Below are 72,089 nucleotides of genomic sequence, written 5' to 3'. Positions count from 1 at the left end.
TGAGGCATCTCAATTTAGATCAGCACCCAGAAAGCTTTTGTGACACTCTGCCACTCTATTTTTCTGTATGCTCTGCTTGTCAGTATATCTCTATATTATTTTTGAGCTCTCTATTCTAGGTCCATGGTCTAGGGAGAGAGTGAGATTCTCTAAATGCTGCCTGAAGGACACTGTAGTCTAAGGATCATAGAACTGTAGAGCTGGGAGGTACCCCAAGGGTGATCTTGCAAGGCAAGAATCACAGCTAAAGAAACCCTAACAGATGGCCATCCAGCCTATTTAAAATCCTCCAGTGAAGGAGAGTCCAAACCCCTCACAGGTAGTCAATTGTCCTTTCAAACAGCTCTTACCACCATTTATTATTATTATTTATTGAATTTATATACCACCCTATACCCGGAGGTCTCAGGGTGGTTCAACATGAAAACTACTATATATATATATATATATATATATATATATATATATATATGCAGGTTTTGGTGTCCTCGGGTGTCTTCCCGTGTAAAAGTTGGGGTGTCTAGGCGACGTTTCGACGAGGTCTCACTCGTCATCTTCAGGCTGGTGCTTTCGGCTTCTTGTTACTGGAACAGAGTAACAGTAACAAGAAGCCGAAAGCACCAGCCTGAAGATGACGAGTGAGACCTCGTCGAAACGTCGCCTAGACACCCCAACTTTTACACGGGAAGACACCCGAGGACACCAAAACCTGCATTCCTGTACCCGTGAAAATCTACGAAAGCATATATATATATATATATATATATTCAAAATAAAAACAACAACACAATAACACCCTCCCTCCCCCAAAAGAGCCACATTTTAAAAGGGCATAGGATGTCAATCAGATTAACTAAAGGCCTAGTAAAGAAGGAATCTTTTTCCATGGCGCCAAAAGGTGTATAATGAAGGTGCCAGGCAAACTTCCCTGGGGAGAGCATTCCACAGATGGGGAGCCACTGCAGAGAAGGCCTTGTTCTCATGTTGCCACCCTTCAGACCTCTCGAGGAGGAGGCACACGAAGAAGGGTCTCAGAATATGATCTCAGGGTCCGGGTAGTTTCATATTGAAAGAGGCAGTCCTTGAGGTATTTCATAAAGTTCTTCCTAATGTTTAGTCAGAATCTCCTTTCTTCGGGAGATTTGAATTCATTTAATGTAGCTAGCTGTTCCCTTACCACCTCTTTTCCTATCTTGGGCTGCACCTCCCTCTCTGCATCATTTATTCCATTATCACCAGACCATCTCTTGATGTTGCAAAACAGAACACGACACTTTTCAGTCATAGCTGATCCATGGATCCATTGATGTACCTTTAGGGACTATTAATTTGCTGATGAAGATTTATCATTGAAATAGTTCATTATCCTGGAATAACTGTACTGTCTGCTGCTGTGCTCAGAGCACCCTATTGCAACGTTTGGAGTGCCCATCATCTCACATTTGTAGTGGTGTGCCTATAGCACCACCGCCGTGCAACTCACTTCTGACTATATTTTGGAGAGGATATTGACTGTGGAAAGGCATTCTGCCTCCATTTCACTGATCCTTGACAGTGACTTACCACTCTTACCATTCCTGTTCATGGAACATTTATTTGATTCTTATTAGTTTGTGTCTCCATGCACATATTATATGTCTTCTGTTCATGAATTTTCAATCAGTGTAGTGTTATAAAAATATTGCCAGTATATTATTAGCTGACGTGTTGCTTGTTGTTGTTCAGGGCATGTCTTGATGTTTTCAGGGCTGATTTGGGTCCAGTCACTGTGGGAGCTCTGCGCTGGCATGCCCTGGAGCAGATTTTGGCCCGATCCCTGCCTTCTGCCCCGGCAAGCATGATCAATGTGTCTATAGATGCGGCAAGAGGCTCTGCTGTTTGATCCCATTTCACTGCTGCCCGGCTGGGCTTCAGATTGCTCTGCCGGTGCCTGCAAAAACTTTCCACCAGATGTCAAGCAATATGATGTTTATGCTGCACAAAATGCGATGTCATCATTCATAGCATTTAGAAAAATAGCAAGATAGCAACTGATGGTCCATGGCCAAATCTGGCTGTCAAAATCATTTTATCTGGCCCATAATCTCTTTACCAGCTTTTAGACAACATGTAATAATACGTCTGTCCACAATTTCACTTCAAAGGAAAAGAGAAACACGGCATACAGATTGCAAGGAATGACAATAGTGTGCCATTTAATATCACACTTTTTTCTTGGGATTTTATATGTCATATTCAGGATCTGCCTGAGCACATCTGCCCCATAGTGCTCTAGCCCTAACTGTTAGATGGCACTGCATTTATACTGAAGCATAACAATAGGTCTGGTGGCGAACTTGTGCAGCAGAATACATTTCAGGCTCCCATATTGTGCCAGGGGAATCTTATGGCCCCCTGGAATACGGAAATTGGCAGTTCCTATCCCTGCTTTAGAAGGTTCTAAACTTTTTACATACAACTTCAGGGGTGGCTGTATGGATTCAGCAGCTGGGTTTTTCCGTGCTCAGTATTAAAATAAGAGCAGGCTGGGAGGAAAGGAAAGGAATAATTTTTGTGGTGCAACTCCACTTGTAACAAATTTGTCTGTCAAGGCCTCTGACCTTCCTGACCTTGCTATTACAAATTCTACAAGCCGAATTTTGTATGCTGCTTCTGTGCCCAGCTGAAAACACAGCTATCTCTTTTCTAAAAATGATGTTTGCCTTGAACAGACAGCTTCCTGAATTGTATCATGATGTACTTTTTTTTTTTTTTTCCTTTTTGGTGAGGTGAACCAAGATTATTCTTGACTTCAATAGGCTGATCAGCATTAGTGCCAGCCAATGCTATAGATACTGGTGTCCTCATCTGTCTACCTGCTTGCTAGTTTTACAGACCACAATCCTGCAGAATTCTCTGTAGTATGATGGTTAGACATCTGAATCTCAGTACAAATCCAGACGAGTACAGCAATGTGGTGCATCCAGAAAGCACTCGTTGATATTGCAAAAGACATAAGATATGTACACTTCATCCACATTATGTAGTACATATGAGAAACACATCAGTTGTCTTATACAGTGGGACTTTGGTTCTCAAATGCCTTGGTTCTCAAATGCCAAAAAACCCAGAAGTAAGTACACTGGCGGAGCAAGAGGATGCGCGATCCTGGCAGCGCAATCCTGGTGGGGTGCCATCACGGCTGCCCCCTCACCCCCACGCTGGGCAACATGCCTCCCCAAGCAGCGTGCCATGCCCCCGGGTTGCACGCCAAACCTGCCCTTGCCTGTGCTCCACCACTGAGTAAATGTTCCAGTTTTTGAAGTTTTTTCAGAAGCCAAAAGTCCAATGCGGCTGTCGGCTATTGTTTCCAGGGCACAGAAGCTGCGCCTTGGTTTTCTAACATTTTGGAAATCAAACAGACTTCTGGAATGGATTAAGTTAGGCGCTATTTATTTTGCATTTTTGTTTTTGAGGATTTTTCGGTTAATTTGTTTTTGTGACTGTGTGGAATCCAGTTGAGCTACTGATTGATGGACTGATTGTGTCACTGTGGAAATGGATAAACCCCCCCCCCCATCCATGACTATCATCAGTGCAGGTAAGAAAAGAAAAGAAAATTATTTTTTATCACCTACAATACTGTCTTATTTATTTTGTAGTGCAGTACATTGATTATTGCTTTCATTTTATGGATGAATGGTCTCGTTAGTAAAATTTACGTTCAATTGCTCTTTTAGGGGTTGTTTTTCAAACTCTGGAATGGATAAATCCATTTTGCGTTACTTTCTATGTGAAAGCAAGCCTTGCTTTTGGAACGCTTTGATTTTGGAACAAACCTCTGGAACAGATTAAGTTTGAGGACCAAGTTACCACTGTATCTGAATACATAAGTATCACAGTGCAGAAGTTGCATTTAGTAGAAGCCACTTCTATGTGTTTATCTTCTTTTTAGATTCACGATAATGATGATGATGATGATGATGAGTTCAAAATAAACTTCCCTATGGATGCCATACCTTTCTTTCGGACAAAAGTATCAGCAATTGCACTTTTAAAAGAATGCATTTTATGCCAATTTCTTCACTTTTTCTATAGGAATAGTATTTGCACCTGCAAAAGTTTCAGGGTAGTCATGTTCCTTCCTTTCTAATTAGTGAATATCCCATAACTGCCTGCTGAAATCCCATAGCTTTTTATACCACAAATGTTCTGGTTTATTTTTGTCCTGCTTTTGTTGTACTATGGACAGCAATAACATAGCAGCATTTGGGAAGCATCACAGAGCATCTAATGAAGCAGAAAACATCCACCACTAATGCACCATTGTTGGGTCAATATCATGTTGCAGAATGCTCCCATAATAAAGCACTTGTCTGGAGGGGCCTTAAATAATTTCTTGCAGTGGTGTATCTCATGCTTGATCAAACCCAGATAGACCAGGGAGAGAGAGCTGTTTTGGACATTCACACAGTTCCCATGAACTTTTACCAAAATTACCAATTGGTGGATTTTTGTACCTATGTCTGAGCTGTCATTCATCTTCAGAACTTGGGAAAGAACTACCGTATTTTTCGCTTTGTAAGACACACTTTTCTGCTCCTAAAAAGTAAGGGGAAATGTGTGTGTGTCTTATGGAGCTAATGCAGGCTGCACATCTATCACTGAAGCCAGGAGAGCAAGAGGGATCAGTGCACACCGATCCCTCTTGCTCTCCTGGCTTCAGGGATAGTCGTATGAAGCCTCTTCAGGGCAATGGGAGGAATGCTCCCCCTGCCTTGAAGAGGCTTGGCACGGCTATCCCAGAAGCCAGAACAGCAAGAGGGATCGCTGCTTTCACTGCGCAGTGATCCCTCTTGCTGTTCTGACTTTGCTTCTCTGGAGAGGCACTGTGCAGCTTTCCCTCTCTGCGCAGTGAGAGGGAAAGCTGCACAGCACCCCTTCAGCAAAGCGGAAGGAGAAACGGAGCCCCTTCCATTTCTCCTCCTGCTTTGCTGGAGAGGTGCTGTGCAGAGGGGGAGAAAAAGTTTTTTTTCTTGTTCTCCTCTAAAACTAGGTGCATCTTATAGAGCGAAAAATACGGTGGATAGATAGCTAAGAAGCACTTTATTGGTTATGGGGGATTCTAGGCTTCAAACGGCATAGATACAACTGGCTGATAGGAGGTAGAGTAACAGACAAACATACACCCGTTGCTGCTTCCATAGGAGCCAATTCCTAGGGGCCGAAGGGGGTTGGCTCCTCCATAAAATATTTGAAAGGGCCGCCCCCCAGTTGATGGGCATTGCCATTCAAATGGGGTGATTGCACCACGTCATGTGATCAATTATGCAGGGTGGGGCTTATCTGGGGCCCAAAATATTTTATTCAAGTTGGCACCCCTGGCGGCTTCCGATACCTCTGCTTCTTTTCCTCAACTTTCATTCCACCACACCATACATGTCTTCAGACCCCCCAACCGCTTGCCCATCTTTCTGTTCCCCATTCAATCTCTGGTCTTGGATTTGAGTCTAACTTGTCCCCAAACAGTATATTATGCTACTGCATAGACATAGAAGGATGTGGGTTCTCTGAATAAAATTAAGTATATATGGGACAGCTCATTCAGTAGAGCATGAGACTCTTAATCTCAGGGTTACTGCTTCAAGCCCCACATTGGGCAAAAGATTCCTGAGTTACAGGGAGTTAGATTACATAGCCCTCGCGGTATCTTCCAATTCTACAAGTCTACGATTCTATGGTTTGAACTATAGGGTCCAAATTCTATAACTCTTTGACTCTATGATTCTATAATTGGAATTCCCCTGCTCCTTTCTAACTAGCACCTCTGTGGAATGGAGGATGTGTCACTGTCAGAGTTTATGTCACTGCTGGTCTATTTCCCTTATTATTAGTCTGTATTGGCCAATGAAGCTCAAAATGTGCAAAATAGCCATTTAATTTCAACACACTTGTGTAAACTGCAATCTCTCTCTCTCTCTTCCTCTCTCCCCTCTCTCTTTAATTATTTGTTTTTGTTTGCTTTCCCAAAACGACTGTTTGATTGAATTCTGGGCTGTAATTGAAGAGAGAGAATGAAGAACAAACATTTTTTACTGTGAATAATGATTTTCCATTATAAAATTGCCACGAACAACAAGAACAAGCCAAGCAATTGTATTTGAGATGGGAATTATTTACGGATTAATGTATGATGAAATAAATGCATGCAGTGAAAGTCTAAATTCCAAAAAGATGCATCTTTTCCAAAAGGGCAGAGATGTAAGCATATTGAATATATATATATATATATATATATATATATATATATATATATATATTTCGTAATGAAGAAAAAATAATATGGAAGGACTCCTTGTTTTATATTAATTAAAACGCTTATAAACCATCCTTCGGGCACAATGACTCCTAAGGCCATGTAGAAACATGAAATCGTCAATATAAACACAACACGTTTAAACAAATAAAAGAGCCAACAAATCAATACAGCAGCAGCACCATGCACTGGATCTTACTAAAAATTGAAGAAAAAAGCAATATTTTCCCCTGAGGGAGGAAATTTAAAGAGTGGAGGAGCTGAGTATCCCAAACCGCTCTCTCCATTTGTGAAGAGAAAGGTCTGCTAGAGGACTGGGCAAAATCTGGTTTTCAGCATCTTGATATATCACCAGCATTGCAATATACTGATATATCACGATGTTTGAAATAACAATGGAGCAATGTAGAGGCCTTGGCTGGCTTCACGGTTTCCCCCGCATTGTGATTTTTGCCAGTGCCTGCTCTTGTGATTCGTTGCCCCCTGCACAAGGCTGGGGAGAACTGAGCTGGCAGAGTTAACAAGGGCTGTTGGAATCAAGTGATACATTGCCTGGCTTCATGGTTCCCCCCGCACTGCGATTTTTTGCATTGCACACGTATGCACATCATGGTTTGCGATATATTGCCAGGTGAAAAATTATGAAACTGGCATCACAATATGGACCTCAAACCGGTTTTAGATGGTATGTTGATATATTTCACAGCCCTAGTCTGCAAGTGCCAGAAGACCTGCTATCAAGATAGCTCAGAGCTGCAGCTGCAAACTCTGCTGCTTTCATTTTCCTGCTTCGGCTTTCCCAAGAGCGGTAGGGGTAGGAAAGGGACAAGTTGTGGGCATGTCAGGGGAGATCTTGAATCCATCAGATCCAAAGCCCGTCTGCTCTTCCAACATGCTCTTGACAAGGGCGGAAATCTACACCATCCCAGCTTGATGAAGTCTGTCCAGTGATTTATAAAGACCATTTGTGAAAAAAACGTATCTTTTTGTGATACAAATGCTTCATTGTGCTTGCCAGTCTATTTATAGGAGTTTGGCTGAAAGGTACTGGACTGTTTATCCCCTTACACTGCCGAATGAATGCTTCCCCTCATAACATTATATATCCATTCTGCAGTCTAAACATACAAGTTATTGTGGAGGTTGTAGTAAAGGTTACTTTTGAATTAGAGTATTCAAAAAACAAGCACTTGGCTTCCTTTATATTTAAGATGCATAAGAAACCTCCCCCAATGTCACTAAGGATCTGTTAAAGAAGGAGAAGGAGAAGAAATTTCTTTCCGGCTGTATTAATTCACCACTTGGTCTGGGGAAATTACAAAACACCAGCTGGAGCCTTAAGAGCACCATAGTGGGGATTATTGACTAAGAGAATTTACCTAGAGAAAAAGTCCCATCTACAACTGAGCTCTTAGGTGAAGGAGGATCATTATATGGTAATTTTACATGTCCCTGCTCAAGAGGGAAAAGGTCACTAAGTGCAGCCTGAAGGTTGGGGTTCTCTGCTACAGAGGGGGTAGAAAGCGAAGAGCCAGAAAATTCCACATTTTCTTAGCCATTTTAGAATGAACCTCTCTCCCCCACCCAGTTTCAATTTAAACTATCAAAGTTAAATTTACAACCACAGGAATGTTGTGTCTTTCCTACCTCATTTACTCCTTGGCTGTTCGGGGGCTGATTCTCTACACAAGGCCTTTGGGGGTCTCCTCACTTTCTTCTTCTTCATCTACTTCCACCTCCAGGCAGAATCTCTATCCTTGATTCTATAGTCCCTTTGGTTCTATAGTCACAGACCGAGCAGCTGATAACTCAGTTTGTGTAATATCAGGGCCCTATATATGCAATGACAATTGTCTTTGGACCCTACTTCTGCACACCACTCAGGTTTTACAACTTGGTAAGCTGTAGAAATAAATACAATGTTCTGAACTTGGTGTTTTCCCCCACAATTCAGAAGCTGCAGTTTAAAAAAAAGTGTGATTCATGACTAAACTAACAAAAACTGGTAATCTGTCAAAAAGGCAGTCCTGACTTGGATACATAGCTAGGGCCAATTATAAAAACAAGAGGAGAAAAATGCATGTCTTAAATAGGCAAAATAATAGCTAAAGCTTTCTTTCAACTTACAGAACAAAAAGGCCCAAAATTGCTAGGTAACCCTACATTCCTACAATGGAAGCAGACAGCTTCAAAGTCCTCTCTCTCTGTCTCTCTTTTAAGAAGCTGGGGTATGTCATGCATTTAAGGTACTGGGTCCAAAGAATCCCAGCAGGGGTTAAAAATGTTTATTTTCAACTGAAAAGGAAGCAGCAAAAATCACCAGAGAGGTAATAAGAGAGAAAAGGGACAGACTCAGGAGAGGTGAAAGTCAGAGAAACAATTGAGAGTCAAAGGAGTGCAGTTTCACAGAGGAAGAAATAGAGGCTATGAATACGAAGGCTCAATTTGAAATAGGTTCAAAAGATATACCCAAGAAAAAGGACAATGAGGGGAAATAGAGGGAAATATTAAGCTGAACCTGAGTTAATAGATGTAAGGGGGAAATAAACATACAGAATAACAGAGAGAAAGGGGAGCTTCCAAAATAGAATACAGTAGGTATGAAAACTATACACAAAAGGACAAAAATGTCCCTTTCTCCAATTATGGTACTTCAGTAACAAACCAGCCATTCAGGAGACCTCCCTGGGGTGATGGGGAATCACGAATCATGATGGGTGTTACGACTGAGTGATATATAGTGGTACCTTGGTTTTCGAACAGCTTTGTTCACAAACAACTTGGAACCCGAACGCTGCAAAATCGCAAGTAGGTGTTCTGGCTTTCAAAAAATTTTCAGAAGCTGAATGTGCTCTGTTTTGAGTCCCCCTGTATTTCCTGTTGCACTGCTAATTTGCATCCTCCCATTGTAATTCAAGTCTTCCATTTCCGATTGCAGTGTTCTAAGGTGATATTTGGAGCTTATACTGTATTTGGTGTTTTGGTTTTGCTATTTATTTTGCATTTTTTGTTTTGAGGCTTTTTGGGTTAATTTGTTTTTGTTACTGTGTGGATCCCAGTTCGGCCACTGATTGATTGATTGATTGATTGATTGACTGATTGTGTGACTGCAGAAATGGATAAAAGCCCCCCCCCCCCATCAAAACAATGACTATCATCAGTCCGGGTAAGGGGGGGGGGAATTAAAATTTTTATCATCTACAATACTGTCTTATTTATTTTATAGTACAGTACAATGATTATTGTTTTCATTTTAAGGTTCAATGGTCTCGTTAGATAGTAAAATTCATGTTAAATTGCTGTTTTCGGGGTTGTTTTTAAAAGTCTGGAACGGATTAATCCATTTTGCATTACTTTCTATGGGAAAGTGGGACTTGGTTCTGGAACACTTTGGTTTTGGAACAGACTTCCGGAACAGATTAAGTTTGAGAAACAAGGTACCACTGTATAGTCCAAAACTATTTTGAAGTCCATGTTGTGGTATCAGTTTCATATTTTTTGACTTGGCAATATATTGCAAATCATGATGTGTGTGTGTGTGTATATGTATGCACTATGCAAAAATCACAATGTGGAAGAAACTGTGAAGACATCCAATGTGTCACTCGCTTCCTGCAGCCCGTGTTAACTCTGCCGACTCAGCTCTTCCATGTCTCACGCAAGGAGCAGCAAATCACAAGAGCAGGTGCTAGCAAAAATCCTGATGCAGGAAAAACCATGAAGCCAGCCAATGCCTTTACATGGCTCCATCCTTATTCCAGACACAGTGGTGTATGGGTATATTGCAATGTTTCGCTGGTGATGAATCACAATGTTGAAAAGCAGATACTGCCCAGCCCTAGTGACCATCCCCGCCTCTCCCCATGCCTCTCTCTTTCTCTCTGGACTGGACACCTTCTCTGACCTGTTTTGCACCCCAAATGTTTTTGCCTGACTGCACTGTGTCCTTGAAGTCTGATAAGACTTCTTGCCAAAATCTGGATGGAGGATAGAGAGGGGTGTGCAAAAGCATGTAGAAACTAGCTCGCTTGCATCATACGGATTTGCCTGTGGCTCTACGGACCACTGTCACATCCCTTTTTCCAAGGATCACCGAATAAATTCTCTGTACCCTACAGGGCCTCCTGTGAAATTTTTTATCTTTGCTGCAATAATATTACCCTCAAATTGTTGAAAGGCAATTCATATTCACAACAGTCAAACCAAGTGGCGAAACCTTTTGCTTCATCCGTTAATTACTTAATAGCATAGCTTTGCCATCCATTAAATAATCTCAATAGACAAACATTTTGAGGCTTCTTTCATTGCTGTTTCTCCAATGATTTATCCAGCAACTTGAACTTGCAACCTCTCAATGACTTTATAGATTTGAGAAGCTATTATTATTGACTTTTCTTCATCAAGGAGGTAAATAATTACTGTATTCAAGCCATTAATGCCAGGTTAACAGGAGTTAGTAGTTGATATGGCTGAATTTGGTGGCGTAAATGAATGGCGAGGAGGGGAAACCAACAATCCTGGAAATGTCACACAGTTTGTATTTTAAAATTGCAACATCAGTTTAAAAGTAATGCACTCAGAATAATTTTGGGGGGAGGGGAATCTGTTGGATTTCCTTCTGCAAGAAGTCAGAAGGCTTAGCATTGTTATTTACTTATATAATTACATTTATATCCGATCTTTCCTACAAGGAGCTCCAAGCAAACATACATGGTGTTGTCTACTTCATCCTTACTGTGAGGTAGCTATGACTGACACCATTTCCCTGATCCACTGAGTTTGCAATTCCATCAAAAAAAGAAATCAGATAGGCCTGGCATGACTTCTTTTTGTGAAATCCCTGCTGGGTCTTAGTAATCACAGCATCCTTTTCTAAATGCTCACAGACCAACTGTTGAATTATCTGTTCTAGGACCTTCCCTGTACCAATGTCAAGCTCACCGGTCAATAGTTACCAGGGTCTTCCTCCCCACCCCCACCTTTTGAAGATGGGGACATTTGCCTGCCTCCAGTCTGTACGGACCTTATCTGCCCTCCAAGAATTTTCAAAGATAATAGACAAAGGCTCTGAAATTACATCCACAAGCTCCTTTAGTACCCTTGGATACAGCTCATCAGGCCCTGGAGATTTAAATTCATTTAAAATAGCTCAGTGTTCCCTTACTGCCCCTTTTCCTATCTTGGGCTGAAGCTCCCTCCTTACATCATTTATTCTGTTATCACCAGGTTGGGCATCACTTTCCTTTTGGGTGAAGACAGAGGCAAAGTAGGTGTTGAGTAGTTCCGCCTTTTCTCTGTCACCCAATAGCATTTCTCCATATTCCCCACACAAAGGACCTACCACTTGCTTGTTCTTCCTCTTACGTCAAACATAGCTCAAGAAACCTTTATTATTATTTTTAACCACTCTTGCAAGCCTGAGCTCATTCTGAGCTTTAGCCAGTCTGACTTTCCCCCTGCAACTGTTGGCAACTCATGTATACTCCTCCTCTGTGATTTCCCCTTTCTTCCATTTCTTATACATGCCCTTCGAAACTCTCAGCTCATCTGTAAGCTCCTTATGCAGCCACACTGGTTTCCTTAGATGCCTCCCACTTCTCTTTCTTGTTGGTATTTTGGAAGCAGAAATTTAAAGAGTCATGTACATTGATGACATAGGATAATATATACATGAACAACTCTTCGAGGAGAAAAGGTCTTGTAGCATATCTAGAAAATAATGAATTATGGATTTTGGCAATTTTTCAAAGCAGTCAAAGACCCGGTTGTTCCTCGATGCCAATGGATTTGAACTTCTGAGCATGCCTTCTTCAAAGTTCTAGACCTTTGCACACATTCCATGAGTGGAAATGCCAGTGATTGGAAAGAAATTTGATTCAGTTTGCATGTGGTGAACTTACGAATTCGGCACTTTGCAAACACTGCACAGGCCTAGGGCCAGCCCAATACATTTTGGTACCTCCCTCTCTTCCAGGGAAGAAGGGGTGAAGGAAGATCTACATCAGGAACAAGAGGGAGAACATATATTGATATCCGGATCTGCTGTCCCAGTAAATCCTGCCACGCCACCTGAGGCAGTCGCCTTACCTTGCCTGTTGGCTGGGTCAGCTCTGCACAGACCAAAATGCAATCATCCTTCAAAATTCCCCCTTACCCAGATTTTGCAATGCAGTTCTCCAGCCAAGCAATCTGTACAAAAAGTGTGCCTATAAATGCATCTATTAGGGGAAATAATATAAAAATGTGCTACAGAGGGAGAATTGCTTTGTGAAGATTCTGGGCTCAAAAATTGCATAGAATAATCAGGAGAAATTTGCATGAAAACACGGATGCGTTTTCATGAGGTTGCTTTTTCAAAAGAATGCAAACTGATGTGGAAATGTGGAAGACTGAAGTTAAGACTGTCAAAATGAGAAAAACAAAGAAAGCCAAAGTGACATATTCCTCCCTCCCTAGGAAAGGAAGTAGAATGTGTATGTTATGATGGGTCTCTCTCTCCCCCCCCCCCCCATTGAATTGCTGTCAAAGTTATCTGCCTTGGAAGACTGGCTTTGTATTAGCTAGCCATTTGGAACTTTAATTGCCCCATCTTTGATCCAGCAACACAATTAAATGGAATAAATATAACCTAGTAGAAACAAGAGAGTATAGAGAGTCATTAGAATCTAGGTTTCAGCTCCGGGTGGCCTAGAAATCTTTCACCCATCAGATCTCTCCTGAGTTGCTTGTGTTTTCACATTTATTAGGAACAAGAAGATCAATGTTTCAAATTCAGCCTGATGAAAACACAAAACATTGCTTGGGGTTTTTGTTTGAAGCTGCTGTGATATCAGCAAAGCATGCTGTCCTCCAATGTACTGTGAATTCCATAATTAGTTATCATTCATCCCAAGCCAAAGCAACTGTAGAACACACTCACAGTCCCAAAGGACCAAATTGTTAACACAGGCTAAGGTTGTTTTATGATTCCAATAACTAAAGTCTATTGACTGTGATTTTATTATAGTTCATAAGGAAAGAAATTGAGTGCCTTCCCATTTCCCCCCTTTCTAGCCTCAAGCACTTGCTATTTTTCTTATTTCTCTGGCTCCATTCAAATGGGGAAACAGAGAGGTTCAGGTTAGTGGTGTCCTTTCCACCAGGTAGCTGATGAAAATGTGCAGGCAAGCAATCAGTGGCAATAAATTACAGTAATACATTTAATCTGTTTAATTTACCAAGCAGCAGGGTGTTTTTTCAATAATGTCCTTTTAAGCATATGGTGATTTTTGTTTGGGGTGCTGGTATGGTTGGACGCACAACACTTAGGCACGGCATAAGACACTGACATTGATTCTTAAAAGGTCTTTATTCACACTTGAGCCAGAGCAGCTGGTGGGGGGTTAGAGCGCACTCAAGTCACTCAGATCTTTGGATATTGCTTTCCATTTCGCCATCTGTGTCCCGTTAAATATTCCTGATTTTTGCCAAGTTTGGCCCAATTTATATGTTAAATCAGTTACTGAAAACAGGTTCCAAGAAGCTGGTGGGGGATACCATTAAAGTGCACAGATCTTATGCATTAATCATTCATTTTGGAACAAGAAGTACAGGTTCTTCCATTCAGATAATCACATTGATATGTCAGCTTTTTGGATCCCGCAGAGACAATGGAGAGGATGATAGTTTGCCCCTGGAGAAGGCACTGTTTTGAATCAAGGAAGGTATAGCTTGAAAACTTCAAACTTGCAAAGCATTTCCTGAATCTCTTGTGATTATGAACATTTTTTACTAAATCTAATATGCAGTCTGCAGCAGAGCAAGTTGCAACATAAAGGCTAATGACATGAGCATGGTAACATTTTCCCTTCTGCTTCTACCTGGCAGCCTCTTTTATTATCTAAGGCAGGGATTGCAGAAGGGACATTTGTGGGTGCACAAGTGCCCACAGAAGCCTTCCAGAAGTGGAAGAAAGGCAAACCACATGCTCAGATTCAGGCCATCTGTGTCAATACAATGTTCGGTCCCTTCTATGCTTCCATCTCAAGAGAAAGATCTCAGTGCTTCAAGTGCGATCTTCTCCATTACAATCTGAGACATATTAGTCATATCTGAGCCAAGTATTATTGGGTCAGTTTTACATTTCAAAAGGTCTAACTGGATGAGTTCTAAAGACACACATACACAACACTTTAGCAGGCATGTATGGTACTTTGTTGTGGCTATAACCTGTCTGGAGTCCACACTCCCTTGGTTAACATTTGGATGATGGAATCAGAAGCTGACTTAGGGCAGGGCGACTGATTCTGCCACACTGGATGCCACAGGGCACCACAACTATAGCATAGTGAACTGAGCAGAAGAGATTAGTAGTATTTATACCCTACCTTTTTCTGATGGGACTCCAAGTGGCTTACAGATAAAAACCATTCACTGGTCAGTCATCTGACCTTATTATGATTTCAGGTGATTGGCACCTGCTAAAGCATAGAGTTTGTGTGCAGTCATCTGTATAAGGGACTTTGCAGACACTACCAATCAACCCCCTTCAGCCAATCAGTGTCCCTACCTGCCCCACCCTTGACATCATATATGACATCAGGTGCATGCAGGTGGGCCTGGCTTAACCAAAACAGACTCATTGACCAAATGAGAAGGCCTCAGGGGTCAAATTTGACCAGCAGACTCTTTCCGTTGCGCCCCTTGGGATAGAGGGAAGAGTAAGTGGGGGATGAAATATATGTTTAGTTCACTTACCTGTGCTTAGGTTTAATGTCAGTGAGAAAGAGATACCCTATGATATACTGAATGCTAGCCCCATATGGCATAAAGAAAGCTGAAAATGTTTGTTCACAACCAACATATTCATGAGGTAAACTACACTTATAAAAACCAGATGGCTCAACAAGCTCAACAAGTTACCTCATGTTACTCAATTGTGTCTTTGATTATTCTCCTACAGCATAACCCAACCACAAGAAAACCTTTTAAATTGTGATCCTATGCTTGCTTAATTGGGAGTAAGTTCTCACAGATATCAGTCAGTTTTATTACAACAGACCAACTGGTCATTATCCACCAAATGATTCACAAGATGAACAATGGGGAGACAAAAACAGCAGGCAACGACCAATGCTTCTGGCATCAGTAAACATGCAAACTATCATTGTGCCTAATTGATTTCAAGGGGAGAGCTAAGCATTTGCTGAACTCACTCTAGCTGGACCCAATATACTATAGCAGCACCAATGGCTGGAGCTACACATTATGCATGACAAAGGAAAACCGCCAAGAGCAGCATCTACTCTCCCATAAAGCATAGGCACACTTATCTTGTGAGACGATATTATTGTGCTGTGAGTTCCCCCTTTCTTACTCAACTTGATTGACGGCCTTTGGCATGGTGAGGGAGTTCAAAATGACAGACCTTAGGATCTCAAATTTTAGCGGCACCCCACACACCTCTCACTTTCCACTCTACATCATAGTTTGGGTGGCATCTTGTGCCATGTTCAGAGAAGAGCCAAAGGTTAGTGGCAGAGCACCCACCCTGGAGAGCCACTGCCAATCATTGTAGATGGACGTTATCTGACATAAAATAAGGCACTTTCCTATGTTGGCTCACCCTAACTTTGACAATATTGTGTCCTTATTCCACCCCCAACGTCAAATTAATAATTTACACAACATTAAACCATAAATCCTACTGAGTTCATAAATATTTAGAAAGCCCTTACCCTTACCATTCATGATTTGATTGCGCTATAGTTGCTAAAATAAAAATAAAAATCTTCTTAGACGCTGATTAGTGTTTTGAAAATCAGATGGATAAAAGAAAAGGATGTGCTGAGCTACTCAGATTGCTTTCCAACAGGCAAATAGGCTTGTCATGAGTAGCGCCAACACTATAAGTCAAGCATTTTTATAAGAATTCAGTAGGATGAAACCACTACTTCATCACTGGAACTCAAGTGCCCAAATTAAATTTAATGTGTCAAAAGCTGTGATTGGGTAGTGATGGCTAAGTGCTCTCTCTCTCTCTCTCTCTCTCTCTCTCTCTCTCTCTCTCTCTCTCACACACACACACACACACACACACACAAACACACACACCAACAAAACAAAACAAAACCCAGTTCGTAACCCATTTGGTATTTACAGAAGAATTAGGATAAAGTGTGAATGCCATCTCTGAAATAAAATTGTGCTGCATGACCTTCAATCTCACCTTTGCTGCTTGGATTTGCTCTATTTAGGTGCATTCTTCTAGATGAATATTTTCCCAGAGACAAAAAAATAAATAAATACTGGTCTCTCATACAAAAATACAAAAATGCATATGAAAATGAACATTTTAAGTTGAAATGTGTGCAAAAATGAAGATTTTATTTATTTTATTTTAAGATGGATAAACTGCCCCTTCATAGAAAACAAACAAACAAAAAAACAGAATGGTGTACAGCACAAAATAATAATATTACAATAATAATGCCGGTAAAAGACATTACTAGCACATCAATGAAAACTGGTTGGTAAAAATGTTCAAGTTGCAAAGGCATGTTTGAAAGGTATCATTTTTAGAAGACAGCTAAAAGAAAGCAGAGATGCTAGACTTCTGTAGGAAATGAGTTTCAAAGCTCAAGCCCTGGTAAAGACCAACCAAACCTCAGGGGCACTCAAAGTTCTCCAACAGAAATAATCAAGATGGAGTATAAGGAACCAGGCAATATTGATGGTACTTTGGACCAAAGATTAAGGGCATTGTGAATTAACATAATAACATTGAGGATAAAATGCATTAGGCTAGCAATTTAGGATAAAATGTTTACCCAAATGTGTATTTTTCAGGAAACAACAACAACCACAAAAGGTATAAATATTCATTTCTTTAAATTTAAAAATGCAAATTAATAATGAAATGATATGGAATGAGGTTCTGAACGAATATGACACATAAACTATGGAACTCACTTATACAGGAGGCAATGACGGCTACCAACTTGGATGGCTTTAAAAGAGTATTGGACAAATTCATGGAGGAGATGGTATCAAGGGGAACTCTCAGAGGCAGCAATGAATGAATCTTTATTTGCATCAGCCATCGGCCATGGCAATAAAACAACATGATATACAGAGAATAGAAATAATAAGTCAATTATATAAAATACATTTTAGGGTTTTGAATTAACAGTCAAATAGTGGATCTTATTCTGCCCTGGCTAAAAACCTTGCAACCTTTGCTGCCACCTGCTCGCCTTGATCTGCCAAGGGAAAGGGCACTGTGGCAGTGCTTGGGCGACCTGGAATGGACAATAAAAGAGGGCTGATAATCTCTTCCTCAAGTCTTTATAAAGAGTGCGAGGCAGAAGGGCATGCGCCCACCAATTCAGTACTGCCATCTCCACAGAGGCAGTAATGCACCCCTCCAGTGCTTTTGAATAGCAGTCGCTGGAAGCCACAGGAGGAGAGAGTTTTCTTGTGCTTGAGGTTTTCCCACAAACGTCTAGTTGGCCACTGTGAGAGCAGGACATTGGACTGGATGGGATATTGGTCTGATCCAGCAGGCTCTTCTTATGTTTTTACATACAAAAGTGACCCATTCCAGAAATAGACTGAATTCTCCATCCACCTCTTGTGAGGCTCTCAGGGAGCTCTGGCTGAACATCTACATATCTCATGGGCTTAAGGAAATAGGTGCCACTGATTCTTCTATTCACTGGTCCCCAAGGTACTTTTAAATGGGGGGTTATAATGTCTAATTTTGGGGTATTCATTTCCATTGCAAAGACATTGGATTTTTACAGGCCTAAGCTAGGCTTTCTTTCTTTTTCTTTTTTTTTAACCTGAACTGCTAAGCTCGTGTTTTCTCTGAAAATCAAGCCCCATTCTTTCTGTTTTGTACCTTAGCCTTAACATTAAAGAGCCGAGAATTTGGATTTTGCCGGATGCTTTTCATAATGCATGAAAGAGAATAAAATACCAGCAAGCTATTTCTTGGCTCTAGTTTCTTTTTTCTGCCGATGGTAATAAAACCTGTTCTTTGTTAGTAGACTAAACAGACATGACCCAGAATGCATTAGGAAGTAGTTAGAGAGAATACATACAATCTGAAATATTCTTATACTTTTCTCCCTGACTCTATAAACTTGCTCTAAAGAAAGAGAGAGAAAAACCAGTAGCACAACTTCTGCCTCTGAAGTTGTTGATAGAAAATATTGGACCCAGATTTGAGGATTTCATGTTCTTCTATAGCATTGCTATAAGTAAATAAATCATAATTAGGATTTCACAACCTTTTGTGCAATTTAGCAGGCTTGTTCAAGGTCAACTGCTGCTGTTCCATTGTGTTTTATTTCTGTTTGTGAGGGTTTTATGATTCCAATTGTATCTTGTGGATTGTTTCATTCATGTCATCACCCTGGGATCTATTTCGACAAAGGATGCTTTAAAAGTTCCACAACTCCTCCCTGGTGTAGAAAGTACAGTGTGTGTGTGTGTGTGTGTTTGCCAAAAACAGGCACATAGTAACCCAGGAACAATTTTGAAAATGATGGATACAATTTTATTCACATTGGGTTGAACACCTACTTTTTCATCCAAATCAAAGTATGTGTGCTTAGCGTGCAGTACAAATTCTCAGTACATGTCTACTATGATTATAGACTTTGTGGTGCCCATTATTTGGAATTTACTCCCTATAAAGGTCTGCCATGACCCAATCTCATGTTTTTAGCAGCCAAGTTAAGACTGGAGCCTTCAAGATGTTCTCTGGGTAGCACCTGATTTAGGGCGGTGTGAGCAATTCCCCCACATAAGGCACTGAGCCGAGGCAGTGCAAAGTGTGCCACAACTATGACGTAGTGTAGTTGAGAACATGTGGAGTATGGAAGGTGAGGGGGAGGACATACCCTCCAACAATTTCTCTGATGAAAATAGGGACATTCTTATTCTCATTCTTATTACCTTGTTCATATGACAGGGTACCCCCAGCCACCCTGGGCAGCTTCTGATATATATAAAAACACAAGAAAGCATTAAACATTTTTTTAAAAGAAACACTTCTGAATAAGTGCTTCCTTCAGATGTCTTCTAAAGGTTGTATAGTTACTTAACTCCTTCGCTCAGGGGTCACAACACTCCATGCCCTCCAACATTTCTCCAATGAAAATAGGGACGTCCCAAGGAAAAGTGGAACATTCTGGGTGTAAATCCAGGATTGTCCCTGGGAAATAGGGACAGTTGGAGGGTCTGGGAGAAGGACATGAAAATAAGAAATATTTAAAGGGGGAGTGCCAAATTTTGTCCTCTTTCAGGGTACCATATTACCAAAGTCCACCTCTGCTCTGGGTCTGTCTTACATTTTCTAAGAAACAATCTATTTTAATCTGAATATTATTTATTTCATTTTTAGTCTTAGTGTTTAGGTTTTTTCTGGTTGTGAGTTGCTTTGCTGCAGTATTATTATTTTTTGCAAAAGCAGAATAAAAAGTTTTCAAAATAAACAAGTAAATAAAAACTGCTATGACAGCGCTACTTGAAAATTTCATTCTGCTGAGGCATTTCAAGAGAACAAATGGTGAGAAATGCATGTGGAATAAACACCAACGTGAGCTGATTTTGTAACTACGGTGAATAAGTGTCTCTCTATGCAGCAGAGTTCTTTGTTTTTCTGTCAGATGAAGGATGTATCAATAGCTATGATGTGAGCTTTATGCGAAGTGTCACCATTACTGGCGAGAAAGAAAAGGTGATATTCACATGGTGTAAATACTGAATTTAGGTTTATTGGTGCATGTGTTTATTTGAACGTAGTACTGTTTATAAAGAAAAAGAAAAGGATTAATACTATGGGAAATGACATTTAAATCTCTCAAAACACCCTGGATTCACAAAATGACCATCAATGTTTTGCCTCTACTTGCAAACATATCCTTTTTGCTCTTGATGAATGCTATGACAATGTAAAGTTGGTATTTTTGTCAGATGGGCTGGTGAAAATTAAGCAGGAATTGAGGAATGATAAGGTCGGCATCAACAAGTTTCAATCACAAGGTCATATGACATTTTTGAAAAACAGACTGTGTTGAAGAAAATATGTTGAGCGGCTAAAATTGGATATTGTGTGAGTTAAGTGCACTTAGGCTGGATCTATACAGGTAAAAAAATGCTACAGAAAAAAAGTGTGTTATGAAAGTTCTTAATGGAAAATCCCATTGGTGGCTGATCACTGCTTTACAGCGCCATCTTTATAACACAGTTATAATGATATAATTGACGAGTCCTTAGTCTATAATACCAAACCCAAGGGATCTATTTCACTGAACTCAGTAGGAGTACTTCTGAGTAAACAAGGGCCCCATCTACATGATACATTTAAAGCAGTATCATACAACTTTGAACAGTCATGGCTTCCCCCCAAAATTATGGGAATTGTAGTTTGTTAAGGGTGCTGAGGCCTTCCAACCTAGCAGTTCGAAAGCACCCCCGGATGCAAGTAGATAAATAGGGACTGCTTACTAGTGGGAAGGTAAACGGCGTTTCCGTGTGCTGCGCTGGCTTGCCAGATGCAGCTTGTCACACTGGCCACATGACCCGGAAGTGTCTTCAGACAGTGCTGGCCCCCGGCCTCTTAAGTGAGATGGGCGCACAACCCTAGAGTCGGACACAACTGGCCCGTACGGGCAGGGGTACCCTTACCCTTAAGGGTGCTGAGAGTTGTTAGGAGACATCCATTCCCCTTCCAGAGCTATGATTTCCAGAATGCCCTAAGAAGGTAAAGAGGAATTGTTTGATAAACAACACTGGGAATTGTAGCTTTGTGCAGAGAATTGTAGCTTTGTGCACTTCATTAACTACAGTTCCCAGGATTCTTTGGGGAAAACCATGATTTTAAAGTGGCATGATACTGCTTTAAATGTATAGTGCAGATGTGACCAAGTTAAGACTGTACTGGCTATTCCACATATAATATCATAGAATTGGAAGGTCCCATTATACTGTGGAAGTCAACTAATCTAACCTTGGCTCGGTTCAGGATCTACAAGACAGGATTCCTATGACTGAAATAGATGCTAGGATGCACGTTGTACCTATTTACATGAAGACTGACTCTGATTCTCTCTCTCTCGCTCTCTTAAGTATAAGGAAATAAGCTAGTTATAATTTATGGCAACACAAATACTCAAAGGTAAATTAAAGGACAGATAAACATTTGCAGTCCCAGACATCAGCAGCCTATTATCAGCACACAAAGAGGAAAGATTGCTGTAATTGTACAACTCCTGAACAATAAACTCTAATTAGATTTCTCTCCACATCAGAGATTTATTTATTTCTTTTTCTTTTTAAAATGTTTTCCAGTTTTCATGAAAGGTTTAGGGGGAAATGATGAAGCAGATAATGATAAGAAAGAAAGAAAAAATGAAAACAAAATAGAAACCTGAAGGGCAGCAGGGAACAGACAAAACATTCTACGCTAAGCTTTCAGTAATGACCTTGTTGTAGCATTTTCTCACGATAGAAAAATGATGACTCACAACTCTATGATGCTGCAATTAAGCATCATGGGTATAATCAAGTATCAACAGCATCGTTCCCCTAGATGCCTCAGAGTAATTTATGTTGTTCATTTGTCAGTCAGTCCTGTGTATCTATTTATCTATGGCCCTTTGATGATTACTATAGCTCTATTCAATTGTTTGCTGAGTAGCTCCACCCCTTAGGTAATGTGCTGTGTATCCTTCTCCACCTTCCTGACCTCTACACATGCAACAGAAACATCTGTAGAAAGAGTGTGTGGATGCATAGGTGTACATGCAAAGGCTCCTAGGTGAATCTGGGCCCCTATTGCACCGGGTTTTAGGCTGTGTGGTAACCTTAGCACATTGTCATCACCATAATTTTATTATTTGTAATTCACCCATCTGACTGGGTTACCCCACCCACTCTGGGCGGCTTCCAACAAATATAAAAGCATAATCAAATATCAAACATTAAAAATTTCCCTAAACAGGGCTGCTTTCAGATATCTTCTAAAAGTCAGATCGTTGTTTATTTCCTTGACATCTGATGGGAGGGTTTTCCACAGGGTGGGTGCCACTACCAAGAAGGCCCCCTGCCTGGTTCCCAGTAACCTCACTTCTCACAATGAGGGAACCACCAGAAGGCCCTTGTAGCTGGACCTCAGTATCCAGGCTGAACAATGTGGATGGAGTCACAGGTATACAGGGCCAAGGCTCTTTAGGGCTTCAAAGGTCAGCACCAAGGCATGCAGATGTGTGCCGGATGGGCTCCTCCAATGCTCTTGCATCATGCCAACCTCCCTGCCACATCCCCCCTCCCCTCCCCAGTGAACAATTTTTTGTTTGGACGTTAGTATAGTGACTCTGCTCCACCCAATTCTGGTTTCTTAACATGGGACAATAATTACTGAATGGGCCTTTATCAGTGACTTTAAAGGGTGGAAAGGGACCCAGAGACAACATTCAGCCAGAATATTTATTTTAAAAATTAACAAATCTTCATTTTGGTACATGTTCTCATTCCATATCAAATGAAACAACCAATTTCTCCCTAAGAATTGAAGCAGAGACCTATTTAGGAAGCATTTGCAGGCAATGACTCCCAAAACTAGTCCCTTGTCCCTGTCAATGGGTATCTGTAAAGTGAGACTTCATAAGGCTTAGTATGGAGACTTACAGCAGAAAATTCAAATGAAAGTGCCCCTTGCCCTCAAAAGTGAAAGTTCTGTAGGAATTATCTTGCTACTGCAAAGAGCTTGGGTTAGTGTGTGTGTGTGTGTGTGTGTGTGAGGCAGATGAAAGCCTTGTGTGAAAAGGACAAGACTATCGTCTCCTTTGGCAACCACTTCATCTTCTTCAACACTGCTTGTTGATTCCCTGCTCCCATTCCCACCCCCATCACTTTAGCTTTCACGTCTCCTGCTTTGACACAGATTCCTTCCTCTCCCTTCATTATTTCAGCGGTTGACTTTCTCTGCTCTTTGTCTTTACTTGTCTCCTTTAATTTTCTTTTTCTGGCAGAAGCCCTTAGCTCAATTTGTAAACTTGGGTTGTAGAAGCAAAAGCGCTGCATTGCATGTGTCTAGAACTAAATATGCATTATGAATTGACTTGCCGATATATTCATTCAGAAAATATAGCCACAAATTGACTACAGCGAGCATGGGCTGTTTTATCTCAATAAACTCCCTCCACCTAAGCTTGTTTTCCTTCTGTTATTCCTGCAGTCATTCCACACACACACACACACAGAGAGAGAGAGAGAGAGAAAGACAGAGAGAGAGAGAGAGAGAGAGAGAGAGAGAGAGAGAGAGAGAGAGAGAGAGAGAGCGCGCACTCTGGGACCTTCACTCCACTGTTTGAGCAAATGAATTTAAAGAGGTGACCAGAGCACTGTCTAGTCCTGTTGTCATGGATGATTCTCACTTAGTGAGGCTCGGGGACATGGATAAGCTGTTCAGTCTGATCTCGGTGACCACCTGTACTCTTGCCCTTTATGGCTAATAAAAGTAGCAGGAGGGCATAATCAACTGGGCCAGGAAGGAGATTAATGGTTCCTTTACCAGAAGAGGGCGTGGTCACTGTCTGCTTAAAGGAGGGAGCGGTAAAGCCACTCCTCCAGAGGCCCCAAAATGGAATTAGAAAATCTAAATAATTATTGACCAGTCCCCTTGGGGAAGGTTCTTGGGGAAGGTTCTTGAGTGGGTGGCCATGAGCCACATCTGGGTTCTCTTGGATGGAACTGGTTTTCTACATCTATTTCAATTGAGATTTAGGCCTGCCAGGAGTTCAGCCTACACTTGAGTAGGACCCTGGCAGAGACACATGCCCTCCTGGTCGATCATTCTGGAGCTTCATAAGCTTTCTTCAGCCTGAACATCACAGCGACCGATGCCAACCGACAGCAGCACACTTAGGGATCCGCAGAGTTTGCGCATCATGCAAGCAATAGACCTCAGCAACTTGATATTTTGGCTAATCTACTTTATTTACATATAAACACACACAGAACACTGCAACATGGCTCCCTCTCTCTCTAGCATCAGACAGCAAAGAGAAAAAGAACAAAGGACGATAGTCCCACTTCACAGAACACAGTAACACAAACATCCTGTCTTCGTCACTTCCCACTCTGTGGAGTCATAACATACACCTTCATATGAAAGACAACAATCCCATGACTGCAATCATGGAGCAGGAATTCTAACACTTGAGTGGGTGGCCATGGGCCACACCTGGGTTCTCTTGGATGGAACTAGTTTTCTACATCTATTTCAATTGAGATTTAGGCCTGGTTTTGGCAGATCCTGTATGATTTTGGTCATCCTGTATGATGACATTTGTCAGGAGAGTGGTGGGGCAGGAGAGAGGTGCCAGTCAATTGATCTCTCAGAAGCTTTCAGTACCATTTACCACGGTATTTTTCTGGAGTGGCTGTCCAAGTTGGAGTTGTTTGGCACTACTCTGCCATGGTTCTGACCCTAAGGTCCTTTATAGAGGGCAGTGCTTTGGGAGCGCTGTTTGATGCCATGGAGCCTGCAGTGTGGACTTCCATTTTATCCTCCATGCTATTTAACATCTATGTGAAACCACTGAGTGGGGTCACCCAGGCTTTTAGAGCTTACATTGTCAGCAGTATACTGATGGCAAGCAGCTCTACTTCTCCTTTGAATCCTTAGGTGTTTGTGTCAGTGGTAGAGCAATGTTTTGCCTTGATAATCGAGTTTATGAGAGACAGTAAACCGAAGTTTAATTCAGAAGAGACTCGGGCACTGTTAGTGGGTGGTTCTGTATACTGGATGGAAGTGATGTGGATGGGACCACACTTTCTCAAAAGGATCAGGTAGATAGTTTGGGAGTTCTTCTAGATTTATTACTGTTGCCTGAGGCTCAAGTGGCACTGGTGGTGCAGAATGTCTTTTGCCAGGTTTGATTGGTACTCCAACTATGCCCCTATCCGGACAGAGACAGTCTAACTTCTGATGTCTATTCTCTGGTAACCTCCAGGCTACATTACAGCAATATGTTATATGTTATACTCTTGAAGACGGTTCAAAAACTATAGCTGGTGCAGCAGACAGGTCACTGAACTGGGAAGAAAATCTGGGCATGTAAAACAAATTCTGACATGACTGCACTGGCTACCAATTTATTTAAGGGATCAATTTAAGGTGCTGGTTTTGACAGAGAAAGCCTTTTGTGGCTGAGGACTCAAATACATCAAGGACCACCTCTCCCCCACATGAATGAAGTGGGACCCTGTGTCTGAGGCCCTTCTCCATGAGGATGGTGTGGAGGGCGGTGACACAAGAACAGGCCTTTTCAGTAGTGGCTCCCTGCTTATGTAATGCTCTCCCTAAGGACATATGCCTGGTGCCATTGCTATCTATTTTGAGGCTCAGACAAAGGTGTTTCTTTTTACCCAGGCTTTTGGCTCTTAATTTGGAGAGGTGTAGCTATCTGTGATCTCTTTTAGTGTATGAGATACCCTTGGATGTTGATGAGACCTAGAGAAGGTACTCACCTGAGGATCTTGGCACCTGGGCAGGTTTGTATAGGTAGATATGATATTTCATATACCCTGGGCTCAAGCCAGGGCTTTGTAAGTCATAAACAGCACTTTGAATATAGAAGCCTGGAGTCTCACATTTGACTGGCAATTCTGAAGTTCCTTTTCCCTAGTCTGATCTGACAAGACATTCTGAAGCTACTTGTGGATTAGATTTGATTCAGATTGAGCCTTATGTTTGCAATGCACTTGTATCCCAGCTGGGCCACTATGTTGGAAAAATATATCTGGACTTTCAAGGAACAGAATGAGCAGTTGCCTCAGCCAAACTTTGCATGCTCATAATATGGCATGAACTGTTTGGCTAAGAGTGTCATAGTTTACCCTGTGAGATACTGATGAGGCTAGCAAGGATTGAATCCATTGTTCCACACTGATTTCAATGAGTTTCCTACATGTAGCTCAGTGCTGGTTGCCTAACAGATCAATACAGTATGCACAGCGACCTGCTTCTTAGCTTGAATGCTGCTGCTCCTGTAAAATTACTTCTAAGGATGATCTCTGCATGGAAGTGGTAGGTATTGCACAGATGCGCCATGTGGGGAATGTAGTATAGAAACATTGTGGTTGCGCCTTCCCGAATTCTCAATTTTTCTCCTTTCTTCTTTTCAGTGTTGATGTGTATTAGTTGCACTAATCATTCCCCACCCACCTAGTAGTGGAAAGTGCATATTTCTATAAACAGGAATCATCTGTTGCCACAAACAATGGCAACCTTTGTTTGAAAGAGGAAGTGAAATTTTGCCTGTTCAGCTGCATATGAATAGAACAGATTGCCTGCTTTTCCAGAGATTGCTTACAGACTGACAGGCATTTAAATCAAAATCGTTTACCTATTCTTTATCTTCTCCTTTGTCTTTTTTTTTTAAAAGGAATAATGCCAATACACTGCAGATTGATTCTTTTTAGGGGCAAACAGGTGGTAGAGCATGGGGGATGGTTCTGATTGTTTAGTGTCCATATAGTCCATCTTAGCACATAAATTTGTTACTTTTTTGTTACTTTGATTGCACTAATAATTTGCAGAATGTGTGAATTATGTATGTAGAAGCCAGTTGGCTTCTTTCCTACCGGGCAATGGGACCGAGAGATTAGCCATTTCAGCAGTTTACTTGAATGCTAATGAACCTTGACCATGTTGCTGAAGCTTTATTGAGTCTTTCCTCCCCACATTACTGCTGATGTAGTTCATGCAATGTGCGTGAAGCCTACATGGGCCATCCTCCTGACATATGGTCCACGGCAACCTTTGTGAGGCCATATGGCACAAGCATCCAAGCCATTTCAGCTGGATTCGTTCCAAATTTCACACAGCTATAAAGTCAAAGAGTGAAAGTCATCATGTCACAGGACTGAGAAGTGGACCAGGACAAAGAATCTCTCTGAGGACAGGTCCATACCATTGGTATGCATGCCATAATCTACCGTTTACCATGACCTACAGTTTCTGTGTGTATATTCCTCCTTACCTTGTCACCTTGTTGTATATCAAAGACACAAGACTGTTGGGATTGAGATATAGATTGAAGTAAGGCAAAGGTTTAGTACTGCATTTAAAACATTAAAACAATCAATAAAAAGCTATGTTAAATGAAAATTACAACTGAGAAATGAGAGAGATGCATATAAGGTCACCAACTGGCCACTAAGCATGCTTAAACACTGCTCTTCAGCAACTGCCTTCTTATAGACCGACAGAGAAGGCCTCATCCTCTGTAGATTACCTGGGTAGGAACAAATAGGAAACAATTATAATCAGTGTTGCTTGCTGGCTTCTGCAGGCAACAATTTTCTGTTATATAAACAGAGCAGACAGGTAAATCTCTACATTCTGCAGCCCAGGTGGGCAGGAACAAGCATTCTTTACTATTCTTGCTAAAGCAATACCACTTTTTATAGGTTTGTTCACTCAGCGTTGCTAAGAATGATCAACAGTGGCAGATCCATGGTAACCATGGTGCTATTAGAATTTGGTGTCTCTACAATACTATCACCTACATTGTGTATGTTTTTAAACTTTTTTAATTTTTTTAACCATACAACTTAACCATTAATAGAAATGTTTATTTGAAAATTAATGTGTGTGCTAATATTGCCACTATATTCCTTCATTTATGTTGGAGGGACACATCTCCATCTGTCTCTGGAGACAATAGAAGATTGCACCCTTGGGGGCAAAGTAAAAACCATTGGAAAGTTACAGCGCCTGCTGTGGTTGTAGAGACCTATACAGGAGAGGCATGTTTTCTTGCAGCTGGGGCACATGAAGGCATCCAGTTGTGCTGGATGGGGTTTCTTCTCTCTGCGCTCTTCATCGTGGTCATTCCTCCTCTGGTCACTGCTATGAACGCACAATCTGTCATGTCTCCAGGGACTGCGATTGTCTGCAAGGGATTCTCTCATGGTGGGGTTAATGTTGTCAGCTTCCCTGTCATATTTGCAGAGATCTTTGTAGTGCAGAGTGGGTCTGCCAGCTCCTTGTAGAACACATCCTTGGGGATCCTGCCATCTTCCATTCTGTGGACGTGACCAAGCCAGCATAGATGTCACTGAGACAGGATTGTGAACAGACTGGGAATGTGGGCTTGGGAGAGCACTTGGGAGAGTAGTAGGACACTGTCCTACTACTATATATTGCCACAATACTCCTTAGTTTGTGTTGGGAGGGCAGACCTCATAGTTACGAATGAGCTTGGTGTGATGCCATCTGTTCAGCAAAAGAACTGAAAGCAAGTCACTCGTGTTTTCTCTTTCACTGCTTTGGAGAATGTCCAAAATAGTCCTAAGAGATAATGGGCTTATCCATACAACCCCAGAGTCGTCTGCAACTGGACTTAACTGTCAGGGGTCCTTTACCTTTACCTTCCTCCCAGGAAAGGTGCTTGTGAAACAGCACCCACCAATTGGCTCATCCACTCAACAAAAAACAGAATTCATTCTACTCAAAATGTATATTTCCTTTTCCTTTTTTTTTTATTTCTTCCTGAACCAGTTTATCTGAATCCTTCCTTATGTCCCTTTGAACTTCAAATGCCTGATTAAAGTTCTGCACATCTGCACATGTCAGTTCAAACATCTGCACATCTGTTTAAACGTGCTATGGTTGTCCAGAACACTCTGCAAATCATGTTCTGCTCTTCTCCCCTCTTGCCATTACCCAGAGGTGCAACTTGTTGACAATGAATCTCACCCAAATCTACTTAACAAGTCCTAATGCTAAACACACAAAGGAAGTGAAACTTCAAGAATCTGTTCCTTCTCACAACGAGAAATTTCTATTAAAAACGCATCTTGTAAACGGAATCAACATGGCATCAGAGCATAAAAGAATCTAAATTGGATTTTGCATTTAAAAGAGGCTGAGGTGTTTATTGAGTTCTGAGGACAGAGTTTGTTGTTTTCAGGCTTGCACAGACATTTTAATTATCACCTGAGATATATCCACATTTTAGTTCTTAATTGACAACACACATTTATCCATTTCCCCCCAAACATCTGACTTTGCTGGTACTACAAGGCAATGAAAGCAGAGCGTGTCTAAGAGAAGATGCTAAGATGGAAGGGAATTCAGTAAGAATAATACGACAGTTGTACACATGTCGTTCTACTTCCAGCTCATTCGTTTTTCAAAACAAAACAAAACAAAAAGTTGTTGTTTTTTTGTTGGCCACGCCTGAGCATTTCCTCTGTTTTTAAAAGGTAAGCTGGAAAATGTGCTGATATAAAAGGTATTTTTTGACCTTGTTTGTCACATTTTGCTATACATTGTATCAGTCACTCATGGTATTGGGTAATGAGAGCGGGAGAATCACGAGCTAAGCAAGGAACTGTGGAGGAAAGGGAGAGAATTGCTCAATAGTTCTGCAACAAAATATAAGCAAGGGCAAAAGAGCTAATGTATCAAACCATCCTTGAAACTTGAGCAATATGAGAATACACACACACACAGTCTGAAAATTAGCAGCGAAGGCTGCATGTGGTAGCTTATAGTTAAATCAGCTTTGTAAATCTTTCTGATAAAGGTAGCAGCTCTCTTCCTATGTATATATAAAATTATATCCCTTTGCTTCCCCCTCCTTCTGTACATGAAATGCACAACTTATTTAAGCCAACACAAGGAGTGGGGCGGAGTCCCTACCAGCAAAATATAATAAGCTTGGTCCTGACACATAGTACGTAGAGCAGGAATTGCTTCTCATTTGCAGAAACATCATGTTTCACTGTTTAGAAAGGAGGCCATAAGATACTTTCATGATAATGCCTATCCTGCGGAGCAGTGGGAGGAAATCAACAAAGGTCTCTTTTCTTTCACAAAGCTCCTGAGATGAGGGACAGAGAGGAGGATTGTTGCTATCAGAACTCCATTTAATCCTGGGTGCTGATTTGACTGTCATGAGGTACTAAGATGAAGGCAAGGGGATCTCTTTCAGCCAGACTGTCACACCCCAATCTTGAAGAAGCCGGAGCCAATGATTTTGAAAATTAAAGGCTGCCTGCCGTTTGCTTCCCTCCTGGCAAAATTGTGTGACACATTCAATATACAGGCAAAGTACAAAAGCCACATTTGCACTCCTGTTGAGATTGCGTGAGTTTTTTTCGTTTTTTTTTTTAAAAGAAACATATTTCCCTCTCCCCCTCATAAGAGAGAATGTGTTGGTGGTTTCTGGATTGCATTCAGCTAGAGGGTGATGAGCCCTCAATATCTTGTGGGAAGCTGGCTGCTCAAATGTTCCCTGTGTGGACCTGGCACTAAAAGATAAATAGAAGGAAAACAAAAGCCAGCCTGGGTGGGCATGTTGGGGGTCATTTTGGACTCACAGCTGTTCATGGAGGCACAAGTTAATTCTCTGTCCTGGGCAGCTGTCTACCAGCTCAATCTGGTACTCCAGCTGAGCCCCTACCTGCCTGTGCACTGTCTTTCCAGAATGGTACAGGCCCTGGTTATCTCCCGCTTGGACTACTGCAACACGTTTTATGTGGGAGAACCTTTGAAGGTGTCTCCGAAACTACAACTAATCCAGAATGTGGCAGCTAGACTGGTGACTGGGAGCAGCCTCCAGGGCCATATAACACCAGTCCTGCAAGACCAATGTTGGCTCCCAGCACATTTCCAAGCACAATTCAAAGTGTTGGTGCTGACCTTTAAAGCCCTAAATGGCTTTGGCCTTGTGTACCTGAAGGAGTGTCTCCACTCCCATTGTTCAGCCTGGACACTGAGTTCCAGCTCTGAGGGCTTTCGGGCAGTTCCCTCACTGCAAGAAGTGAAGTTACAGGGAACCAGATCATCACACATCCTTTGATCAACTGCTATTAAAGTTAGGGATAGCTGGAATTATTGGATTATGTGGTGGGTGTGTTTGTTTTTTTTAAAGTAGACGTCTTGCTCTGTCTTCTGGGGAACTGAAAATCCTGCATTTGTAATAAAAAGTAACACTGAAATATCAGTTTTAAATAACCCTCAGTTAGCATTCAACTTTATGAAGTCCATCAGGAGCACACTTTCGTCATGGCACATCAGAAATAACTGGAAGTGGCAGCACAATTATGGAGTGAAAAAGCTGTGTTTTTATCTACCTGTGTTTCCTGTACTGGCATGTCCCTTTAAGCTCTTTGATGCACTTTGATAAGCATATCCATTTGCTGCATTATTCCTGCCCCCCACCAAATATACCCATCAATTTATTCTTGTACCCAGCTGAAGTGCCATAAATCTTGTTACTTCAGTGCAAAAATAAAAATGCTAAATCAATTTGAAAATATATGCCAAGTCTTGATTTACATCAGCTGTCACCAAACCAGTTGCTCTATTGAAAGCTGATCAGCTCCACTTCCATCTCAAATAGATGACTAATAAGAATGCAGCAGATAAATGAATACAGATAATGACAACATGGAAACCTTTGCTTTTGCAACCTACTTGTGGCACAATAGAACCATGGTGTTATGTTTCATAAAGTAGCAGGGGTCGGAGTAGATGTGGAGGGAAAGACAATAGCTTAGTGACAGAGCACATGCATTTCAGGAAGAAACCCAAGGTTTAGTTGTTAGCACCTTCAGTTAGAAGGCTCTAGTAGTAGTTGATGGGAAAGAATTGATTAAATTAAATATAGAAATATGAAAGGCAGGACCTCCAAGGCAACTTTCCGTGAAACACTACCAGGGCCAGCCAGCCAGGTGCAACTTTGTGGTCTCAATGCATGGATGAGATGATGGCTTCAGGAGGAGGGACTTGGATTTGTTAGGCATGGAACAAGCTGGGCTTGTATGAAAGGGATAGAAGTGGACTGTTGGTGCTTAAAATAATAATAATAATAATAATAATAATAATAATAATAATAATAATAATAATAATTTATTTATACCTCGCCCATCTGGCTGGGCTTCCCCAGCCACTCTAGGTGGCTTCCAACAAAATATTAAAATACAATAGTCAAACATTAAAAGCTTCCCTAAAAAGGGCTGCCTTCAGATGTCTTCTAAAAGTCCGGTAGTTGTTTTTCTCTTTGACATCTGGTGGGAGGACATCACACAGGGCGGGTGCCACTACCGAGAAGGCCCTCCCTGGTTCCCTGTAACTTTGCTTCTAGCAGTGAGGGAACCACCAGAAGGCCCTCGGCACTGGACCTCAGTGTCTGGACAGAGCAGATTTTCAGCTGATTGCAGTGGGGAAGCCAGCAGGAGCTAAAAGGGATCTGGTATGGAATGAACCTTCCACCTGGGATGATAAGTCTAACATTAGTTAAATTTTAAATGTTGGAGGTGTAGAACTAGGCAGGGGCACAGAATAGCAAGGGTGGGAGGAAAACGGACAAAGTACGCATGCACATTCAACTGCCTAACAGTGTCTGCATCACCCATAAGATTGCAGTCACAGAGATAAGAAAAGATGTTCCATCATCTGGAGAAGCTGTTTTCAATGGAGCCCAGCGATGGAAGAGTGCAACTGTATTGAGGCAGCACCAGGTGTTGAAATCTCGCACCCCTAACAATTTTGCACCTGGGGCAATCACTCCTATGCCCCCCCATGTGACATCACTGCAATGCACGGCTGGTCAAAATGCAAGTGCCAATGATACTTTCTGTCCCACAAACTTATTATAGTTCTTTGAGCGTGTCAGGAAACATATAGACAGAGGTGATCCAGTTTAATTACTGTGCCTGAATTTTTGTAAGCTTCTGATAAGGTACCTCAACGAAGACTCCTGAGTAAGCTTAGCAGCCATGGAATAGGAGGTGAGGTCCTGGTTAAGAAGCCTGAAGTAGACAGTAGGGATAAATGGACAGTTTTCCCAATGGAGGGGGTGTAAAAAGTAGAGTCCCCCAAGGAACAGTATTGGGACTTCTGCTTTTACTTGTTCATACACAATCTACAGTTAGAGGTGAGCAGTGGGGCCACCAAGTTTGATGATAGTATTATTCAGGGTCATTAAAACAAAAAGGATTTCAAAGAGCTCCAAAAATACCTCTCCAGATTGAATGAATGGGCAGTAAAATGGTGAATGCAATTCAGAGTAAACAGGTGTAAAGCTATGCACACAGAGGCAAAAAAATCTTAATCTTGTGTAGACAGTGATGGGGTCTGAACAGGCAGTGACTGACCAGGAACAAGACTTGAGGGCTGCAGTCGATAGCTTGCTGAAGATGTCAACCCATTTTATAACATGGGGATCATTAGGGAAAGAATTGAAAATAAAACTGCCAAGACCATAATGCCATTATACGAATCTATGGTGTGACTGCCTTTGGAATATTGCATGCAGTTCTGGTTGCCTCAGCTCAAAAAGGATCTTGCAGAGTAGAGAAATGTTCAAGAAAAGGACAACCAAAATGATCAAGGGGATGGAGAAAGCATTGTGAAAATATTTGAGGCTTTTTAGTTTAGAGAAAAGTGATAGAGGTGTATAAAATTATGTGTGGCATGGGGAAAGCGGATAGAAAAATGGGGTTTATCGCTCTCTGGCTATATTAGAAGTCCAATGAAGCTGAATGTCAGAAGATTCAGGACTGACCAAAGAGAGTGTTAAAACACTGCATAGTAAAATGATGCTTCCACAGTTATGGCCACCAAGGTGCACAGCTTTCAACAAGGTTTAGATAAATTCTTGGAGAATAAAGCTGTTTCAACTAGACATGATGGCTATATTTTGCCTCCATTGCCAGAGGCAGGATGCATCTCAGTTCCAATTGCTGTAAATGGCAGGAGGCAAGAGTGCTGCTGTGCTCATGTCCTGCTGGTGACCCTCCCAAGGGTTGGCCATGGTGAGACCTAGACTAAACCTAGACTATATAGGCTGGACTGTATAGGGGTGTGCTAACAGCAGCAGCAGCAGCAACAGTGCTTTTTTCAGCTGGAGCATGCTGGAGTGCAGTTCCAGCCCCCCTTGGGTGGGTACTATTGGGAACCGGCACTTTCCTGTTCTTCAATCTGTCTCCTGTGTAGCAGTGGCAGTCTTTAGGCTTTCCAGCCAGACCTCTACCATTGCACAGAGACGAGTTTGCGCAAGGGCCCTTCTGAGCTGTCCTAGCCATCTGCCTGAATCTAAGAGAATGATAATAATAATAATAATAATAATAATAATAATAATAATAATAATAATAATAATTTATTATTTATACCCCGCCCAACTGGCTGGGCCTCCCCAGCCACTCTGGGCGGCTTCCATAAAAACCAAAAATACAGTAAAATATCACATGTTAAAAACTTCCGTGAACAGGGCTGCCTTAAGATGTCTTCTGAATGTCAGGTAGTTGTTTATCGCTTTGACATCTGCTGGAAGGGCGTTCCACAGGGCGGGCACCACTACCGAGAAGGCCCTCTGCCTGGTTCCCTGTAGCTTTGCTTCTCGCAATGAGGGAACCACCAGAAGGCCCTTGGTGCTGGACCTCAGCGTCCGGGCAGAATGATGGGGGTGGAGACGCTCCTTCAGGTATACTGGACTGAGGCCGTTTAGGGCTTTAAAGGTCAGCACCAACACTTTGAATTGTGCTCGGAAACATACTGGGAGCCAATGTAGGTCTTTCAAGACCGGTGTTATATGGTCTCGGCGGCCGCTCCCAGTCACCAGTCTAGCTGCCGCATTCTGGATTAGTTGTAGTTTCCGAGTCACCTTCAAAGGTAGCCCCACGTAGAGTGCATTGCAGTAGTCCAAGCGGGAGATAACCAGAGCATGCACCACTCTGGCGAGACAGTCCGCAGGCAGATAGGGTCTCAGCCTACGTACCAGATGGAGCTGGTAAACAGCTGCCCTGGACACAGATTTGACCTGTGCCTCCGTGGACAGCTGTGAGTCCAAAATGACTCCCAGGCTGCGCACCTGGTCCTTCAGGGGCACAATTACCCCATTCAGGACCAGGGAATCCTCCACACCTGCCCGCCTCCTGTCCCCCAGAAGCAGTACTTCTGTCTTGTCAGGATTCAACCTCAATCTGTTAGCCGCCATCCATCCTCCAACCGCCTCCAGACACTCACACAGGACCTTCACTGCCCTCACTGGTTCTGATTTAAAAGAGAGGTAGAGCTGGGTATCATCCGCATACTGATGAACACCCAGCCCAAACCTCCTGATGATCTCTCCCAGCGGCTGCATGTAAATGTTGAAAAGCATGGGGGAGAGGACAGAACCCTGAGGCACCCCACAAGTGAGAGCCCAGGGGTCTGAACACTCATCCCCCACCACCACTTTCTGAACACGGCCCAGGAGGAAGGAGCGGAACCACTGTAGGACAGTGCCCCCAGCTCCCAGCCCCTCAAGACGGTCCAGAAGGATGTTATGGTCGATGGTATCAAACGCCGCTGAGAGATCCAGCAGAACTAGGAAACAGCTCTCACCTTTGTCCCTAGCCCACCGGAGATCATCAACCAGTGCGACCAAGGCAGTTTCAGTCCCATGATGAGGCCTGAATCCTGACTGGAAGGGATCCAAATGGTCCGCTTCTTCCAGGCGTGCCTGGAGTTGTTCGGCAACCGCTCGCTCAATCACCTTGCCCAAGAATGGAAGATTTGAGACTGGGCGATAGTTGGTGGCCGCATCTAAAGATGGTTTTTTAAGAAGTGGTTTAATAACACCTCTTTCAGCGGGTCTGGGAAGGCTCCCTCACGGAGGGAAGCATTCACCACCCCACGAAGCCCATCGCCCAGTCCTTCCCGGCTAGCTTTTATAAGCCAGGATGGGCAAGGATCCAGGAGAAAGGTGGTTGGTTTCACTCGTCCAAGCAGCCTGTCCACATCCTCGGAGGTAACAGATTGTAATTGATCCCACTCAACTTAACTAGACAGAACTCTAGCACTCTCCCGCCCCGGCCCTGCTCCCACGGTGGAGTCTAAAAGGTAAAGGTAAAGGTACCCCTGCCCGTACGGGCCAGTCTTGCCAGACTCTGGGGTTGTGCGCCCATCTCACTTAAGAGGCCAGGGGCCAGCGCTGTCCGAAGACACTTCCGGGTCACGTGGCCAGCGTGACATCGCTGCTCTGGCGAGCCAGAGCTGCACACGGAAACGCCGTTTACCTTCCCGCTGGTAAGCGGTCCCTATTTATCTACTTGCACCCGGAGGTGCTTTCGAACTGCTAGGTTGGCAGGCGCTGGGACCGAGCAGCGGGAGCGCAGCCCGCCGCAGGGATTCGAACCGCCGACCTTTCGATCGGCAAGTCCTAGGCGCTGAGGCTTTAACCCACAGCGCCACCTGTGTCCCACGGTGGAGTCTACTTCTTCCTGAATCTGAGCGATTTTATCTGCAAAAAACTTTGCAAAATCATTGCAGGAGAACATGTGGCCTGTACTGGGCCCCGATGTTGCAGGTGGTTCCGCTAAATTGTGAACCACCTGAAAAAGTCTCCTGCTGCTGTTTTCTGCAGATGCAATAGAGGCGGCGAAGAAATTCTTCTTCGCCGTCGCTATCGCCACTTGGTAGGCTCGACGTTGAGCTCTAACCTGTGTCCGGTCAGATTCGGAATGAGTTATCCGCCACCGGGGCTCTAGCCGTATCAACGATTGTTTCATTGCCCTCAGATCCGTGGAAAACCACGGGACTCTCCAGGCTCCATGCAATCGGAGAGGGTGCTTTGGAGCCAAACAGTCAATAGCCCTGGTTAACTCCACATTCCAGTGGGCCACCAGGGAATCAGCTGAAAGGCCATCAACATGGGATAAAGCATCCCCTACCACTCTCTGGAAACCATTTGGATCCATTAAGTGGCGGGGGCAGACCATCCGAATTAGTCCCACCTCCCTGCAGAGGGGATGGGTCGCAGAGAAGTCCAGACCATGGCACTTCTTTCGTTTCGCTTTTACTTAGTGTCAGATCACCAACATCCATAGAGGTAAACACCAGGTCCAAGGCATGTCCGCGGCTATGGGTTGGGCCAGACTTATTCAGGGACAGCCCCATGGAGGCCATGCTTTCCACGAAGTCCCGAGCTGCCCCTTGTAAGGTCATGTCGGCGTGGATGTTAAAATCCCCTAGGACGACCAAGCTAGGTGTCTCCAGGAGAACATCCGCCACGACCTGAAGCAGCTCGGGCAGGGAATCCTTGGTGCAGCGGAGAGGTCGGTACACCAAAAGGAATCCTGTACTGCCCCTATTGCCCAACTTCCCGAACATGCACTCGGAAAACTGGGTCTTCCCAATAGGGCGCCTGGTGCAAACTAATGACTTTCTAAAAATCACTGCAACCCCCCCTCCCCGCCCACATGACCTGGGTTGCTGTGCGTAAGAGAAACCTGGTGGACAAGCAGCGGCAAGGACAGGCCCATCTGCTTCATCCAACCAAGTCTCTGTTACAAATGCCAGGTCAAGTCCTCCATCCATGATCAAGTCATGGATGGCAGTGGTCTTATGAATCATTGACCTGGCATTGCACAGCATTGTCAGCATTTTCATCCCTCCCATTGCAAGGATCACCAGATCATGTTTGTTTTACTTTCTGTCTGAGAGAAAGGAGGAGGCGGAAGCTACTCTTCCAGATTTCCATCCCTAGTACTGTCGGCTTTTTCTTTGATCTGTCTAGAGACAAGATGGCAGTATAAGAGAGATTTTTCTCTCATACATGTTTGTTATGTTCTTTTATTTGTTTAATTATAAGAAATAAATTAGGTATGCAACAAAACCTCCACAGCTTTGCTTCCGTTACTCTGCTGTGTTTGAAGTGCTCACATGAGCAAATGTGAGTCCACTGCACCAGGACCTATTTTTTGGGAATGCTGTGTTGCTGTTCCTACGTTCCTTCCTACGTTGGAAGGTCAGAAAATGTCTCCCGAATCCCAGTCTATGCAGGCGCTGAAGACGTGGGCTGTACATGGGTGTATGGAAAGGTGGGGGCACATTTATTTGACCTTCACCAGAACCAGAGGTGAGCCCCCCCCCCAAAAAAAACGCCAGCTAGGGAGACAGCTTGCCGTAGCTTTTAGCATCTCCATGTGCAGTTAATGTGGCTGTTGTCAAACCAGCATCTGTTCAAGGCTGCCCCAAGTCACCCAGCAACTTACTGTAACTAGTTCGTTGTGAGTTCTGGCACCTATTTTTCTTGGGGGAAAGCACTTGATGGTGATGGTGATAGAAACCCTGGACAGTCACTACCAGTCTGAACAGATAATACTTCTGATCAGTCCACAACTTCTGCTCACTGGGCAGGGCTGGGACCACTCCTTATGTGTCGATGGACAAAGACAACTGCTAGATGGGTAAAAAGGAATCTATTCTTCCATGCAACTGCAATGTTTCAGTGCACGGGGAAGGGTGAGCAGACTTGGGGAGCAGTGGGATCCTTACTGAAGCGTTCATTCCAACCTGACAATGGCATAGTTGGAAAAAGAGGAGCGTAAATAAATACACAATAGCCACAGGCTGCTGGAGCATCCAAAACAACTGCCCCCCATTTTCTCCCCTTCTCCAACACAGCTGCAACAGAAGAATAAGAATAAGAATAAGAACAAGAATTTATTATTTATATCCCACCCATCTGGCTGGGTTTACCCAGCCACTCTGGGGGCTTCCAACAAAATATTAAAATACAGGAGATAGAAATCTCAATAAAGATTCATTAGTGATATAACATTAGTACACAATTGCTCCAGCTAGAGAACAGAGAACACTTATATCCCAATTTGTGATAGGAGGCCACAGATATGTGACAAGAGGCACTAAGTGTTCCCTACCTAGCGGGGCACTTTGTGCAAAGGGGTCATTTTGGATAATCTCCAAATACACAATAGCTATGTAAAACATAAACAAAAAGAATGAAGGGCACATCAATAACATTCCTTAGAACCTTTAAAGATGCTCTGCCTCAGGACTTCAGACACTCCCACTGACCCACCAGGGAGTTTGATCAAAACAGAGTACCTTTGATTTGATTTCAGCAAGCGCTTAAATCCCTTCCATTGAAATCAATGAGAATTTAACTTTTGCTGGATTTTGCAATAAGCTAAAGTTACAGTCTTATACATCCCTATACCTGATAATAAATCTGATTGAGCTCAACGAGATTTCCTTCTGAACATACATTATACAGAGATGCTATAAGTGCCTTTTCTTTTCCTGAAAAAAAATACCCCTCTACCCCACTGAAATGCCTACCTTCTAGCTGAAACCGAGGAATATTTGGTGCCATTCTAATTTTTATTATATATTGCAATGGGCATGTCCTCTCTTTGTGATGTAAAATAATTTCTATCCAAGGGGAGTTGTCAGCATCCTCAAAATCACAAGAGATTCAATTCTTCCCTGTCAAGTAAGAACAATGTGATTGGAGTCCTTTGAAGGGAGCTCTCGCTACAGCAAGGAGACCCTGGGAAATGTTACTTAACTGTTATGCAAGCCCACTGGGGAAAACAGACCTGCTAAGAATAATTCTTGCCATAGCTATCCTTTCTTCCATCCCACAGACTGTTGAGGAATGAGGGAAAGCAAGAGAGAGAGAGAGAGAGAAAGAAAGAAAGAAAGAAAGAAAGAAAGAAAGAAAGAAAGAAAGAAAGAAAGAAAGAAAGAAAGAAAGAAAGAAAGAAAGAAAGAAAGAAAGAAAGAAAGAAAAGCTTGAAGACAATGTGATTTAGGCATATTGTTTGACACCAGGCATTTTTCATTCACCCAAATAAGTAATGAAGTACCCGGCGGCAGACTTTTCCATACTATATTTTGCTACACTGAGATGGCTGTAATCCTGTTTCTTGTTTTCCTGCCAAAAATATAATAAAACAGAAGAGTCCACCCCGTCAGTCGTTAGAAGTGAGATGCGACGCCCGACATGTGCTTCTCATGCAGAAGCAAAAAGTCTCGTCTTGATTATTAATACTGAACTTCCTTTCATATGGAGCCCAAACTATTAATTATACTGACAGCCATTTGCCTCCCATTGGATTCCGCATAATTAATAATAAAATACAGGAAGCAGAGCAACTAAAAGAAAAACAGAATCATTGGCAGTCAAAACATATCATATCAGAGACACAAGAAAGACGCCGTGTGATCGTTCACCCACCCCCACATATTTTCTTTCTTCTTTAGGTCTAATAGATCCTGCTAATCCTTTAAGGCACAATATCTCACCCAAGGACTGAAATTTAAGTCCATCCTTTTTCTTTTCCTTTTTTCTTACGATACCTTACAAGTTGACACTTGGTTTGATAAATGGCTAGCAGTATTTAGAAAGCATATTCCAATGGGAGAGCCCAGAGGTAATCACGGGAATGTGGATCTATGTGGTCTTATTTTAGCTGAACTGTCAATACAGAAATCCTCAATGATTAAAACATTTAGGCTGTGGTCCAGCTAAACTGTATGTGGGATAGAGAGGAGAACCATTCTCTCTCTCTCACACACACACACACACACACCAGGCTGGTTAATTTACCCTGTGGTATAATGCACCATGAAGGACAAAGGCTTTAAAAAAAAGAAAAAAAGAAATTGTCCATTTATAACAGCCCATTTCAAATTTCATATTTGGAAGATTACAGAGCACAATGGTTCCCAAACCTCTTTTTTCCTGATGGAAACTGGGTCTTGGCAGACCACTTAATGGTTTTTAATTCTATTTTTATTGCTTCCTTTATTTCTTACATGTTATGTTTCCTATAAATTTCAAATTGTAATACAATAAAACGCAAGAAAAGAAAGGAAAGAAGCAATAAAATGCAGTTAAAGACCAATATGCCTATTTAATGCAATGGATGTGTCTTCAGCCACAAATCCACAGATGCAACAAAGCTCCCAGACCATGAGTGGTCCATGGGCCACAATTTGGGAACCCCTGGTATAGCACCTCCATGTATTGGACTTTAGGCATGCACCCTTGCTGTGTAGTTTTGGACACCTGATGAGACCTGTTTTATTTCAGCATTCCTACCCAAACATAGTAACTTAGTTGCCTATATTGGTTTTTTAAAAAAAGTTTTCCTGATTTTATCTGTATTTTTAAACGATTATAGCTTTCTGTATATTAACTTTTAAATTGTTTTGTGGGTTTTATCTGTGTTTATCTGTGGGTTTTAGCTGTGTTTTATCTTATTTATATGCTACTTGGAGAGCTCTTTGAGTAAGCATTCTATAAATCTTCTAAGTAAATAAATAAATCACCCTGCTCTTAACCATTACAGCTTCTGCTGGATGCTATAGGCTTCACTAGTCATGGGTCAAGTTTCTTGTTGGCTCAGTTAGGAACTTGGCTGGTGTTTTATGAGCTTCTCCTGGTGAAACAGAGATGAAAAGGACCTCTGTGGTTGTCCTTTTGGAGTCTTCAACAGGGGAACTGATGGCAAGCAAAGCCTTTTTAAATCCCTTAAGCTTTTCTTGGATAGAAGTTCATGGGAGGGAAAGAAGGCTCTGCATTTCCCTGGAGCCCTGAGTAAGTCAAGTACAAAATAAGAAGGATGGAAGTGGGGAAGAAAAAGCTTCTTTCTTTCTTTTTTGCATTGAGGAGGAAGGAGCAGGGCTGAAGCTAAGTAACCCAAATTCGCTTCCAATGGGCTGTACTAGACTGAACTGTACCTTAAAAAGCAGAGACATCACCTTGCCAACAAAGGCCCGTATAGTTAAAGCTATGGTTTTCCCAGTAGTGATGTATGGAAGTGAGAGCTGGACCATAAAGAAAGCTGATCGCCAAAGAATTGATGCTTTTGAATTATGGTGCTGGAGGAGACTCTTGAGAGTCCCATGGATTGCAAGAAGATCAAACCTATCTATTCTGAAGGAAATCAGCCCTGAGTGCTCACTGGAAGGACAGATCCTGAAGCTGAGGCTCCAATACTTTGGCTACCTCAATGAGAAGACTCCCTGGAAAAGACCCTGATGTTGGGGAAGATGGAGGGCACAAGGAGAAGGGAACGACAGAGGACGAGATGGTTGGATATTGTTCTCGAAGCTACCAGCATGAGTTTGACTAAACTGCGGTAGGCAGTGGAAGACAGAAGTGCCTGGCGTGCTCTGGTCCATGGGATCACGATGAGTCGGACATGACTAAACGACTAAACAACAACAAGACTGAACTGATGCCAAGAGAACCCTGAGTTCTAGCTGCTTATTCCTCTTATAGATTTGGTTACATGATGCAGGAGTTTTCCTAGATGCTACCTAGAATACTAGCAGAATGTGAATTTACTTGGCAGGGCTGATGAGTGAAAATGTATGTGGAGTTGCATATAAACTTCATTCGTCTACCCAGTTCAAGTTAAGGTTTCTGACCTTGATAGATGCTAATGGATGATAATGTATTGGCTGGTGGCTGCAGTGCCCCAAGGCTTGGTTTTATTCACTGGGGCCCTGAGATGGCTTATTAGTGGGTGTGTATTGGATTACTTGATTGAATCATGAACTAGGCAGGGAGGAAGCCATCCTAATTCTGTGCATTAGGAGCAAGAATTATTCCTGCTGTAGATGCAGAGGATGGAAAGCACAACGGGTTCCCTAAACCTCAGCTTAGTTTTCCATCCCAAATACAGTATCCCTGTTTCCTGGAGTCAAACTGTTGAGATATACATAAAATGAGCCAAGTAAGTAAAACTCAGCTGTCTACCTTTTTCTGTCTTTGCGCCCCAATAGGCAAATAAAGAGACAGGCACGTAAGCTGAGCCCCTTTTATTTAGACCTTAAATTAAAATCAGCAGAGGAGGGTGACTATGGGACTATACTTAACTGTGTAACTATAGCCATTGTGTGACATTGCTTAAGCAATTAGGGTGTGGCTGCCCAGCCTGCCCTGATTCCTAGGCCACACCCTGAGGGTGAGAAGGGAAGCCTTACCTTGTCACCACCCCTCAGGACCCCAGGAAGTGAGCCTTGGAGCTGACCCATCACCTGAAAGGAGCCTAAAGGTACCAGGGTAACTATTTTGTTTCCCACATCTAAACTGCCCAAAGGGACCAAATCCAGAAGATTAACCTATTTAAACAACACAGCAGATTATCTAGCATTCTTTCCCGCTATTCGGCATGAAGAGGCCCCAAACCCCATCTGCTATCCAGATTGTGGATTGGGAAAAAATTCTTACATGGCCCCCAAGTGGTGACTCCGAAGCATGCCGGACACCAGGGAGGGAGGTTGGATGGTGCTGCTAATGGAGACACTAGAGGGAAGGCAACTTGTGCCTTAAATAGGGCTCAAGCCCTACCCCCGTCTCCTCAAACCACTTTAGGAATGCACCAATCTGTGCCAAGGATTTTCAGTCACTGCTTCTCTTGCTCAACAGCTCAAGAATGCACCCAGCCTTCTATGCACTCTCTAGGCCTTTGAGCTGAATGTTCTTGTGTTTGACTTTGATCAGCAAAGCATGGACATAAGATAAGAAAGAAGCAATGACTCTCCAGCAGTTTTATATACATTTATTTACAAAAAAAACAAAACAACAACACATCCAGAGCACGGCTTCTTGCCTGCTCTCATTGACAATAGTTGGTCAGTCTGAATCTTCGCCTCTACCACAACAGGAAGGACACAAAACTTCCACTTTTCCCCTCTTGCCCTTCCATTGCCCTCTGACCTTATCCATTCTCCTAGAATGGGCACTGAGAGGCTGGCCTCCACCCTCCCTACTTCCACTTGACACAGTCTCAGACCTCCACTTATCTGCTGATTGCCTAGCTATGCTCTGGCTGCCTTCCAACTCTTCCTCTTCTTGAGCGTTAACAGTTAACTCTTGAGAAAGGGTGTGTGTGTCAATCTGCCCTTTCTCGACTGTCAGCCAGCTCTCATCTGTAGAGTCAGTCCCTCATTCACTTAGCTCAATTTCTGAGTCTGACTCTTCCCCTGTGCTCTGGGGGGCTACGTTCCTGACAGCCAGGGTGGTCTTTTAGTACTGTAGATTTAAAATAATTTTACATTAGTACATTTGTAGTCTTTGTATCCAGTATGTTAAGGCTGTTAGATACTAAAATATAAGGATATCTTCTAATGTACTTTTTCTTTTTCTTCTTGTGTCCTTGTCAGTATCGTGTGTAGGAAAAGAAACAATCCAGCTTGGGCTCTCTTGTGCTGCTGCCACAACTCAAACCAGCTTGTCAAGTCTATGAAGATGGGAGTTGAGGTTTCAAGTTGTTGTGTGTTGTTGTGTGGGGGGTGCGACCCTGCCCGGCAAATTTAACTGGAAAATAATTGTTTTCTGCATGGATGGAATCGCTTGATAATCTTTTGCAGGGTCTGAATGGATTGCAAAGCTAAATGCCGTTCAGCTCACTCCAAATGGTGCCCCAGATACTCTTTTGACACCACTACGTTGCAGCATTCATGCAGACTATGACTAAACCTCCAGCTCCTGAGAGATGTGAAAATAATTATATGTTCTGCCTGAGCTGCTAAGCAGTGAAACAGTCTGTCTTGGACTTCTGTAAAGCATGTCAATCTCTTGTTTGCATCCCCCACACTCTCTTTGCCATGTGCAGTCTGCTTCGGGAAACAAAAACAAAAGGCATTGTGACAAGAGCTAGGAAGCCTGAATGTTAGGCAGACGTTGTACTTCCCAATGGATAGGGTATAAATAGAAGCAAAAGTCCCATCCATGTTCTTACACATCATGGCACATCCCTCTGGAAGTAAAAAGATCTAGGATTAGTCTTCTCCTCCATGAATTTGTCTGTAAGTGGCTACCAGTCATGGTGGCTATGTTCTACTTCTGCAGTCAAAGGCAGTACACCCTTGAATACCAGTTGTTAGGAATGACAAGTGAGTAATGCGCTCTTGCATTCAGAGCCTGCTTTTTGGCTTCCCCACAAGTATCTAGTTGGCCATTGTGATAACAGGATGCTGAACTGGCCATTGGCCTAATCCAACAGGCTCTTCTTGTGTTAATGGGCCTATGACTCAGCACCAGGGACTGAATTCACTGCTCCGTCTATCTCTAGTGTCAAGTCTAATTCTAGAGTATGCTTATTAGCTTGTTCAAAGGGACATCTAGGTGAAAAGCAGATTGCACCAATTTGATAAACAACCTGCATCAATGTTTTCCCTGAGTCCAGGCAGGATGCACAAACCCCTGTAACTGGAGAAAAATTGTAATATTGTGAAAACCATTTGTGTTCTTCTCTAAATACTTTAAACGTTTTCCCTAAGCAGGAACATAAATCTTTATCTTAAAATTTCACTGGAGGCTTGGGTTTGCTTCCTAAATTTCTCCCCATATTCTAGGTTTCCACTTACCTGGTGTTGTTTCTGAAACCGATAGAATGATCTTCCCACATTTAAAAAAAAACAACTGAATTTTTTTTGTACTATATTGTTCACCAGCATGTAGCCTGGTCAAATATCTCTGCTACTTTTGAAATACATATCTCTGATAAAAGAGATATCTTCCTTAGAACTTAGGATCCTAGAAAGTTGGTCCATCTAGCATAATATTGCATTAACAGGCTGGCAGCTGCTCTCTGGGGTTCCAGACTGGAACCTCTCCTAGTCCTGCCGGGAGATGCTGGGGATTGAACCAGCGACTTTCTGTCTGCAAAGTGAGTGTTCTGCCACTGAGCTGTGGTCCTTTCCTCAGAAGCAGATGGGAAGCCTCCTTATACACAGTCAAGACTATAAGGAAAGTAAACTGTATACAACCATTGCATGCAAATAGTAGGTCACAGACCTGGCTTCCCCAAATCTGGTTAGTTGACCTGAGGCTATAAAATCCAAGGACATCCCAGACAAACAAGATTCTTCCCACACCATTGGCACATTGGTATAATTTATCCCCAAGTCATTCCTTGTACTCCTACTTAGAGAACTGCAGAAAGGTGTCTCATCTCCTTGTCAGCATTTAAAATAGTACACTCATATGCAAAGGCAGTGCCAGCAACCCACCTCTCAAGCTTCAGAATCTGCTCCGTTCTATTACTTATCCAAACTCTGACATTAAGAGTCTCATGCAGCTAATCTGACTACAACTAATCCAGAATGTGGCAGCTAGACTGGTGCCTGGGAACGGCCGCTGGGATGGTATAACACCAGTCCTGAAAGACCTACACTGGCTCCCAGTAAGTTTCTGAGCACAATTCAAAGTGTTGGTGCTGACCTTCAAACCTCTAAACAGCCTTGGCCCTCTGAGCATCTCCACCCCTGTCATTCAACCCAGACCCTGAGGTCCAGCACTGAGGGCCTTTTGGTAGTTCTTTCACTGTGAAAAGTGAAGCTACAGAGGCAAAGGAATTTCTCAGCAGTGGTGCTCACCCTGTGGAACGCCCTCCAATCAGATGTCAAGGAGATGCAGCCATTAGAAGACATCTGAAGGTAGCCCTGCCTATGGACGTTTTAAAATATTTAATGTTTTATTATGTTTTTGTATATGTTGAAAGCTGCCCAGAGTAGCTAGGGCAGTGCAGTCAGAAGAGTGAGGTACACTGTTGGTGGATTATTGTCATTGTCTTGTTGGGCTGTTTATGTGATAAAGGGGAGCCATACCAGGGTAAAGGCATCTTCTTCTGTTTGTCGGATCCAAAACACCCACCCACCCCACTCACACACGAAAACAAAGATCACCACAGCCATACCCTAGGCCAACCCCAACCTCTCTTACCACCAAAGAAACAGAAATAAACAGCAGAGAACCTGCACGAGCAACGCTGACACCAAACCCTACATACATTAAGCATAACAGAAATATCGCCACCTGACTCCACCCCCATCCCCACTCATCTTCCCCCTTTTTTTCTCCCCCTAATGTCTCAACAAATGAAATGGATTTGTAAAAATGTTACATGGAAAAAATACGAGACATTACGCATACTTCTGTAAAACAAGAAAATCTTTAATAATAAAAAAGACGGGAAAAAGAAATATGAGGTACAATTATTATCATCATCATCATCATCATCACCTACCAACTGAGCTAGATTGCTATAGTAAGATTGAAAGCAAAGAAGCAGCTTCAATGCTGAAGGAGCAGCCTCAATGCTGGCATTTCACTAGAGAAGGACAAACCCACCGACAACAAAACTCTTGTGATAAAATGAAAGTTTCCCTAGCTCTGTTTAATGTTTCTGCCTTCCTCCTTGGAGGCTGGCATGATAGGAGTATGCAATCATCCATCCATTTGCTCGCCATAATTAACCCTCCTATCACTACTTCACAGGGGTCCCAAGTCTTTGCACTTATCACTCCACAACAGAACTAATACATATTTACTGAATTCCCAAAAGGCACCCCCACCCTGCTTCATTAATGGTGATGGTGTGCAGCAAATCTATTCCTTAGGCAGGTTTTATGATATTAACATCCCTTAATGCGACAGTTTCATCATGTACAACAATTGATGCTTATTGGTGTCACACGGTATATTTAACAACATGCTTTCATTTGAACAAATCTAATAATAATTATACATGCACGGCTCTGCTCCATTATGAGAGTTAAGTGTGCATTTTGTTCCCTTAGCATACCTTTCCCAAGTGGATCTGAATTTAGGTTTCTTTTTTATTTGTTTGTTTGCCTGTGGACAATTTTCAGAGGCTGGGATGAAAACATTATTTCATTCTTCTGTCAAATATTCCATCACTTCAGGTACTTTACAGTACTGTTTGTTTGTTTTTCATCTGACAGGGAGAAAATAGTGCTGGTGGTCCGGACAGCTGACAGTTACTCTCCCATCGGCATATAATAATTTTCATTTCTTCTCTGCTTCATCTGTGCCAATGTGGAAATAATCAATAACAGCAACAGCTTTGTGTCCAGTTCTTTTAAGCTAACTGTACAATGGTCAGAGGAGAGATAGTTTGATCTATGCAATACTTGTTGCTTTTAAAAGATAAGATGTTATTTTCTCTAAATGCCCAGATGATTTCAATCATCTTTATTCAGTATATGCTAACATGGCAGACCCACTCAGAAATAAACCCAAATGAAATACTCCCAGGTAAGTTAGTTTAGGACTGCAACCTGGTAGATACTGGTTGACAGGATTTCCCTGTAAAATGGCCTTGGACCAGTGCTATTTTTTCTAGAAAAAAATGGTGCTGGAACTCACCACGAACACCTCCCTTGTTCTCTTAGAATGGCAATAGCTCACACCTCAAAGATGCAGGACTTGAGTTCTAGTGAATTCTGGTTGTGGAAAACATACTGCCTGGAACACATACTTAAACTTCAAAGTTCAAGAACTCAGGTCTCTTGTTGTATCACAAGAAGTGGACGTCCCTAAAATGGTTGTTTGACATTGAGGGGGCAATTGAGATGCCCGGGCATATTCATTATTTTAAATTTTAATCTCCGGTGTGTCAGCCTGCATAGCTGTGCTTGGTCCTCTACAAACACCATCATAACAATGCAATTGGTGACTGACAAAACTAATAAATTAAAGAGAAATGTACACCTGGGTATAATTAAATTAAACATGGGGAGAGTAGTAGAGATTAATGCCGGCAATCAAAGCATGTGCTTTAATCATCTCTACTGTCATGGTAATTTATGGGCAGAGCTCTTCAACAATCTCTTTTACCTAACTTTTAAGGGATATATATGAAGAAGATAATGTTACTGTACTGGTGGTAGGATCTGAGTGCATGGTAATCAATATCTTCTTGATCTCCTTGGGCATTTAGACACTCTGCTAAGCTTATTTAATAAGTCTACCCATATAAGATCCTACAATGCATACATGAAATCACTCAGAATTATCTGAATTATTTGAAAAAATGGCTGCTATTCTGGTTTACTCTAGGACAGAAGAGGTTTATAAACCTCTTTTATTGTAAATACACAATAAAATATGATGTGTTGTTCTTCTTCTTCTTCTTCTTCTTCTTCTTCTTCTTCTTCTTCTTCTTCTTCTTCTTCTTCTTCTTCTTCGCCCATCTGACTGGTATGTCCCAGCCACTCTGGGCAGCTTCCAAAACTTATAAGCACACTTCTGGGATGCAATGGAGGTGAGGCATGATGGCAGTGAGGTTGCAGTGGTGCAGACTCACTGGCAGAACCAGTCTGGTGCTTCCACCTGTGCACCTACATTGCTCCAATCTGGTTGCCACCTTCTCCCTCCCCCAGCCTTGTAAGCATAAACAATGCCACTGTCGAGAGCCCAGTTTCGTAGTACAGCATCACTGGCTGCTACACCCAAGGCATTACTGAGTTTTCTGAAGCAGTCTGTGGGCTTCAAAAATAGGTAAACATGGGAAGAGAAAGGTATACATTCCTGGAACTAAATGGAGTGCTGTCACATATAATAACAACAACAACAAAAACAACATCTTATGCTCTGGGTGGAAAGCTTTCTACCAACATTCAGTCTGAAACAGTTTGGACCCCCTGAAAATAGGACCATTTAAGAAACACACACTTTTGTGTATAGTTCTAAGACACTGGTGTTGTTTTTAACAACAACAACATCATCATCCATATCCATCTGACTCCACTGAGTCTTCTCTTCTCTGTGGCTCAGTTGTTCTCCCACAAAGGCTAAGAGCTATTGCACACATTATACAGCAAACAATTTGGGATTGTTGTCATGTTTTCTCAACACGAGCTTCAGCCACTCCTGTTTTTCGGGGGGGGGGCATAACAGCATGGTGCACAGGTGTTCACACACCTGTTTGTCATATTCACACTTTACTTTTTTGGGCACCTAAATGTATTAAATGTGAAAAGACTGTAAGGCACGGCCACAAAAATAATTCTGATTTGAGCAGTTGCCCTGGGGGATCAGAGTCCAACAATGATGCAAGGTCCCATGTGCGAGATGGCTTGGTCAGTCAAACCATCATGCCTAGTTTATTCCCCATAAATATTGGATACAGGAAATAATTATACAGGAAATCAGACTTAGTTGTTTCATATTAGCCAGTGCTATTTTTCCAGAAAAAGGGGTGCCGGAACTTACAGTGAACACCTCCCTCGTTCTGTTTAGAATGGCAATGTTGCCCACCTGAGAGGTGCCAGAGCTGAGTTTTGGTGAGTTCCGACTGAAACATTAGAAGATTTAGGCTGTGTACATGTTGCCATTTACTCTGGTTCTGTGGCATCCCCACAGCTGGAATTGGAAGCTGAGTGCTCATGACGTTAGCCCCAATCCATATGTAATCCTGTAGTGAGTTTGTGGGTCCTTGAGACCAAGTAAGACCAACTGATCAATGTTTGAGTAAATCCATTGGACTGTTTGTTTGTTTGTTTGTTTGTTTAATTTTTTGATTGATTGTTTTAAAGGCAGGATGAATTAAATGAATCACAACACAGAATATTTATTTGGGCAACTGTGCATGCACTCACCTATTGCTTCAAGGACTGTCTCTAGCTGTCACAGTACATGGCTTATTTGAGATAAATGACTTAGTAGCAACAGCTACAGAACCATACAAAATAACAGATTATAACACACACACACACACACATTCATATGCTTCTTCCTAGCTATCTCTGATAGCCTGCAAGGTGTTAGAAATGGGTGGGGTTGTGTGTCCCTCCACCTCCTGAGAAGCTCACAGCAGTCTGGGTTTAAAATATATTGAGTTAGTATTGTGAATAGATTATTATCCTACTAGCCCAATTCTACACATGCTTATTTGGAAGTAAGACTCACTGAATTCAGAGGAACTAAATCTCCCCATTCATTCATTCATTCATTCATTCATTCATTCATTAGCTGTGCATAGGAGAGGTAGTAGGGCTGTGTTGTTGGCTTATCTCCAAAATAATGTGGCTTAGCAAGCATGTGTTGATCATGGACATCCAAAGAGGAAGCCTACACATGCACCAGGTGCACCAATGCAAGGGGGCAGAGGTATCATCAGCCCCCCTCAATATTCCTTAGCAGGGGGTTTAGCCCCATAGATATTGAGGGGACTGAGGAGGCTGAACTGCCAAGCTGAGTGCTGTGTGGCATCAAAGGCAGGCTCCTCCGGACAATGCCCCTTCTCCCGATGACATATCTTTGTGATGTCACAGGCACACACCGCACCACTGCCCTCAATCTTTGGCCCAAGGCAGTGCCTCTGACATGTATACCTCCAAACCTAAAAGCTCCCCCCCCCCACAGATGCCCATACTCAATGCATGCTGGCCTCTGCAAAACTGAAAGCAAGGCAAAGTGTCCATTGTTTCACTCTCCACAGCCAGGACATGCCTCACGTTGAACAAAATACTCCAGGCATGCCACGATGAAATCCCACACCATTATTTTCCTAACCTTATCGAGAGCTAAGAGGACTGGGCTTTCACTTCCATGTCTTCTGTGTCAGTATCCCACAAGATCTGGGAATCCTGGATCCTGTGATGCCTTGGGGGAAGGTGCTCTCAGAAGAAGTCCTTTAGCCATCATGAAAGCTCATAGAGCTGCACTACAAAAAAGGAGACCCTAAGTTATTTTCCCCCACCCCAGAAACATCCCCACATACCATGAGACAGCTGGAAATCAGCTGAGTCTTTACAATAGCTTTCACACTCCTGTGAAAGAGTAGAGGCAGGGAACCTTATTAAGTGCAAGTGACCAGGGTCAGCTCGCCCATGAGTTGAAGTAAGGAAACTGGCTCAGGTGGTGGGGACCACTGGGGCAGTCGAGTCCAAGGTTGAATTTTATTTCTCCCCCATTCTGGTTCCTGAAGTAAATCTTCCCTGATTCCCTTCTTCCCTGGTGGGCAGGGGAGCCATTTTGAGGTCCGTCTTTGGTGTTGAAATGTCTTGGGCAAGGGACATATCATCTTCAAAGCAACCTCCAAGAGACGACATGATGGATGGGGCACAAATGCAAAAGTGGGTGGAACAACAACAACAAAAAGTATGTTAATGTACTCCCTTATACTTCTCTATCTTCCACTCAGGCAAGCAAGAACCATTATTTGAGTTTCAGGATTTACCATATTCCAGCCAAAAAGGGTTCAAAGTAGGGCTGGTGGGGTATGTGGCTGGTGGAGAAGAGGTGTCATGTAGGGGAGAGTCCTGGGGGCTAAAATAGAGAGGTTTGGAGTGTTGCATCCAATTCCAGGCCTGAGATTTCACATTTCTGTGTTAGAATAACAAGCAAACAACTATTTGGCCAGTCTGATTAAAAATAAATAAATAAATACTTTGGGTTCATGTTTTAAGCTCACTTAAATCACAGCATCACAGGACTAAAATGCCTCCTGCTGCCCCGATGCTAAGCACATTTACTTGAGAATAAACACCATTTGGCCACAAGGAAAGGATAATAAAGTAAAGCCAATAAAAAGGAGCATCTGGAACAATGTAGCTGCCCGTCTGGCTACCCCCTGACTATAGATTGTGTTTGGAAAATAAGGAAGAAGAAAGGATGGTGCAATGACCTGTGCCTGCAGCAGTGGGCTCCAGGATGCCAGCTTTTGGTCAGGTACTGCTGATCCAGCCCCTCTCTGTGTCATTATCTGGGGTCCCTGGACTTCAGACCTGCACCCCTGCCCACTACGAGCACTTTCCTGCCTCAGAAGCTCATCCTGGTGTTGAATTATAAACAGCTCTTTGATGTAAAGGTCCAGAAGAAAGTGGATTTGATGCTCTTCATTAAGCCTTTTATTGCTGGACTGAGAGAAGTAAAATAAAACGAAAACCATTCAAATGAGAACCATATACATTAAATAGTAGCATTATCCCGTGGCCTAACAAGCAAAACAAAACACTAACGTATTTGTTCAGCTAGAGATTGATCTCCGAGCCTATCGCCAAAGGAGATTATGCTTTTCGTAATAAACAAAGTAAACAGATATATGGAAGTGGTTGTAATGCAAAGCTGTATTTTATTCCATGTAATCTTGCTCCTTGCCATCTCATTTGGAGAAAATGGTTCCATTTTCTGTGATCCCGAAAGGTAGGCTTCCAGGCAGCATGGATCCAGCTTAGTGCCCTCACCCTGTGGTGGGAAAAGACAGAGGAGAGAACAGGAGTAATACATAAGCACACAATGAGGAAAGATGGAACTGGCTGTTTTGTTAAGCTGGTTGTTTCAGCTGTTCCAGAAAACAGGAACTTGGTCTGGCAGGCTGGGTCAAAAGGTGTTATTCTGAGATGATCATTTTTTGTTAAAAGAACACATCTGTTCTCAACCGGTCACAGCTCAGTGGTAGAGTACATGTTTCGCATTAAGAATGGCCAGGTTCAATCCTGGGCATCGCCAAGTTAAAAGGAACAGGTATTAGGTGAGACCTTGGAGAGATGCTGCCAGTCAGAATAGATAATGTTGCTCAAGATGTCTTGTTTATAAGGCAGCTTCCCCTGTTCAATGTAGTGTTTCTGAGTAGTACCTTGTGTGGAAATGCTGCAACGCTTTTGCCCAGACAACTAGAGAGAAGTTTATGAGGGGTAGGAGTCGGTCTTGCTTAGCTGCTTGTGATGCATGCATTACAATAAGAAATATATTTTCGTAGAATAAGGTGTTGCTGTGATACACATAAGTTTGATTAGCATAGCTGTCAAGGGTCCCTTATTTGGCGGGACAGTCCCTTACCCCAGGGCCATGTCCTGCTGCTGTCCCTTATTGATGATGTCCCTTAAATAAGCTACTGAAGGTAATGGGGCCCTTTCTATGTCCAGCTGTGCTTTGTCAACAACAAATTGTTGCTGTTTTTTTGTGTTGAATATATGCTATATGGTAATTTATGGACCTAATAGGTATCTAAAGCCATTTGCACGCAACAAAATATGTATTTTATCAAAGTAATTGTTGATCCCTTATTTTGGCTGCTGGTGCCTTATTTTCAAATCTGTAAGTTGACAGCTGTGTTGATTAGCTAAAGAAAGATACAGTAAAAAGAAGGCGCTGGAGCCTGATACTCCATTACCTGGAACAAGGCAAATGTTGCACCCATCACACACCTGCTTTAAAAACTATCTAGCAAAACCCTGTCTCTTATCCATGGGGATTTTGTCAACAATTACTTCACTTTTTATCATTTTTTGAATGCAGTTTATTTTATCACCAATTGTTGGAGATTTGTGGGGTTGGGAGGAAGATTGGGGGAGGGGGTCGCACAGCAGAATATTTTTGGTGAGCATGTTCAACAATGCAAGTTCTAGGACATGGTTGTTGATTACTGATAGAGCATTCTGCACTTTAGACTGCAGATAACTCTGAAAGCTATGCTTCTTCCTCATTTCAGACCTGATGACCCCCAGGTGCCTGCAAAAAGACCTTCTTGAGCAATTGTATACAGTGGCAAAACTGTGAATTGCACATCAATGGAGGAAGCCTCCCAAACTTTGATAAAGTTTGGGAGATCGTAAGCAGCAAGTACAGTAAGTAGGGAATTTCAATTCTCCAGTTCTGAAAACTCACTTTTAACAAGCTAGTATTAATCAATCACTCTTGGGTATCCATAATTGTTTAAGCTGTTTTGTTTTCTTTTAAATGCTGTGAGTTTAAGAATTAAACCCAAATGCCATGTACATTTTTCTCATGGGAAAAAAAGCTTGGACGAGAGCAATGGATTTGCACGTTGTTTGTTTTAGATACTGGGGATCTTGAAGGACCAAAAGAAAGTTATGCATACAATAAAGGTAAAGGTAAAGGGACCCCCGACCATTAGGTCCCAATTAGCCCACACAGTATGCAATTGTTCATGCATTTCTATGATGGTTATTTTGAAATTATTCCTGTGATGAGAGCTTTAGCCATTCTACAAATAACTCTATGGGTGCTGTGTTTCGGAAGCCAAAGTAAATCAGGCAGAGTAATTGCCCTTGCTAGGATGTTTGGACTGTGGGAACCCCGCCCCCCCATCCATAAAAATGTACAATTCTTTTTTAAATGAAAAAGTCAGGGGAAAAAATGAATGGAATAACCCTTTCAAGTAAATCCCCCCTCTCTTTTCTGAAATTCATTGTCTCTCGTTCAGTTTCTCATTATTGCAAAACACCTTTGAAGTCAATAGAGAGCTTCACACAATTGTCTTTGGAAGCATTGCTTTTTGGAATATTCAGCAGAGGGCAGTAAAAGACAACATTGCCCAGCTGTTTGAATAGGCCAGGTCATGCAGATGGCAGCATGTGCAATGATGCAATGCTTATCTCTAAGGGTTGGAGGTTGATAATTTCCACTGCACTGCACCATCTACAGCTTGCAAGAAGAGCTACCCCAAGCCCTATTCTCTCTTTGCTACCTTGCTACCTTGTTCTACCAAGTAACATCCACCCCCATTTTGATCCATTCACTCACTGGGTACCTATGACTTGCAGGTCTGCCTCCAACTCCTTCCTGACCAACGAGGTTGCTTAATTCTGTGGTTTTTGCTTTTGTTTTCTGCTTCTGGAACCTCTCTCCTTCCTGCTGTCTTGGGACCTTGCCCCTGTTTCCTTTGCATTCCGAGTTCCTTCAGTCTATCTGCTCTAGCAATTGAACATGGCTACAAGATGCCAAACAATGCCTAGCAGGGCTAGGTGATGTCTGGTTTTCAACATCATATATCCAGCTAAACATTGTGATATACCAGTATATACCAGTATATACCAGTATATCACAATGTCTGAAATAAGGATGGAGCTATGTAGAGGCATTGGCTGGCTTCATGGTTTTCCCCGCATTGTGGTTTTTGCATAGCAAACACACACAAATATTGCCAGGTCAAAGAATATGGACATCAAACTGGTTTTGGATGATATATCACCCAGCCCTAATGCTCAGTGAGCTTATTTTTAGGTATGCCTACAGTTCTACTTGTTTATTCAAAGCATCTCATATACATCACCTCAGCAATTCTTATTAGCCAACCTTAAACGGCTTTTGAGTTAATGTATCTGTAGATGCAGATTTGGAGTAGGAGGGATGAACTAAAGCATACTTTTTCCTGGGATATGTGTGTACCCCACCTCAAATTAAGGCTTGGCTTTAATTACTTTTATATCAAGGATGCTATAATTTCTTTGGCTATCTTATTCACATTGGGGATGGCCATGACTTAGTGCTAGAACATTTGTTTCACATGTAGGTTCAATTCCAGGCTCAATCTCAGCACTTCCAGGTAGGGCTGGGGCAGAACCTCACCTGAAACTGTGGAGAGCTGGTGTTGGCAATGTTTCTAACACTGAGCTAGATGGATCATTGGTCTGACATGACCTAAGGCAGCTGTGTGTGTGTGTGTGTGTGTGTGTGTGTGTGTGTGAGAGAGAGAGAGAGAGAGAGAGAGATCCATGCTGAAAGTGCCCTAAGGCTGCAATCCTATAATTCTTTGTTGTTGTTGTTGTTGTTGTTGTTTAGTTGTGTCCAACTCTTCGTGACCCCATGGACCAGAGCACGCCAGGCACTCCTGTCTTCCACTGCCTCCCGCAGTTTGGTCAGACTCATGTTTGTAGCTTCGAGAACACTGTCCAACCATCTCGTCCTCTATTGTCCCCTTCTTCTTGTGCCCTCAATTTTTCCCAGCATCAGGGTCTTTTCCAGGGAGTCTTCTCTTCTCATGAGGTGGCCAAAGTATTGGAGCCTCAGCTTCACGATCTGTCCTTCCAGTGAGCACTCAGGGCTGATTTCCTTCAGAATGGATAGGTTTGATCTTCTTACAGTCCTTGGGACTCTCAAGAGTCTCCTCCAGCATCATAATTCTTTACACAGGAGTAAACCCTACTGAGTTCAGTGATATCTACTTCTGAGTAGACCTGTATAGGATTTGTGCTGTGAGAAGCTCAATGGTTTTTCTGCTTGGATTTTTATCACCATTGTTTCTAGTACTATGATCAGTCAACCATATAAGCAATTCTTCTCCTTCCTGACATCCTTTAAGACATTTGAAAACTATCTAATCTGAGCAGACTTCCAAAAGGAAGATCTCTTGTGTAAGTACTAGCATGTTCAACTTTATGAATATTTTACCATTTACTCTTGTTTAAACTGAACTTAGATGATGTACTTCTGACACTGACAGACTCAGAAATTCATTTGAATAACAAATGCCCACGGCGGCCAGGTACCATGGCACAGGGATACTTTTGAAATGGAAAACTTATTAATGAATATATCTGCATCTATACAATATTACTTTTAAAAAGCATTGGGGGTGGGTTGCAATTTGATATGCACACCTCCCAAAAGTCTTTCGTCTAAGGTTTTTGAACTAATAAAAATAATATTTCTAACATCTCCTTTTGAAGTAGTAAATGATATTCCAAACATTTTCATTTGATACACTATATTGATACTGTGAGAGGATTGCAATGTGGTGCTATGGGAATAGTTCCGCCAGAGCAAGCATTTTAAGTTGCAAGACAAAATTATGCCCCCTCTTCTTCCCCTGTGCACTTTCCTGGGGTTTTCCCCAATCTCCCCAAGAGCCAATTTAAAGGGGTAAAGGGACATGTGTGTGTGGGGGGGGGGAGATACAGGGAAAGCCCCATTGCACTAGCAGAAGTCCTTGAGTGGGCTTCCACCAGTTAGCTGAATCTGGCCTTATATCCTCTGCCTCCTCAAAGCGTAGTTTATGATTTTCAACAATTCCCCTTATCTGCTGCAGCCTTTGTACCACAAAAAATGACATATTCCACCAGCTGCTCATCCCCAACATCTCATGCTCTGAGGTTTACAATCTCTAAATATGGAGCTTCCATTCTGAGCTTTTCTAACTACTGGCTACCGATAGACCTCTCATTCATGAAGAACGTTTTTCTCAATAGATCCAGAATCTAAGGCCTTTTGTGTTGAACTTACTCAGTTTTTACTAACCTGTTCCATTGAGCCGTGAGGCTAACTGGGAAAGAAAACATCACAGTCCCCTACTACCTACTTCTGAAAGAAAAAATATCTAGCGTATTATTACAACTGAGCCATTCCTAACTTTCATTACTTTGGAAAATGTTATTTGTATGCCATTGTTCTTGAGGATATAAAAAAAGTGATGTCATGCTAAGCTGAAACCTGAACAGCATTTGATTCTTTGCCAAATACTTGGCGAGAGAATGCTGACTCTTAAGAATATCTATCATTCACGAACACTTTGCTTGACAGTAGGGGAGAAGGGAAAACTAATGACCAGATGTATCTTTGTACGTAAAACTGGAGAAAGCCATATCTTTTCTCCACTTTTGCCTTGCAATTTGTGTTTAACAAATGCCATTCTAACTTACTAACATTGGTAGGGAGGTGACTTTGTTAGAATTCAGCAAACAATAGTGCCATCCCCCCAAATGTTAAATCCATAAATAGATAAGCTTAAAATGTAGTGCAGAGAGAGAGAGAGAGAGAGAGAGAGAGAGAGAGAAGATAGATGCCTAGATAGATAGGAAAAGGCACACACATTCATGCACACCCCAAGCACAGAGAAATAAACCACAGAAATGTAACAAAATACATTGCACTGAAATGACTAATTCCACAGTACAGACATGAAAGCATATTCTTTCCATCACATTAGAAGCGTATTCTGCCCTTGAAAACTCTTTTGAAACTTGGCCAAGGAAATAAAAAAGATGCTTTCTTCATAACCTTTGTCTTATTGTTCAGATTTTCTTTCTTCCTTATGTTGCAGTTACAGATCTAGAGGTGTTTTAAGTTTCCAAAGAACTATTTAGCAATTTTACTGTATGGCACACCAAGGGAATCATTAATTTAAAAGTTATTCATTCCAGGTTGCTTTTTTATGAACATATCCTATAGGGTATTCCCAGTGTTCTGGGTGTGTAAAGGAGGTTTCTGATGTTCCTTTATGCCACTCTGCTCACATTATGAGGAGCAGCCAGAAAACAGACACAGGTGGACATCTTTGTAGCAAGAGAATTGAAACCTGCATTTTGTAATTGGCTTTCCCTACCACCTTACTCTGTGCTATTGAAAGGATATCTCTGAGCATGTTAAGTGCTGTACTAGGCATTTAATGGAGTGCTCCAATTACCACTTCATCAATCCACATCATTTCAGGGGGACAAAAAGAGTGCACATCGACTGAAAATTAACCTAAGCTGCAAGAGTGAGCAGATGCACTTTGGTGCGGCGATTTGCATATTTGCACTTATTTATTTATTGCAAAGAACAGCACCATGACTAATATCTAAGGATCAGTGTTGGGAACTAACTATAGCTGCTACACAGTAATCAAAGGGAAATGACCACAATTCAATGGTAGATTGAATTGTGCCCAGGGTAAATCTCCACTTGGGGCTGGGAATGCCCAACTGTCTGATAACCTAGACAGCCACTGTTAGTTAGTGTAGACCAGTGTTTCCCAGCCTTGGGTCTCCAACTGTTTTTGGACAACTACTCCCATCATCCCTAGTTAGCAAGGTCAGGGATGATGGGAATTGTAGTCTGAAAACAGCTGGAGACCCAAGGTTGGGAAACACTGGTGTAGACAATGCTAAGCTAGATGGACCTTATACTGTATCAATATGAGGCACATTCTGTGTTTCTAATGTGAGAAGGGGGAACTCTGTCTTACTGGTAACCATCAGGAACTAGGAACTGAGTCAGGGGACAGCTCAAGTCACTAGCATGTAAGTGCATTGCTATCAATTGGCTAGGAGCTCCTGACATGAGTGTAGAATGCTGATGTCATGGAGACTGCCAGCCAATGACCTACCACTTGCCTGGTACCTGCGTGATGCTGACTGAGCCATTTGCATCACTATATCCTTGTGGATGCTGGTGAGGACATGCTTTCTTCCTCTTCCTCAATCGCTCCATGTTAGTCGAGGTGATTTCAAACAGCAAAACAGTCACAAACGCATAGCCGGATTTGTTTAGCTTCTTAGTGCACCATATAGCAGGCATGCCTCTGCTATGTGAATGTCATTTTATTTATTCCCTAAGAAATTTAAAATCCATTGCAGCAGCTATAGCTCTGTCACTAGAGAGGAAATGTTTGCTTACTTCAGTACCCTGCAAGCATGACTTTTGCTGGTCCTTGAGCTTGATGGTAGAGCACATAAGTCTTCTGAAAGTGACTCTGATACATTGATTTATGAAAATGTTGCAGAAATAAAACAAGTAAGAAGAACAATGGGGTGACTAAAGGGATGATGCACAGCTGTGCAAACATAGGAAGACAAGCCAAATATCTGCACCATGTGCCGAAGCTAACAATCTTTCAAGTTCTTTTTTTAAAAAAGAAAGAAATGAAAATATACAAAGCTTCATTGCCCGAGTTTCATTCAAGGCTGTTGAGCACCAAAGTAAGGACAAATGTGGCTGAATTCTTGAAAAGATAGAGGTAGCCATTATCTTTTCACTGGGTTCAACATAACTCTTAAAATCTAATTATTATGTAGTGGCACTTATGTAGCCATGATTTTATACAAAGAGCATGAAATGCCAACATTTTAAGACACACTTCAGCTTTGCTTTATTTTTTTTAACAAAAAACATAGGGATGTTGACATAAAATTTAGATGTAATTGACACCATCCAAAGAAAAGCCTAAGACTGATTGAAATCAATGGAACTTAAAGCATAATTCTATGCATGTATACAGGGACACTAACTTCAATGGGAGTTGCTTCTACTTTGGTATGCACAGAATTTTGGTCATTAATGCTACCATTGGTGTACACACCAAGCTCGATACGCAAACATCTCATTTTTTTATTATAGTGATTGATTAATGCTCTGTTTGCGCTCTTTACCCAGTATTCCTTCAGTCAGCAACACAACAGCAAGCTCCACATGAGAAGTGAAGCTCCCGGAGACCCTCCATAATCATGATTTGCCAGTGGAACTTCAGGAAAACGTGCATCGGATTTCAGCCCAAATAATGAATGAAGTGAATATTCGTGTACATCAGTGCCATGAGAAGACCTGTCTTCTTGTTTCATGGTGATAATTCCTGTTTTATAAATGGAATGAGGATAATAAATGTTTGGGAAAGAAGAATTATTATCTTTTACCGCTGACAACTTGCAAAACAGAAAGATTGCTGTCTATGTTTGACAACATTCACATAAAAACATTTCTTTAAAACCAAATTACTCAAACCTCCACTTCTAGGTCATGCTCAGAGGGCTCAGTGTTGGGTGCTGCTTCAAATTGTCCATCTTCCTTCATTGGTGAACTTCCAAAGTCTCAGACTGATCATGTGGGTTCGTCTGTCCGCTACAAATAGTGTGTCAGCTGTGTTCCATTGCTGACAGAGGGGGCGAGTGTGGAGACAGGTGGAGGTAATTAGGCAGGAATGTGGAAGCGGGGAGGAGCAGCCAATTTGCAGTAGAGGCCTGGAGTGCCAAGAACAAGGAGAAGGGAGGGGGGAGTTCAAGGGAGAAGATGCAGACTGACATCTGTAGCTCATACTCAGAGGGAGAGCTACCGGGAATTGCCCATCCCCAGGTGCGTAGGCTCGCAAAGATTAATGAAAGGCGTGAACAGGAAAGGAAGCGTAAGTGGGGCTTTAAAAGTGGGAGGAGGAAGGGGAGTACCTCAGACTCGGCAACAGCAGACTGGGAAGCCGACACTGAGTGACTTGCTCAGTTGTCTTGCTTCTGTGGGAGAGACCCAACCATAACAGAGTGTGATGGGAACAGCTTTGTGTGTGTCCTGACGGGAGGTGAGGCATGGATCATGGGTGTGTGCCCTAGATGGAAGCATCCACTATGTCTGACCTAACATGTTGACACATGTTTTGCCAACAATGCCAGGGGGTGGAGCTTGGAAAGCTATTTAAGCCCACGTATTCCCAAACCAGACCTCTCACAATATGTGGCAGCTGGTTTCTTCAGAAAGGTTATCTTAAACATTTTTTTTCAACTCATTATATAACATTTCCCAGTAGGCTTTTGCCTTCTTACAGGCCCACCACATAGGGAAAAAGGAACCTTCTTTCTCTTGGGGATAATGGGATTTGAGATATCTAAATAGCATAAAAGATGAAAAGTAGGCAACATCATGACCAAAGCCGGGTGAACTCCGGTTCTCGGAACAGCATCAATCAGCGACTCGAGCCTCTGAAACGTTCAGAAGCTGAGCACGCTCTTATCAGCAGAGTGAATAAATCTTCACAACGGAAGTGTCGGACAGAGACATGTGTAAGCATTATTTACAGGCGTTTATTCAGCATAGTTCAGGAACAAAGGAAAAACATGTCTGCTTCCCTTCGTTTCCAAGCAAAACAGCAATAATAACAAAAGCAATATACAAACGAAAGTTCCCAGCAAGCCTTTGCTGGAAGTAAACAGGCATGTGACACACAACAGTCATGCCTGTTCCTTTTAAGGTGGAACAGAACTATATCCTAACAGTTAGTACTGGAAGACCCATGTAGAAAAGGAGTTATATTTGTCCCTTTGGAGGTTGTGGACACTCCATCCTCAGAGGTTTCTAAGCAGAGGTTGGATGGCCATCTGTCATGGATGCGTTAGCTGAGATTCCTTCATTGAATTGGACTAGATGATCCTTATGGTCCCTTCCAACTCTATGTGTCTACGATTCTAGTCACAACTATGTGTCAAAAGATGATGAGCACTTGGAGGCATCTTGGAGGTGATTCTCACATACCTCTCCAGCTGTGAGACCTAGGGATAAGATATAGACTGCCTTTGGGGTTAATCTGAGCCCTGATTTTCACCTACCCAGAGCCATGGGGCTTAAAATGGTAGCCACTGTCTTTCTCAACACCTGAAGATGTGCAACAGCATGACAACCCTGCCTTTAAACCATATAGTCTCACCTTATTTTCAGGCAAGTTTAAGTCATCAGGCAGTTCTAGCATTTGGTAATAAAGCATGTTAGTGATGCAGATCTAAAAAGATAAGAATATCCTTTTGGAGAGTAGCCAAATACCCATCTAGGCTTTGTTCTTGTTGTTGTTTAGTCGTGTCCGACTCTTCATGACCCCATGGACCAGAGCGCACCAGGCACTCCTGTCTTCCACTGCCTCCCGCAGTTTGGTCAAACTCATGCTGGTAGCTTTGAGAACACTATCCAACCATCTCATCCTCTGTCGTCCCCTTCTCCTTGTGCCCTCAATCTTTCCCAACAACAGGGTCTTTTCCAGGGAGTCTTCTCTTCTCATGAGGTGGCCAAAGTCTTGGAGCCTCAGCTTCAGGATCTGTCCTTCCAGTGAGCACTCAGGGCTGATTTCCTTAAGAATGGATAGGTTTGATCTTCTTGCAGTCCATGGGACTCTCAAAAGTCTCCTCCAGCACCATCTAGGCTAGGCAGGTGCTTATAGGAAGCCCACAAGCAGGTCATAAGTGTTGCAGCATTGTGCCCAATTCAGATCCCGGCATCTGGTATTCAGAGTTGTTGGGAAACCCTTATGCCCCTCACGGAGCCACAGTTCCCAGAGCTCCCTGGGAAGAAGGACTGATAGTTAAACTACTCTGTGGGTGGTAGCTCTGTGAGGGGAATAGGGGTCTGCTCACAACTTTCAGCACCCTGGACAGCTCCCAGAATTTGAAGGAAGATGTGGCTGTTCAAATTGTTATCATAGCACTTTAAATGTACCTGTGTATGTGGCCATAGGCAGCACTAGTACAGTGGTATCACAAGGCATAACAGCTGTGCAAAGGCTCTCCTTTCTCCATCTGATTGCTACTGTGTGCAGAGAAATGCCTGAAGAGGGCTAAATAAGTCACCCTATCCAGGAAAGAAAGGTTTGCCTGACCAGGAACACTATTCAAGAATGCTGCAAGTCATGTTGAGTAGTTGTTGTGATTGCTGGTAGTTATGAAGTGTTTCCAGTAAGTGAAAAGGCATATGAGACATTGTTGTTTCTTTATTTCCCAAGTACTACCCAGGAACTCCTTGAAAGTTGCAGCAAAGTGGTGAGCAGAGAATTGGTTAAACTGAACTTGCTGAGTGAGGGAACGAGGCTGCCACAGAAGCCTTTCCATCTCTTACGCAAGAGATGACTTATGATATATATCTTTCAGAGTGAGACCCTGTGATGGAATTCATGATTCAAAGCAAAACACTCAGCAGACAGTATACACACTATTTACTGGAGGTAATGAGATTGAGCAGGAGTATATGTGAGCACAGTGTCAGTCTGTATAACACTGAAAAAAGGTTGTTCGGTGTTTTATTACTATCTAGGATGTGTGTAGGGTTTGGGGGTTTTTTGTTTTTGTTTTTTTTGAAAAGCAGAAATTGCAGTCTCTGTAAAGAGGCCTTCTGGACAAAGAGTCATCCTTTATTTTTCCTGGAAAAGAAGTACCGTACTTTTCCTTCTATAGGACGCCCCCATGTATAAGACAACTCCTATTTTGGGGGCCTCAAAATTTAGAAAATAGGTGGGATTGAATTTGGGGGGAGGATTATTGGGGGGGTGAAGAAGAAGAGAAGAAGAAGAGTTTGGATTTGATATCCCGCCTTTCACTCCCCTTCAGGAGTCTCAAAGCAGCTAACATTCTCCTTTCCCTTCCTCCCCCACAACAAACACTCTGTGAGGTGAGTGGGGCTGAGAGACTTCAGAGAAGTGTGACTAGCCCAAGGTCACCCAGCAGCTGCATGTGGAGGAGCGGGGGCGTGAACCCGGTTCCCCAGATTATGAGACTACCGCTCTTAACCACTACACGACACTGGCTCGAATGCCGAACATCGCTCACTTGCCAGAACGCAGCACACAACTGCTTGCATCGCTTACAATTGCCACTTCCAGTCTCGGGTTTGTGCTTCATTCCAGCAGGTGAGTGATTTTCGGCATTTGCTGCTTGATTGGGGGGGTGTGCTAAAAATTGCTCACCTGCCAGAACACAGCACACAACTGCTCGTGCCGCAGCTGCCCAATCACCACCATTAGCCCTCTCAATTCCGCTGCGGCAGCCAAGAGACAGCTGCCCTTGCCACAGCAAGCAGGAGTGTGATTGGCGACTGCTGGTGGTGATCAGGCAGCTGATAGGTGGTTTCCATCTTATACGTGGAAAAATATGGTAATTTAGTTTGATGTAAAAAAAAAAAAAGTGTTGTGGGATGCCATGGACTTGGGACCTAATCTCAGTTCAATGAGGTTGTTATCACTTTCAAGGCCTACATAGACTGAGACAACAGACAGAAATTAGGGCAGAAATCATGGACCATCATAGTAATGTAGCTGCAGAGTATCATTTAGTAAGCATTGTGGCGTTTGCCCTCCTAGGTGTGTGACATCATACTGGGTCATAAGGAAAGGGTTAAGTGTAAAATGATAAACCAATAGGAACCCAAGGGGAGGAGTTAGAGTTAGAGTTGTCTGGAGTTAGAGAAGAGAGAGGGAGCATAAATCTGTGGGTTGAGCTAGTCTTATGTGAGAGAGTGAGAGAATCTGTTAGGAGGAGTCAGTCAAGCAGTTGTGATAATCAGTCAGAAGGTATTAGGAAGGTATAGGCCGGTAAAGAAACTAAGGTTAAGAAACTGACAAGAAAAATTATCTGAAACCATAAACTTGTTAATGCTTATAAAATAAACTTGTTTATTTGGTTTAATGTTAACAACTGTCTGGACTCAGTGTGTACCCGAGAGAAATGGGTTGGTGGCAGTGGGGAAGTGATCACAGTGGTGGCACAGGGATCAATAGACCGTCAAACGTCTGGGGACCCTGTGTGATCGCCACAAGCATATTGCTGGTTTCATTTGTAGGCTTGCAGTAAAAAGTTAAACAGCAAGTTACTTTTAACCTTTCTAATTTAAAGAAAGCAGTTAATCAATTCATTAATTGCTTCCCTTATCATTTCCTTTTTTTAAAAAGGCAACTTGAAAAGCTTACATTCTTCAGCTCCCTAATTGTCTCCTATGCTGTTCTTTAGCAGTGCTTATTCATTTCCAACCTTAACTAAATATTGCCCCCATTATTTAAATATGAATAATAAATCACAACTATCATTTATTTAGAGTAAGTTAAAGTGGTCAACATGTCTTGGCTGAGTTTTATTGTACATAAGTGTATTTACCAATGATCCAAGCTCTGTCAAACAGATTTCACGTCCCCATAAAAAGGAACACAAAAATAAATTATATGCGTTATTTTTCCCTCCCCCCACTGGCACTGTTAAATCTAATATTGACTTTTTTAAAGTGGTTTATCTAGCAGGTTGGGTGGTGGTAGTGTCTAACGCATCTAAGCTGGACAAGGAAAGGGTTTAAGAGCAATTCCTCTTGTGTTATTGTTAAGCTTTTAAATTACAATCCTACAAAATAACCTATCTCAAGAAAACACAAAAAGGGAACAGTGGGGTTGAACTGCTAGCATTAGCACTGCCCCCTCCCCCCCCATCCCCATCACCCTCCAACTTGTGGAAGGTTTACCACACATTGTAGAATAGGCATGTGTACCAACCGCACAATTTAGTTTTGAACTCTGATTTAATACTTCAGAAAACAGTTTTACTGGGTCCTAAGTACTTTGGAGAATGTCTAATGCATACATACATACATACATACATACATAATTTTTATTTGCATGCTGTCTTTCCACAGTTTAAACCATGCTCAAGATGGCTTAACAACATGAAAAATGCATAACTGCAACATAACAAAAATAGTCTTAAACAATAAATAGAACATTAAAAAATACACAATCAAACCGAACCATTTCCACATACTCACAAGACCTAAAATAAAGATATAAAAAATCAGCAGTAACAAACCCTCCAAAAAACCCACCAGTCCAAAATTCTGTCCAAAATTCTCTTCAGGAGCCTCCCAGGCCACAAAAAAGGGATTGCAAGGCCAGAAGCAGGTCTTCAGTGTCCTGCTCCCCTATGTTCTTCTGGAAGGAAAGGTGGTACATAAGTTGAATGAATGAATGAACGAATGAAATAGTGTCTGATACCAAATCCCAGTTCAGAAAGGCAAACTTAGTGCCTCTCCTATTCATGGGGAAATGAAAAGCAAAGCAAAAATGCAGTTGTGGCTATTTTTTTTCTTTATTGCAAAAGCACATGAAATTTGCAGGCTTGCTAACCCCTTCTGAGATGATAAGTCCTGCCCAATTTCAGAAGGATAGATGCAGTGATTTTCCTGCAAGGTAGGCTTTACAGTTTGGGTGCGGTTGCAAAAAGGGACCGAGTTACTCTTCACTATTGTTTTGTGAGCAATTCATGTGAAAATATTATATATATATATGAGAGGAAACACTACATAAGAAACCTGCAAAATTGCAGAAGGATAAATGCAAAAGGTTTTTAAATGCTAGGTGCATTAGTTTATCTGTTGGAGAGAGAGAGAAAACTTTTGAAGAGGGGGAGAGAATGAAAATATATTTACTTCCATTCTTGGGATTTTGATTTCTGGGAATTATCATGAAGAGAAAAGGTTGCAGCAACAGTTACAAACTGTGTGACAATGGCAGTCCTGGGTCTAGTGGATGGGCAAGAGGGGGTACATGCTGTGGGTGGCAGGTTAGAGGGGCAACAAACAATGTTCCCCACCCAACACCACCCAAAAAAGTCTTCCTCTCGTTCATGTTCCCTAACACTGCAAGACGGAAGCCTCTGCAGCATTCCTTTTTTGAGAGATGTGGAATAGATGAATCTCTAGGCTTCCTCCTCTTCCTCTTCCTCCTGGTGGTGGCTGTAGTAGTGGTGGTGGAATTAAGAGAAGACAGTCCTTACCTCCCCTTCACCATCTATTCACCACTGGTGGAGCTGCTACCTGGGCCGTGCAGCCTTGCCACATCACATAGCTCTGCCGGGCCAAATGGAGTTGGCTGGCTGGCTAAAACGGGATTTGCTGAAAGCACATTGAATTCACTGCAGAGGTGACCTGGAGGAGGGAAAAGAGAGAGGAGGTGCTTACACGAACCAGAGAACCGCCTTCTTCTTCTACCTTGTCTGGTTGGTAGACTCTCCCACACAAGAAACAGTCTCATTCGTCACTTTCAGGTTCAGTTGCAGGATCTAGCCAAGGGCGTACAAAGGGGGTGACAAAATGGCCCTCTGCCTCCCCCCCCCAGCTGTAGAGCAGCGGAGGGATCTAGCCTCTTTTTTCCAGGGAAACAAGGCACTCTCCACCTCTTCTTCCTCTCCTTTCCTGTCATTGACTTTTCAGCTAAACGGCTCAAACTTCGAGTTTTGGGAGACCCTTTTTCTATTAGCCCTTCCCCCTCCTCTTCTACATCCTGTTTTCTCTTACTTTCAGAATTGCCAGGCTGCATTCCTGAGCGAGGTAAGTTTACCTCACTTTCACTGTGTAAAGGAGTCAGATTCCTACTAATTTCTGGTTCTCCCACCTCTCCTTGGGATTCCACTCAGTCTGTCAGAAAGGGAACACCTCTGACATACTTGTGTGTGTGTGTGTGTGTGTGTGTGTGTGTGGCAGGGGAGAGAGACTGACTAGCTGGTATGCTGGTCTACACATGGCCACGGGGTGCACTGCACCATCCCCACCTCCTCAGGGGGCACTGGGAAGGCAGGAGAGGAAAAGAAATTTTGTTATTATTCATTGAACTGGGGGGCAGCTAAGCCTTGAGTCTTGTGGGTGACTTCTTCACTCACAGTTGTTGTCTCCTTCCTTCTCTCTCTCTCCCTTGTTCCCTAGCACACCCACTAGAGAATGTAAGTCCCTCAAGGTGCAGCAGGAGATTTCTGTATATTTTTCTTAGTCCTACACAATGTACATCAATCAAGAAGGTGAGAAATATTTCCTTTCGTTTGCACACACTCCTGCACTGTCGGGGGGGGGGGGGCACAAGCATGCATCAGAGGGGGGCACTGGATGGCTAAAGATGTGGCCCCTATAGTCTCTGTGTCAGAAGATCCGCTCGGCCAAGCTGATAAAGTTCATTTTTCCCCCGAGCCTTCAGAATTGCCTCCTGACGTGTTTAACAACCTCGAGCCTTTGATGAGGCTCCAAGGCACATTTTTATCCAGCAGAGTTCCCAGCACAGGGAAGAGACGAGAGGTCTGAGCTACATTGTAAAGAGTTTTATTTCTAAGCTATGCAGACAGAAAAGACATCCTCTCTCTATGAAAGCAGAGAGCAACCAAACAACGGAACAAAGGAACAAAGGAAACAGGAAACCACTAACGTCACATCCCGTCTCCCAACTCCCGTGAGACTTCCAATAGTATGGAATTCCAGGAATGTAAACAGAGTCCTGTGACTCCAAGCAGCTGCACAGTGATAAGAACAGAAACTAACACTCTGCTTCTGTTGTCCCTTCATAGCTGTAACACCTGTAAAGGACTCCTGTCCCTTAGTCTTGATCTGGCAACAGGATGACTCCCATTTAGTTTCTTCTAGAACCAGAAATTCTTAATCTGGATGGAGCCACCACTAGGCCAGCAACTCTATCTTGAGTTTGGGCTTCTAAAATTTGCTGAAGATCCTGAGAATGAAATGAAACGCCTGTGCAAGATTTCTTATTCGATGTAGGCTTTAAATGTTCCTAGGTTTCACACACTCGCTTCCCACCCAGCTCTTTTCAGCAGCTTCAGTTGTGGTGGGCAGAAAGATATGCCCTTTTTACCTTTACTCAGATGAGAGCACAAAGAATCAATTTATCCCAGAATCCTCTAGGCCTTTTGGAATCATTCCCAGCCTACCCTGGAATGAGATTATAGCAAGTCGTCTCTGGAGGTGTTGGAGCTAAAACTGTGGTTAGTCAGAGGAAACATGCTGTTCCAACTAGACTATTTTTGAAGAGGGGAAAAAAAATAGAAACCACAGTGAGAAACTGTTAAAACAAGAGCTGTGCTTTTTAAAAAAGGACTGTCAGGTTTATTTGTCACGCAAATATATATTAAATATAGACTCCAGACTATCATATAGTACATTGGAAATAAGGAAATTGATTCAAGCTGCTCTGCTTGTTCCCTGTGGTAGATACTGTTCAATATCCACTTACAAGTGTTAAATTTCACCCTGGGTGGGATGCCAGATGAATTTATAGTCTATATAAACCAAAACGTACATTTAATAGAAAAGTCCAGGTCAACATATTGACATTTCAGAAACATTATGAAGATGCAGACTGCTTGCCGTTGTGTTTGCAAATGAAAAAAAAAATCCTGAGATTAAGTACTGTTGTGAATATATCTCTCATTTAAATTTGATTAGGGAGACTGTTGTGGAAGGCTGTTTTTAAAATTACTGACCCTGGAATGACACTTACAGTTATTTGCTCAGTTTCAGATGTTAACCTGATGTTCAACTGAAGCTGACAGCTGTGTGCAGTCTTATTGATTTCCAGTTTGATCTTCCATTCCAGGCGGTCCACTGGCATGCTAAGGAAATGAGTGGGAACTACCAGCTAGAATAACTTTGTTCAGAGACATACCTATGAATTGTAAACAGGTTTGCAGGGGTTTTTGGTCTCTTCAGCATGACAAAGATAAATGTGTACTAATTGTTATGTAATAATAGTACCATACTGCACAATAGCTATAACCAGGTCCCCCCCCCCAGCTGGATCTCCAGCACCTCTCAGGTGGGCTCCATTGCCATTATAAGACAACAAGGGAAATGATCTTGGTGAGTTTCAGCACCTCTTTTTCTAGAAAAATAGCACTGGCTATAACACATATTTATTAACCCCCCACCACAACCCAATGCATGTTGTCAACTAAATCTATTCAGGCCTCAGGTGCAAAATGGTTTGAGAATTCTACTTCTGGATGACTACTCTCTATGTTATCCTAGAGGGAGGCCAAAAATAAAATAAAAAGGATATGCAGATCTCCCATTTTTCAGATATTGCAGAGATGGTTTGTCCTTGCCTATTATCCCATTGATGCAGATAAATGTTATCCCATCAATGCAGATTGATGGGCCTTCAGGCCTATCTCAAAGTTGCCTGCCCAGCAATGGACCAAATTGTTGACAAGCTGCCTCAGATCCCTCAGGCAAAAGAGAATCCAGATAAACAGCTAATAACTGATCTAAGCTGTTGGTTGAACGCTTAAATCCGCTAGGCTGGGTAACTTCCTTTGATGATGTGATGTGTGGGATAATTGTTTTGCCACCCATCCTGAGAAGGCAATAGTAGAATGAAGATTGACATCATTTACAACTTTGGAGAGGCAAGCCACGCAACTGTCCCATTTTAAATGGAACATTCCAGATTGATAGAAGCTGCCCTGGTTTCTGATCTTAATCTCAGATGTCCCATTTTGGCTCCCATACTCTGGTTGTACCAAAAGACAGATGCCCTGCCCTGTGGTTTGAGTCAGTTGGCTCACACCAGAGTGTGTCATCACAATTCTTCCTCCTTCCATCTCAGCTTCCAGAATATTCATTCATTTATCTATTTATTTTGGGCACCAAAGGAGGTAGTAGAGGCCGAACAGGATGGTACAGCTTCTCCTAAGGCTGAGGAGGAGGAGGAGGAGGAGGAGGAGGAGGCCATGGGTGAATGTACAAGAGGGGCAGGGAGTTGGGAGATGAAAGTGGAAGTGAATAAGCAAGGGGCGAGAGAGGGATGTGGTAGTGGCAAGGGGGCAAGGGAGCAGGCGAACAATGGGGACAGTGGGATTGTGGGGGGGGGTGCCTCAATTTGCCCTCCCAAAATGTTGGGGGATATGGAGATGAGGTGTTCATTAGGGACAAGTAGATGCAAGATTAATCAGACTTGAAGCCACGAGTCAGGAGATGAAAGGATCCCAGCCATGTTACCTTATTACACAAACCATTCTTGCCTTTGCAAAAGCATTTCTGTTGAAGTTGTTTAACCTGTCAACCATTCAGAAATTCTTGTGGGACTGTGGCAGGCGATGTGGATGGATATCCTGTCAAGTAAACTTTTGTAACTGCCTGGGAAGAAACCTATTTATAGGAAGTCTTTTTCAGAAGTGAAACTGGGTTGCAGCAGTCCAGAAAAATACACCTGGGTGTCACACTGAACACAGCTTGTTGAATCCGTCCACAATATTTCACCTGGTCCAGCAGCAATGAGCAAGACGTCTTGGGAAACAGAAGAAGAGATGAATATATTCCCAAATCTGCTTGTATATTAGATTATGATTGGGGGAACACCCTGAGGAATGTTGTAATTTGCATAGAAAATTTCTGAT

The sequence above is a fragment of the Podarcis melisellensis genome (genome assembly GCF_964234715.1).
Source record: "Podarcis melisellensis genome assembly, chromosome: 17".
Classification (NCBI taxonomy): Eukaryota; Metazoa; Chordata; class Lepidosauria; order Squamata; family Lacertidae; genus Podarcis; species Podarcis melisellensis.
Note: the sequence above shows the minus strand (reverse complement) of the source record.